Source organism: Nycticebus coucang, chromosome 8, assembly GCF_027406575.1.
Source record: "Nycticebus coucang isolate mNycCou1 chromosome 8, mNycCou1.pri, whole genome shotgun sequence".
Lineage (NCBI taxonomy): Eukaryota > Metazoa > Chordata > Mammalia > Primates > Lorisidae > Nycticebus > Nycticebus coucang.
The window spans coordinates 40,202,466-40,274,554 of NC_069787.1; the positions used below are offsets into that span (position 1 = coordinate 40,202,466).

The window sequence follows — 72,089 nt, forward strand, 5'->3', positions numbered from 1 at the left end:
TTAGCAATATAGTCTAGGTTTCTAGTGAGGAAGAGTCTCCAAAGAGCCTCCTGTGCCCCAGACTCTTCAGACCCAAGGACTGGGCTGAGGGGCATGAGCATCCTAACAGCCACCTCTCAAGGCTACTGGCAGAGCTTTCTAAGTTAGATTTGCACTTGCGCACTCAGCTTTGCACATTCAAAATAAACCATGGTTGCAGGAAAAAAAAAAAAAAAAGACATAAGGGCCATTATTTTAGTGACTGGCATAAGATAGCCAGCCCTGAAATTAACTGCTGTTGGCTAGTTGTGTGATTCTAGAAATACCACTATACCTCTCTGGGCCTCATTTCCATCAGTGAAGTGGTGATTAAGAAGAGTTTCTATCTACTACTACCACTGTGAGATTGTAAAAATTATCTTAGAAGCACTCTAATATCATAACAGCTGAATAAATGATATTATTGTTACTAATTTAATATGTCACCTGTCCCATGTTACATTTACTTCTACCAGCTAATCAGGACAGAGGAAAATAGTAGCAGAATTCTAAGCAGATGAGATAGGTTTCCATGGTCTTATGTGAGATAAGGAATTTTGCTACGAGTTAACTCTTTCAAGCTCTCATCTGCTAATGCTGAGTTGCTTCTGGGACAGTCAGTATGAAGCTTCTGATATATTCTCAAGATTGGTCAGTACAGTCACTTTGTATCCTACATCATGTTTTTGTTCTGTAGATTAAACAACATAATGCACGTAAAATACTTAGCTCATAGCGGCATTTAATAAATAGCAGTTATTACTTCTGTTATTCTCGTTATCAATGTCGTATAGCAATAATATTGTCACATAATCTAGCATTGAATGATCCAATTTAAAATTTAAAACTTGAATGCAGATGGAAGACTCAGCCATAGTCTACCTATTTTCCAAAAGGGGGTTTTGAAATTGATTTTGATCTTTTTTCCTTCTTTTGGTGAGATAATATAAAAGTGTTTTGTAACTTCTAATGTGTATTTCATTTTGTGTCTGAAAAATAAAAAGAAATTAAAGAGCTCTCCCAACTTAGGCCTGCTACATTTTATATTCAGAATGGCCCCCAGGAGTCTGTCTGAGTCCCCTGCATGGATGTGTGCAGGATACAGAAGCTGACCCACGTCATGCACCTACTACATGCCGGGTGTTACCATGTAATAACGCATTTGAGCTTCACAACAACTCTGTTCCCGGTATTCATTGTCCTGGTTCTCGGCAGTGAAAACATTCTACCTATTGAGAAACTCTGGGGCTGGAACTCAGGAGAAACTCCGCCATCTGCTGGCTGCTGCGGAGAGCTGCATGGGGGAAGCCGCCCACAGACACCTGACTTCCCCAGTGGTAAAGTGGCAGGACGCAGAGTTAGCTGCTCCGTGGTTTGAAGTCTGAAGGCACAGAGGGCTCAGCCACCACTGGGAGGTCTCAGCTTGAATCCCACTGCCACGCTCCTGTGCTTGTGGTATCTGGCTTGTCTCTCAGGCCAACACCTGCCTTTGCAACTCCAGGAGCAGATGCTAATTTAGCAGAGAGCAGGCCAAGGGCAGTAATCACTCTGCTCCTTGGCGTTGTGTACCTGCCTGGCCTGGCAGCTCATCACAGCCTGTTGTTTTCTGGCTTCTACTGGGGGTTCAGGCCGCCACGGGCTCCAGCTGTCCTCTGCTGTGTCCCTTCCTCTCCCCAGGGCCTCAGCCCTGTGTGAGACAGCACAGACCATCAACAAGGGACACCAGGGGCCTGCACCTAGAGAACTGATTAGGGAAAGAACTGTACCAGCCCAGGGGCCCCCACATGGCCCGCCTCCCCCAGGCAGAGAGCTCCTCAGGCCAAGTCCTCATTTCAAACAAATACTTTCTATACAGAGACAGTCTTACACACAGCAGAAGGCCCTCCACACCTAGCAAGTCTGTGTCTGAAGGGCCCCCAGGAGTCAGTCTGAGCCCGCTGCATGGATGTGTGCAGGATACAGAAGCTGACCCACGTCATGCACCTACTACATGCCGGGTGTTACCGTATAATAACACATTTGAGCTTCACAACAACTCTGTGGGAAACATGCAAGCACCATCCTTACTTTATATATGAGTAAACTGAGGCACAGAAGGTGTCAGCAGCTCACACAAGATTCCCAGCAGCTTACACAGGGATCAGGGAACACAGATGTGCCTGGCACTAGAATTCATACTTCCAATCTCCATGTTTTATTTAAATACTTCAGTAACACTAAAAGACCAAACACAGTAGCGCCTGTTATCTGCAATTTTGCTTTTGTGGTTTCAGTTACTCCAGGTCAACCAGGGTCAGAAAACATTTAATGCGAAACTCCAAAAATAAACAGTTTGTGCATTTTTAAATTGTGTGCTGTTCAAAGCATGGTGACATTTCCCAGTATCCCAATCTGTCCCGCCTAGGATGTGAATCCTTCCTTTCACCCGAGTCTACACTACCTGCCAGTTAGTCACTTATTTGCCAGCTCATTTGTTTATCAGATGGATTATTATGGTATCACATTGCTAGTGTTCAAATAACCCTCATTTTATATACACACCACAGGTTGTTAATCCATTCCTGGGTTGGTGGGCATTTAGGTTGTTTCCACATCTTGGTGACTGTAAATTGGGCTGCAATGAACAATCACAGTCTAGTTCATATGTCATTATTATATAATGATTTTATTTTGGGGTACAGGACATAGCTATAAGAAGGACTCTATCTAACAAATTCAAATATTGTGACTTGATTATTTGTACTCTCATATTAACATGAAATAAAATAAAAAAAACAAAAAATAGAATATTAATAAAATATATTTTTTTAAACTCTCATTTTACTTAATAATGATCCTAAAGCACCAGAGTAGTAATACTGGCATATTGATATCCTTGTTCTATTTTATTATTGCTTTTGTTATTGTTTTCTGGTCCCCAATTTATAAATTAAACTCTATCATAGGTGTGTGTCTATAAGAAAAAAACAGTCTACATAGGGTCCAGTACCAGACATAGTTTCAGGTATCCACTGGGGGTCTTGAAATGTATCCCCTAAGGTCCCTCAAGGGTAATAGGAGACTCTGTAATGTAATAAGATGGAGAGGTCACAGACGTGCTGGCATCTCGTGTTGACTAGCAGAGGCATCCCAGAGCACTGACTGCCCTGTACTGACAGTGGGGACCTAGCCTGAGAGTTTAGGGATCCAGGAAGCCTGCAAGGAAAGGAGCCTACAGGAGATTCAGGGATGAGTCAGCACAGTAATATAAGAACATGGAAGAGGTAAAAAACAACAGGAAAACAGAGGTGAGAAGACAAAGACGGACATAGTTATTTACATTCAAAGTCTTGAATAAGCTTAGCTCAATCATGGGCCCACACAGTCGAGTAGAGCTGAGGAAGGATGCTGCTTGCCGAGAAATAGCATGTAAGTTGGCCTGCCTGACCAGGGGGTTGGCCTTGGCATTGAACTGCTACCCAAAGTGGCAGGGCTGGTGGACCATTCCATGCTGTTGGGCATGGTGGACGGCTCACAGCCTCCTGCCCACACGACAGATAGACCCTGATAATGGCACTGTCACTCTCACAGAGTCTACTAGGGCCTAGTCATTGAGGACGCTGGGGAGACCAGTGGACCAACACTAATATGCCCTACCTTTGTCAGCTTACATTTAGGGGGGGATGAGAGTGCAAACAGGTAAAATAGTTACAAATTGGAGGACATATTTAAAGTAAATAAACAGGACACTGTGCTGGAGAGCAAAGGGGAAGAAAGACCCATTGGCCACAGAAAAGAAAAACGGGGGGTTATTTGGCCACGTGCTTCATTTCAAAGATGTACCCATTCCCAGTGCTGGAAAATGTGACAGGTGGAAAGATGATCACACCTTATAGCTTTATTTGCTGGGACTTCACCACCAAATCAGGTTCTATGCTACCTATTTTTTATAAGATAAATTCCCCGTCTTCTTATGAATCATTAACTTGACCTTCATTGTATTTTATATTGTGATACATAAGTGATATGATTTTAAGCATTTTGAGTATTCTGCAAACATGGGCACTTGATTGTGCTTCTCATTTTGGGGAGCTGGGAACCTCAAAAAAAGGCCTGTCTAGCTTTTGGTGCAGGAAGGCCTCTGAGAGCGGGGTGCCCTTGAAGCAGAGAGCTGCAAGAAGAGAGGAGGACAGTCACTGAGGCAGAGGGAGGAAGAGAAATTCAAGCTGGACCCTCAAGTATTTCCCATTTGGAGAACAAAAGGCCCTACCATCAAGGACTTACACTGAAAAGAAAATTTAAATACTGTTAGGAAAGAATGGATCCTGGTAAGTTCTGGTAGAAAGGCTTAGTATAAGTCCGAGACAAACTGATTCTAATTTAGCCCAAAGTGGGGAGAACAAAGACCTCCTGTACAGCTTAATGCTACTCTTAAACTTAATTCCTTAAGATTCACCAGGAGAAGTTTTGAAATGAGTCACTGAATTATAAGAAGCTAGGTCAACTGGCAGATCATATATTCTGGATTCATTCTTTCTGCTTCTGAAAATAGGCATTAAAACTGCAGCCAACACTCCTCCTGACCTAAGATACCAGTTGAGGTGGAGTTTCAAATGATAGCCTTAAGGACAATGACATGCCTTACGGGGAAAGACGGCTGCTGACAGAGCTTAGCACTCTGTCCACTAGAAACTGTGTCCTTCAGCTCACTTTCTCACTTGGGATGAAGTTGAGGATGCCCAGAGTTTTGGTTTGCCCATGATGGCCTGGACTGGGAGGGCACCAAACCTGGAGATTGACTTCTCAGAGATGGCCCTGTTTGGGCCAGAGGCAAAGCAATGATCAGCCCATTTGAAGAGACAGACAGATTGTCTGTCTCTAGTGAAAGAGTGTTGTGGTGTTAATATAAAATTAGAAGAGAGTATTATCTTTCTTTACCTCCTCCTCCCCACCACCAAGGAGGAATTCAGCCTTCAGCAATCCACTGTTCAGATCGCTCACCACTTTTACAATTGATCCCCTGGCTAAAACCTTCATCATACTTTGCATCTCTCCTGCTATAGCGGAGTTTCCCAAAATAAGAATTTAGTCAATCTCTTTCTTCCCTGGTGATGAGACCATTGTCTAAAACATTACTGGTCCTCCCTAAGTGTTTACTAAATGACTTGAATTATCAGATTATCAAGATCTGTATCTACTACCACAGAATTCTCACTGGTAGTTATTAAAGGATTGGTTTCCCCAGCTCAACAGTCATGAGAATCAACCATTCATTGAATAACTCATTCATTTTACCACCATGTAATCTTATGGGGGATCTACTGAGTGTCAGATCCTTTACAAGGTTTTCCAGATACAGCAGTGAATAAAACAGACAAAAATCCCGGCTCCCAAGAATTTGATAGTAGGTAAGACTGAAGATCAAACTTTTCTATGAAGAGCCAGAGTGGACACAGGAGAGTCTTTTTAGGCCACATGCAGTCTCAGTAGTATACTTTTCTTTGCCTTTTGCTGTTGTTGTTTACTTGTTTTTTGTGAATCTTGAAAGTGTAAAAATTATTCCTATTTCAAAGGTCTTTCAAAATCAGCCACAGGCCAAATTTAACCCACCAGGCATAGTTTGCCAATCCCTGGGTAAGACAGACACTAACAAGTCAATGTCCTGATAATTATGCAAGAAATAAAATGCAGGACGTTGTGAGAAAAATGGGCAGCCTCTAAGCAGTGGTGTGGAGGGGTCATGGTAGGGCTCTGGATAGAGATGCATCCAAGTTGTGATTTGATGAAGGAGGAAGGCTAACCCAGCAAAGGAAGGGGGCGGGTGGGACAGGGGAGTCTACAGGTAGAGCAGCGGAGCTGAGCGCGATCCTGGCCAAACAGAGCCTTGTCAGCCCCGTCAGAGAACTGAGATTTTACCTGAGGCACAATGGAAGCTTTTGCAAGCTTGAAAGAGAAGACTGCCTGGATGCTATATACTTTCTGTCAGAGGTTAGTGAACAGTAGCCTTGTGCAATGGGTTGAATTACGTCCCCCACCCCAAAATATTTGAAAGCTCTGACCCCCAGAATCTCAGAATGTGACCTATTTGGAAATGGGGTCATTGCAGATATAACTAGTTAAGATGAGGTCATACTGACATAGTGTCCAATATGCCTATAAAAAGAAAGCCACATGAAAATAGACACACGGGGACAATCCCATGTGACAGTGACGGCAGAGCTTGGAATGATAAAGCTGCAAGCCAAAGCACACCAGAGCAAACTGCCAGAAGCTAGGAAGAAGCAAAGAAGGATTTCCCTACAGGGCCAGAGTGGGCTGTGCCCACTGACACTCCGATTTTCAGATTTCCAGCCTCCAGAATGGAGAGAGAATAACTTTTTGTTGCTTTGTTACATGAGCCCTAGGACATAAACATACTTTGTAAGAAGTGGCAATGGCTGGGACGATAACATAACTGAGAAGGCAAGAAATGCACTGATTTGAAAAACATTTTAAAGGTAAATTCAAAAGAACTCTGTGATGGGTTAGATACAGGAAGGTGGGGGGAAAGGGTGCTGCCAAGTCAACAGCGCACACCCAGCAGCTGATGTTGGTTGTCCTGGGCAGAGCAGCAATAGAACGGATTCTCATTAGAAAGAATGGAGGGGAGAAGAGCATATCCTTTTAAAAAATACCACTCTGTCTTTTGTCTCGTTGAAAGAGTATTACTTTCATAATAAATACAATAAAGTAGAAAAGTATACAAGAAAAGGAAGGGAAAATTACAAGACTCCTAGGTCAGCTGAACACTCTCACAGGTGGGGGAAACTAAGGCAACAGCAGGGGTGGGCTGGGAGTAGACTGAGGCTTCAGTTTGGGGCTTAAGGCTGAAATGCAGGAAGGGTATTAGATGGTGGGAACTTTGCCTCACTTCAAAGGGTCTTCATGAGTTCTAACCAAAAGAAAGCAAAAATGGGTCGGGCGTGGTGGCTCACACCTGTAATCCTAGCACTCTAGGAGGCCAAGGCGGGTGGATTGCTTGAGCTCAGGAGTTCAAGACCAGATTAGCCTGAACTAGAGTGAGCCCCCATCTCTAAAAATAGCCAGGCACCTGTAGTCCCAGCTAGTCAGGTGGCTGAGGCAGGAGAATGGCTTGAGATAAGTCTGAGGTTTTTGCGAGCTGCCATGACACTTTACCCAGAGTGACAAAGTGAAATTCTGTCTCAAGAAAAAGAAAAAGAAAAAATGGATTTGGCAAACAATTATAGAGATATAGAGGGGAGATAAAAAAAAAACACATGGCTTCAGGGAGCAGCTTCCCACAGCAGCCTCTTAGGGGCCCAAGTTCTGCATTCATCTGCCCAGGTCTGTCTGGTACAGGAAGGGTGGGTAGCCCTTCAATGCAATGTGTTGGCTTTGGACACCTCCTTTAGAGGACTCACACCACGGAAGGAATAACAAGGTTGACTGTTATTTTAATTGAATTTGTTTTCAATTTATTTTCAGCTGTCTAGGGAAAAACCTTTTACACTCCCATCATTTGATTCCTTTTCACTTTGTGTCCGTTATCCTCATAATGAGCTTTTAACGCATTAACACAGGCCTGCCTGCCGAAGAATGATTCATGTTGGTCAAATCAATAAATAGCAAAAGCATAAAAATATACCAAACCAAGATACTGAGGACTGTATAAATGGAAAACTTGGACTCCACTTCCTTAAAGGTGGACTGCAAGTGGCTGCGTTCTGGTGGCTTCCCAATACCACATCAGGCTACAGACATTTCCCAACTTCCTAAATTTTGGTTTTAAAGTGCCCATGGTGCCCTTAGAGCTGCTTGTCCGAGCCAACGGGAAGCTCCTGGGCCTGCATGGGTATTTGGTCTCAGCCTTCCCATCTGCAGCACTCCCACAGTGTATGGTGGTTGCAGCGGCATCTTGTGAAAAGGGAAAAATCACAATGCAAACTGTTGTGGATTTTTATTAAGGTTCGAAGGAAGTTAAGAAGAGTGGGAAGTTTTGCCCTCTATACATCTAACATTCACATACATGACACCCGCTGCTCGCTTTGCAGTGCCGCCTCGGGCTTACAGAACCTAAAATATTTTCATACTGCATCAAAGGAACTCCTCTGGAGGGCTTAACGTGCTTCTTGATGAAATCAAGAAGCAGGATTTGCTCTTGTAGGCATCCCACAATTGTGGCAGAGAAGGGAACGTAGCTTGGGATTCGACTGATCCAGAGCTTCTCTCATGCCTAACTCTGCCCGGTAATCTTGAGGAAGATCTCTAACTGACTGGATTCATGGTCGGGGCTGGCTATGATTGGTCTGTCTGGAGAAAGTTGCAATGATCTAGTGTGAGAGTTCCCACACTGTGTTCCAAGGAACACTGCTTCTCTGAAGTTTAATCAGACATTCCAATAAAAATGTATTCTCGGGCGGTGCCTGTGGCTCAGTCGGTAAGGCGCCGGCCCCATATACCGAGGGTGGTGGGTTCAAACCCGGCCCCGGCCAAACTGCAACCAAAAAATGTGCTGGGCGCCTGTAGTCCCAGCTACTCGGGAGGCTGAGGCAAGAGAATGGCTTAAGCCCAGGAGTTGGAGGTTGCTGTGAGCTGTGTGAGGCCACGGCACTCTACCAAGGGTCATAAAGTGAGACTCTGTCTCTACAAAAAAAAAAAAAAAAAAAATGTAGTCTCTGCTTCAGGAACTTCAGGGATCCATGCATACTCAGTTTCTCTGTATTATACTCCAAAGCACATTAATATTATACTCTCTGAGAAGTTCAACAACAAAGAACAATTCTTTTTGTTTAACTTTATATTTTCCATATTTGTTTGAATAAAGAAGAAAATTTTTTTGAGTATTTTAATTAAAACATTAATTCACACTATGGAACACATGAGAAGTACTTAATCTAAGAACGATTTTCATGAAACTCATCACATCAAAGATAAACTGGGTTTTCACATTTTGACAAATGTTTTAATGTTCTGTCACCCTCCTAACCAAACTATGCCACCATTGTCTCATCCCACCTCCCCCAAGGAGCATGAGGCCTTAGGCATACATAAGGTAAGGATTCAGTACTCAAGTGTTGAAGAAAACTCATCTTTTTTGTTTGTTTGTTTTTGTTGTGTTTTGTTTTTTGTTAACAACAAGTAGGTCATCAAACTGGCATAAGAAAATGGGTAACTATGAAAGGATGCTGGGGGGAAGCTCACTGCTGCTCTGGACAAGCTGAATAGCCAAGTCAGGGAAGGAAGGGGTTTTAGGGACTCAAATATCATTTGGACTCTGATCTCCTCCTCTTCTGGCTGTTTCTTACTTCTGTTCCTTTCTGCAGGTTGACTTTGTTCTCCCAAGTGACCAATTCTCACAGGTTTATAATAAGAGAAGAAAAGTGACCACATCCTTAAAAATTCCAAGGAAGAACACTAATTGGTGAGACTCATGGCCTGGGCCTGCTGTGATTGGCCTGCCTGGACCTTGTGCTCACTCCTGGGCTTGGATCCTGTGATTAGCAGCCCTGACTGGGACCACAAAGTTGGAATGGGGAAGAAATAGCTTCTTAAAAGAAGAGGTAAGCTGTGTTTCACAAAAGGGGAAGGTGTACAGGGTCAACATATCGTATGTGTCTGTGCAGATGGAAAGTAAGGTTTGCTGGTTCTGAGGGAAGAACCAAACCTATACCACCCCTTCCTTTACACTCTGAAATCAGCCAAAGCACAGATACATTATTATGGACAAAGCATCCTTCTCAGCTCAGGGGCTGCCCTTGCATTCTGTATGTAACCTATCTCTGCTTCTCCCAGGAGGAAAGCACACATGGGGGCTAATTGCTTTAGCAGGTGCATCACTTTGTTGGTGATTCTGCGCCTAATCTGCTCATTATGAGGTTTATGTCTTTTTATAAGTGGAGAGAAATTGTGTTATCACAGGAGAAATGAGCTCTCTTGTTTCTTGAGAAATTCTCTTATGCCCAGACAAAGGAGTTTTACCTTTATCAGCCTCCCCTTTGTGACACCTCCTAAATGATGCATCAATCATTTGTTGATTGTACAAATCAATTAAAGATGTTTTTACTGTTTGGGTTAGTTAACTAAATCTTTGGTAGAACTTCCTATTTATTGAGACCTTCTGGTTGGTAATTATGGAATAACACATTAACTAGAATGTTGACTTTTGATAAATTGTAAACAAGTGTTGTGAAGGAACCTATTTCCCTCATTGTGCTCCTTAAAAAAACTTCTTTTATCTGCCTGCATGTCACTCTGCAGTTATATTCACTCATCAATCCACTCAAGCATTCATCTATTTACATATGGCTCTGGTTTGGATGCGCTTTGTCCCCACCAAAACTCATGTTGAAATCTAATCTCCAATGTGGTGGTGGTGGGAGGAGGGGCCTAGAGGGAAGTTTCTGGGTCTTGGGGGCAGATCCCTCATGAGTGTATTCATGTTTTCCCATGGGGTGAATGAGTTCTCACTCTCACAGGAGTGGCTTCGCTCCCAGGGGAGCAGGATGTTAAGATGAGTTTGGCTTCCTTGTTTTCTCTCTCTCCTGTTTCCTCTCTTGCCATATGATCTCTTTGCAGACACTCCTTCCATTTTCCAACATGAGTTGAAGCAGCCTGAGGCACTTACCAGAGGCAGCCACCCAGTGTTGAGCTGTAGAGTCTCCACAATCCTGAGCTGAATACACCTCTTTTCTTCAGAAGTTACCTAGTGTCAGGTGTTCCATGTCTTAGCAACACAAAACAGACTAAGACTTCTATCTAACTCCTGACAAAGTTTTTAAAATCTTGCCCAAGATTTCAAGCCTTGCCCAAGTAGATTCCTAAAATCAATATTATGTGAAGGTGTGTGATCACTCAGAGTTAGCAGATGGCAACTATTCCCCTCTTACTTGAGGAATTCGGGTAGATCCAGGCTTGGTGTTCCCATGTCATCTGACTTTCTGGACTGATCACAGGTGGGGACAGGGGCAGAAACAGATCCACAACTCAGATGCATATCAATGTACCAGGAATCCTTCCTTAAGAGTCACTGGAAGGGGCCTATTAACCTGAACCATAATCACTCAGAGACCCATTCATCAGCTCACCCGCCTTACTCCTCTGTTATTTCTTAACGTCTCCTCCAACTCAGTCTTCAGAATCGGGTCATGTGTGCAACACAGAACAGGGAAAGCAAGGTTGGATTCCCTAACGAACAATCTCTTGAGGAAGTACTTTTAAAGATAAAACACTATTCTCATGCACATGAATGCCTCACTGAACCCACCTGGTCCTGCCAACTCAGAATGCTCTTTCTCACCACTCCCCAGCCTACCTCTCAATCCCAGCACTGTCAGTCACTTTTTTTGTTGGCTTTGTAATATTTATTGCCTTTTAAAAAATTTGTGACTTTTGTGAAGACTCGGAATGGACTGAACCATGACCTATATTTTATGATATGGGTAGCTCATTTCATGTATTTTTGAAAGCTCTAGTTTTTTTCAACCACTTTGTTTTACCCCCATGTGAAATACAACATTTGGTATTCAAAAGAGCCTACTTTTAAGATGAAATTTTTTATTCCAATGTCATGTTGGAATAAAAGGCTTGATTTTCCTCAGCCTTCAAGGAGAAAAAATGTCAACATTCAGCAGCGAATGTTCAAAGGGCACCTATGAGGTGCCAGACACTGTGTGGCAAGGCATGAGGATGGAGGTCAGGGGGTAGAGTCTACGGGGGAACAGTCACACATCAGACAGTTGAAGCATGGTGCTGTACAGAGTGGTGGGGGAGCTGGTCAGGGTGCTGCTGTGAGCCAGACTCATACCCAGTACACACACGGGTGGCCGAGAAAGGAGGTGATGCTAAGTGAAGGTTCCAAGGATGTGCAGGAGTTAGGCGAGTAAATGAGGGGCTGGCAGAGGGCAGATGAGGTGGAGCTTCCAAGCAGAAAAATAGCCTGGTAAACTGAGGGGGGAGGTTGGGAGGAGAGAGGGTTGGAGGGAGGGAGAATACTAAAGAAGAGTAGCTCCTAGTAGGAACACAGTGAGCGCTAGCTAGATGGAGACTATTGCTAGAGAAGATGGGTCTTGCAATGACCCTCTTAAGACAATTCTAGTTCTGGCTCCCCCTGGGGAATGGGTGAGAGGGGCTAGGAGACAGAGAAGCCAGCTTGGCAGTTGTGGTAGCAATGAGCAGTGAACACAGCAGAGATGGTGGAGGAGGCATGGGAATAAATGTAGCACCGACTGGAACAGGAGACAGAGGAGGCATCAAGGATGGCCCCAGGTCATTTCTAGACCTGGTCACACAGGAAAAGGAGGCAACCTGGAGAAAGACTCTGTGTCTGGGGAGGGCAAGTCCACACATATGCGTGTCTGGAGCCCACCCACCACATCAAGACCCTTGGGATGGGCCAGAGCATGCGGTGGTGACAGCTGAATAAACCCAATCACAGAGGAGATTCAGGTTGATGTCCATCCCCCATGAGCTATGGCTCTGCCCCTCATCGCCTTCTCTCAGGACCCAGACTGACAGGGAAGCCTCTGCCTGGAATACTCACCTATCTCACTGTGGAGAAAAAGACTTAAGCAACATGCTTCACTTTTTAGCTCAGGTTGCACTGGCCAAAACCAGTCTGAGTTGGGCAGAGATATGTAATAGACCCTGCAGCAGGAGGGTTGCTGGAGGATACAATGGATAGATATACGCTCTCCCACACATTGGCCCTATGGCATCTGTGGCTGGAATCCCACTCACTCATGACACTGACTCAAAATAAAACTGAAGAAACACTAGCTCCTCCCATCCCAAGCTGGCGAAGCACTTTGGGGTGCTTGCTTAAGAGAGGCACAGGAAAGGATGAAGGGGCCCACACCACCTAAGTTCTGGTCCTGCCGTGGTGTGGCCCTGTGCAGGTCTGTTGCCTGCCTGGATTTGAGTTTTCTCATCTGCCAAATGAAAGTGCTAGATGTTTAAACTCTTTAAAATTCCCTTCCAGTTCTAAGGTTCAGTGGCTGTGAACTCCACTGTACACCAATGGTCTGCACATCTGATTCTTAGGCCTTTCACCTTTTCAGTTTCAAAGGCAAGGACCTCTCTAATGGCTGCATGGTCCCATTGTAGGAGCCAGGATTCGAAAGGGCTCAGGCTTCCTTGATTCTTGGGACTTGAATTCTGCCCACTCCCAATTCATCACTGTGCTGAGAGGGGACCTTCTCCAACTGGCCCTGCTGTTGCATCACGTTGGAAGCAAGCACCTTATGCTCAGCCTGTGTCTTAACTCTTCCCTATGGAAAGGCCCTATGGCATCTTTGGCTGTGATCTGTCATCTCATGCAATCAGGGGGAGGCCAAGGCTGGGCCCTCAGACCTTTCCCCTCCAATCCCATGTCGTCAGGCTTCACTTACTGTACCTTCATCTCAGCTGATTTCAAGGCCAAGGCTCCACTGCACCTTCCCCCACTTCTGCTTTAATTTCTGTCCCCTGATGTTCATCAACTGTACAATGATGCATTGTGATTTCCAGGTTCCCAGGGCTGCAAATCCTTTCAAGATAGAATCAGCTGAAGATGAGTACTTTTGCTTCCAAGACTGATGCCACCGTGACTATACACCTATTACCATGATGCATAATTTAAAATGAACACTTTATACATTCACAAAAAGCTGTCATTTTGATGCAGAAAAATTTGAGATGAAAAATTCAATGGGGGCATTGAATAAGAAAGAAAGTGGTGAAGGAAACAGGGTCAGCAGAGAGACAAGAGAGGAGAGAGGGGACACTGGGAAGGCCTTCTGCTGCGAATTACCCTGGCTAAGTTAGCCTCGTTATTTAAGATCCATCGTGCAGAATATAATTGGATTTACTAGCTAACCTGTTTAATTAAAGAAATAGCACTGTGCTGGATTTCCTGTGTCTGTGTTTATGTAAATGGAGAAGTATTTTCAATGATAGCCATGCAAATCTGTTCCAAAGCTCCCCTCAGAGGGGTGGTATTACTGGTATTGTGCAATGTTCCTCTCCCAAGGGCCTTGGGCCCTTGAGACAGACAAACACTAAGCTGGCTTCAAGTGACCCCTGCCTGCGAGTGGTGTTCATGCATTTGTGTAATTCTCTCCACTGAGTCTTGGGCAGGACTTGCTTCTAACCACCAGAATATGGCAACGGTGATGGGATGGACTTCCATAATTATGTCACAGCAGACTGGCACTCCCACCTTGCTAGCAGACTCTCTCCCTAGTTTCCATTATTGGTGCAAGCTGCTGTGTTGTGAGCTGCCCAGTGGAGAGGGTCACGTGGCAAGGAACTCAGAGCAGACCCTGGAGGACAGCCAGTGAGGAAATGAGCCCCTCAGTCAGTCACTGATACTGAGTTCCGCCAAGAAATGGAGCGAGCCTGAAAACTGATTCTTCTACAGTTGAATTTTCTGATGAGATTTCAGCCCTGGCCAACGTCTTGATTATACTTTATGAGAAACCCCAAAGCCCCAGCTAAGTTATGCACAGATTCTTCACCTATATAAACTGTGAGATAGTAAATATATCTTATTTTAGCTCTAAGTTTGTGGTAATTTATCATATGGCAATAGAAATCCAAGACAAATCCCATAGCAGCCTTTGGGAAACCTGAAGGGATGCTAGTAAAAGACTATTTGGGTAATTCACACTCATGTGGTCGTGGTTGGAAGAGATGGTTATGAATTCTCAAGCAAAAAGCTTGCATACTTCTAGAGTCTGATTGCTAGTCCATGCAAATGGATATGTATTTACCACTCCATAATAGGTAGACCACCACAGTCTCATCTGTCAAAAAAATGGACTAGTATAAGCTTACTTTCATTTATCAAAACATTTTGGTCTTTGTGAGTTGCTACTATTCTCTGTTGACTCAAGTTCTAAATCCTAACCTCCAGGTTATACCACAGTCTCTTACCCTTTTGATATACAGTGGAATCTCCATAGTTGACCATCTCCCTTCATTGACTGCCTCCTTAAGCTGACCTAATTTTCATAGACTGAATATGCACCACCTGTACATACTCTTTACATAGCTGTCATAAATAACAAGTTAAAATATATTGAAAGTTTACCATATTTCAGAATATTGACTCCTCAAAATACACTTGAACCACCATAGTTGACCCTTCCGACATTGACCACCTCCTTCAGTTGACCTAATTTTAGTAAACCACACAAGCACCACATGTGTGTATCAGTACAGTGGACCTACTTCCTTATGTTGACCACCTCTGTATGTTGACCAGTATGTTACAGTCCCTTGGGTGGTCAACTTACAGAGGTACAGAGGTTCTACCATATATAAGGCCTCCCATATTGGCTGTGGAAAGAAATTACTGCCACCTCTATATTTGTGACATGTAATAGCCAGAAAATCAAATGCAGTCATAGGCAGGATTAATAGCAGCTCACATCATAAGGGCTAAACTCAAGGTCCCTTTCAGAGAGGCCAGTGTGCAGCTACCTGGGAGAACTTAAGAGGGGTGACAGAGAGGCAACTTGGGAACATGAAGGCTGATGACAAGTACATGAATGGCTGCTCTGCAGAAGCCATTGGGAGGATGTGTGGTCCCAAAGGGAGGAACACAAAGGGAAAGGTGAGAATCACAGGGAAGCAAACAGAAGCAGGGTGCACTGAAGAGCTCAGAAAGAGGGACAGTGGTTTGCAAACCTGTGTGCACTAACACCACTCTCCCATGGAAAATATTTTGTGATGCCTCTTCGCAAACCTTAAACAAAATTTTAATAAAATGCAAATACTGTGTATACTTCCCCAATTATAATGTGAAAGAAAGCAAGCTGTCACAGAGGGATGTCTCTTTTATTATACAAGTGGTTAGAAATGACTTCACTAGAAAACATCATTAACACACGGTGCACTGGCGTGAACTCAGGAACTGACAATGCCCTGGTACAGGTACATGGTGCCAGCAGCTCAAACACCGTGATGAGAATTGAATGGCTACAAGCAATGGGTTTTTCAGTGTCAGGCTAGGTCCATAAAAGACTCTTGGTAAAGTTCTAAACAAACAAATAATGAAGTACAGTTTTCTTACATTTACCTAGTAGCTGCAATCCTAGAAAATAAGAAAATAAGGAAACCTTGGGGAAAATATTTTATACTTGGTATGTAAGAGTTAAGTTCAAAACATGGGTAAGTATAAACGGTGTTTGCACTTGCAAGAAAATCTGAATGACATCTGGAAGTCTTGCAGGAACAAGGACATTTCAGAGCATGGGACTCGGTAGGGCAATGGTTCTCGACCTTCCTAATGCCTCCTAATGCCGTGACCCTTTAATACAGCTCCTCATGTTGTGGTGACCCCCCCAAAATAAAATTATTTTTGTTGCTACTTCATAACTGTAATTTTGCTACTGTTATGAATCATAATGTAAATATTTGATATGCAGATGTATTTTCATTGTTACAAAGGGGTGGCCACCCACAGGTTGAGAACCACTGCTCTAGGATATTAGAGAGTCCCACTTAACACCCTCCTCCACAAACCCCACCTACTAAGTACAAGACACTGTGCCTTCAATGACAACAAACAATAGGCCTACAGGTTTCCAATGTGCTTTCTAGGAAGCAGTACCAATCCTGCTGAGGACTCCAAAAGACTGCATTGTCTGGGGGGAGGGAAATGAAGTTTTCTCCCTGGAAGTGCTCAGGGAGAGGCACTTGGTATGACACAGGCTTGGCTGCAGTCGTACCACAGAGTCATCCTTTCTGAGTTGATTCCCAGCACTCTGGAGACAGACTGGCCTCGCTGCTGCAGGGAAACAAGGCTACGTGGCATCTCTGGGCTTCACATTCTTCTACCTCATCTATAGTAGGAGTGTTTCAAGGACATCACAGGGTTACACCACAGGAGGTAGTGGTAGAAGCCAGCACAGGACCTTGGAGGCAGTGTGTGCTTGAGAACATCACGAGCTTTCTATTTCTGTGGTTCAAGGTCCCACTTGAGGAGCCAAGGCATCCCATGCTCCTCGTGTCAGATAGGCTTACGCAGCTCCTGGATTCATTTCCTGAATGGAGAAACCAAACCAAACCTGCCATGAAATCTGATTTTTCTACCCTTCCCAGGTTTAAATATCCCCATGGTCAACATTGAGCCCTTCTAGGATGTTAATAGAGCTGATATCTCCCTTCTCTTTTTCTCTAGAGAGGCAGGAAAGAGTAGCATTTACAACACAAACAATAAAGTCTGACTCTCCAGTGGAAATCCCAGCTCGGTCACCAGTATCTCTCACCTGAGCAAATCTCTTACCTTCTCTGAGCTTCAGTTTCCTCTTCTGTAAAATGAGGACAATAGCATTCATCTCATGGGACTGTTTGGGAATAAAAATAGATAATCTATGAATTGCTTAGTAGTATATCTCAATCACTGAGTCGTAGTAAGGATTCAATACACAATGGCTGATGCTACTGTCGCTACTATCATCGTTACCTCTGTGCTGACACTCCTATCGTCTAACCTTACTGCCATTATTTTTGCTAGAGAAGAGGCTATAGAGCATAGTAATCAAAGTGTTGGCTCTGGGGTCAATTTCTGGTTTTGCTGCATATTAGCTGTGTGTTCACAGAGCAATTTTAACTGCCTGGCGTGAATTACCTTTCTCCAACTCTGCCCTCCCAATCTGGCATCTCCTGGATATTATAGTAGTTAGAAAATGTTGCTTTGAAAGGTACCAGGTAACTGCTTTTACTATCTGTTAAAATAATTGAGCATTTATTACCAATTATGTGCAAATAATAAAGCCTCTGAATATTTGGACAGTAATCAGAAAAATGTGGCTTCAACACACAAAGGCATTTAGAATGTGAGCAGAGCAGAGACGTCTTCTGTTTGAAAGTGGATTGGACTTCAGAGTAGTCAGGAAACTGCCATCAGAAAGAAGCCTTCATTTTTCTTTCTGCCTGGACCCATGGATCTTGCAAAAATCCAAATACTGTATTTGAAACTGTATTATTTTCTTAGCTCATGTACTTAGTTTACTGCTAAAACAAGATTCAAGAAATTCCGGGAAATAAATATTCATCTTTCTGTTGGAAGTAAATGCATTAATGATTAAGTTTGGGTAGATATTTCTTTTTTTTGTAATCTTTATTGAAAATTAACATGGTTTTCTACTTGCAAACTATAGCTTCTCCCCAGGAGCTGACTTCCCGGGGAAAATATCTAATATTTTTCAGCAGCTACTGCAAGCAAGGAGCAGGCTGGTGTAAAATGTGCATGCTTCTGCATTCCTGTTTCCCTTCACACAAAAAGCATGGCAGGAATTGAATGAAATAATAGCTATTCAATCGGTCCTTCCCTCATGACTGCAAGCCATTTGGAGTTCAGTCACGCTTACGAAAGCCAGTATCGACTATGTGTAGAAATATATGGAATGAGATGCTTTCTCACTGACATCTTTCATTCATAATTATTGCAAAGTCTGTCTGCTTAGGCCTGGTCAATGGCCAGTCAATATTCCCATTATAAGCTGGTGCAGGGTGAATGGCTGGGGCAGAAACACGAAGCAGAAATATACTCAATGAGACCTACAGTCCCCAGCGTGAGTTGGCTAGACGGGGTCTTGTGAACCTCTGAGCTGAGAGGCATGGGTAGGCACAGTTTGATGCTTTTCTGCAACCTGTGTTCCATGGGGTTGCAAATCTCTCTTCATAATGACACAAGCTATGTGAATGCCCTTTGCAAAGTGTAATCCTTAATATAGGAATGAATCAGTCTTCTCTGAAGAGATTAAGTCCAAGCTTATTGTAGCTGTTTTTGTATTGTGGTGGTAAAGTGTATCTTGTCATAGGAGAACACATTTTAAATGAGTGTGGGTGACATGGTTACAGTCAGTGGAGAAATAATCTAAATTAGAAAACGTAAGCAAGTACTTCCCTCCCCAGAGAATACACCCAGACCTCTGCGTGGGAGAGAAAACCCTACTCTGTAACAGTAAGGAGTTGGTGACCAATGGTTATCAGGAGGTGGCTTAGGATTGTTAGAAAGTGGTCTGGCTTTTGATGGGTGGCTAATGTAGGACTCACTTGCATTGTGCTTCAATTTGCTGATTTCCACTTTCTCAGCTTGAAGCTACTCTGAGCCTCAACTTGGAATATTCCCATCAATCCTGTATGTCAACTGCTGTTAAGTGTCGTATGTATTTGGCATATGCTATTGAGGGGACATTTCCTTTCTTCATTTTGTGAAGAGTCGTCTACAACAATAACTAAAAAAGGACATCAGGGTTTCTGGTTTTATGAGTGTCCCTCACACTCAGAGTTCCACAGAAACTCCTTTTAGACACCATTCTTCTCGGCTGTGATAAATGCTACTACCTGAATGTGATTTAGCTAATTTTCCTGCCTTTCTAGGATACTAGCACAGAAATAAGCATTAATTTACTGCTAATGTAGCGTGCTAACCCTTAATTAGCAACAAGCCTGATCTGAAATCACTGATATTAACAAACTCAGCAAACTTTTACCCCGAATAAAGCCACCACTGTATGCATGTGTGTGAGTACAAACATGCACACGTGCCTTCATCATTGCATCTAATACATTTGGAACCCACCACACAGATATTTGCTTTGAATATATTAGCTGTAAACTTAGATGTTACCATAATAGTGCAACGCATCTAAAGAGCAAACAAAGTTGGACATGTTAGCTGGCTGGAGAGATCCTCAGAGAAGGCCCTTCAGGGCCTCTCAGGTTCAAGGAGCCATGCGGGGGCTTCAAATGAAACTGTACTTCTGTAACAATGGAGTCATGAAGAGTTCTGGAAAACATACTTTTTCTCATTTCATCCTCATCATGACTTCTAAAGATAGGCCTCTATTAATTCCTTTTTCTGCTAAGAAACCCAGAGTTCAGAGATGATTTATTCATCCATTCAGTATTCACCTAAGATTGAATCATCTACTCCAGGTAAGATCTCTCCTAGTGGACAGGGATATAATGGGTACAAAGCAAAGCTCTGCTCTCATAGAAGTTTACATTCTAGAGAGAGTAAACCACTTGCCAAGATCACACATTTAAATAGAGACGGTCAGAATTCAAACTCATGACTGCTTGACTTCCGAGACTTACTCTTTATCAATACACCATGCTGCCCTCTATGACAGAAAGATACAGTTGACCCTTGGACAACATGGGTGTGAACCACACAAGTCCACTTATACATAGATTTTCTTCTGCCTCTGTCAGCCCTGACATGGCAAGACCACTCCCACCTTCCTCCTCCCCACCCACTCAACATGAAGAGGAAAAGGATGAAGATGTGGTGATCCACTTCCACTTAATGAATAATAAATACATTTTCTCTTTCTCATAATTTTCTTAATAATATTTTCTTTTCTCTAGCTGACTTTTTCATTAGAATACAGTATATAATGTATATGACATACAAAATATGTTCAGCAGTAGGCTATTAGTAGTTAAGTTTGGGAAGAGTCAAAAGTTATATGTGGACTTTCAAGTACCTAGGGCAGTGGTTCTCAACCTTCCTAATGCCGCAATGTATTTTCATTGTTAAAAGGGGTCTTGACCCACAGGTTGAGAACCTCTGGCCTAAGGGTTGGCTTCCCTACATCCTGCATTGCTCAAGTGATAAGTGTATTTTGGAACAACTAAAAATTTTTGCCTAGTATTTCATATTGCTTTCCCCTAAAAGAGATAATGAATGTTGCCACACCACCACCATATAGGACCTTTATTAAATCAGGCCATATATAAATGTTCTCTCTCTCTCTCTCTCTCTCCACCCTCCCTTCCCAACCCCCAACTCATGCCTAAGGCCTTTGGTGCTTGGAAGGCCAGGTAGCAAGTAATCCTTAATTCCAGACTATGTTAGAGTATGATGGTTGTCTATTTGGTGTCTATCCTCCTTTTTTTCCTTCCTGCAAGAAACACAGCTTTACTGAGGCAGCACTATTATACTGTCTCACTGTGCCCTGGCCCTGGCAATGATCTTTCTGGGCAGGACAATCCAGTAAGAAGTGGCTAGAGTCCCCTCACCTGGATCTTCCCAAGAGAGGCTGGTGAGGAGATGTCTCTAGTATGCCATCTTGAACTCCATCCTGAGGCAGCACTATTTGAAAAAGACAGTTTACCAGTTTCCCCTGAGGGAAGACTGCTCATGCAACTGAATTATGATCAATGAGGCATAAGAGGAGGTGCTTCTGGAAAAGCTAGAGCTTCTAGAAAAGCTTCGTTTTCCTGATGAAAAGGACTCTGCTTTCCCAGTATTCTGCCAAGTGCCTTTTCCTTTTCTTTTCACTGGATATGGGTATGATTCCTTAAGGGCAAGAAAATACTGTGACTATGGAGGTAAGGGTTATTTGCTAAGGGTGCCAGAACAGGGGGGCTTGGGTGCTTCAGGATTTATTCAATCATATAAGCCCTTGGCTGCTTCCCTCAGGACATGAGAAAAATACAGCACCATTTGGTTAAGCCAGTAAAGTTTGGTTTTGTTACATACAAATGATTACAGTTCCATTGCTACACAATCACAAAATACACTTTTGATAAATTCAATGTCTAATAATCTCCACAGCTGCACCTCTGTCACCACTTACCATGCTTTGTACTGTATAAGGCACTACTACGTTTTACTACACTGCATCTTTTATTCTTCATAGAAAACTTATAAGGGATGGATCATTACCTTGTTTAAGAGATGAGGAAACTGAGGCTTAGGGTAGTTAAGAAACTTGAGCAAAGTCCCTCAGAAAGATTGTGGAGCTTGAGTTCAAATCAGGCTCTGAAGTCTAATCCTTACTCACTGGCTTTGTTCATGTATACACCTTTATGAAATCACATAGGTAATTAGTGCTGGCATTTGAAGAATACTATACTATTATTTTAATATTTAATACAATGATGATCCTGAGAGCCAAACTTAAGACAAATTTGAACCTTCAATTTCTTCAGAATCATTGTTTCAATAAAACATCTTTCCCAACATTACAAAAGCCTAACCATTTCCAATTCATTTCTCTTTGTAACTTCAAATAACTTGACAAAGTGTGAAAAATGTATCTCCTGGTTCCATGAATATTATTAACAAAAATAAAGTCTAATTTCTCATCATCCTTAGATATAAGAGTGGCATTACAAGTTACTAAGAGTCCAGTCTTTGACTCTCTTTCCCGTGGACTTATTCTAACCATGTCAGGATGGAGATTGGTGTTGGGAAACTCTGTTAATGGAGGAGGTTTGTAGAATGATGAACAAGTTCAGGGACATCAGTGTGGTTGTCAGGTGAGAGAGGACACCACAGTGCCTTCTTCTTGCTCCTAACCATCTCTTCTCTCTGCCTAGTGGTGTCTTTTCACACCCACAGATGTGCCCCACCAGACCCCCAGGCACCTTGGGCCCATCCTTTGGGTTTTTGTTTTGTTTTGTTTTGTTTTTTGTCCTCCTTTGTAAGATAATTTTCTTTTACCCATTTGGAAATTTTTTTTTTTGAAGCTATTTGATACTCAGAGACTATCTGATTTTTTTTTCCTTTGTTCAAGATTAAGTACATATTTTACACATATACCTCCTTAGTTATGCTCCACCTAGTCTTCAGTTTATATATGTCTGCTGGAGTCATCTGTCAAAAATATAAAAAAATGTGTCACAAAGCTCCTTTTCTTTTCCTCATTAAGGAGGAGGTGTCAGACAGCCAATTTAAATGTGTAGCTGCCCACAGCATTACGTCTTTGGGATTTATTTTCTCCCCCATACAATCCCGCCCGCCATGTATTTCCAAATTAAATCAATGCCAGAGCATTAAGTAAACATTAGTCCAACTAAAATTTTTCTGAGTATTATTATTATTTTTATCCTTTTCATGTGAAATATCAAGTTTAAAAATATATGTATACATGCACACACACCCAAGCCCATGTTACTCCAACTGTCACTCCTTCTGCCAGTTGGACAACCCAGTACTGGGTGCTCATGTCTTTATGCTGGGACATTTTACTCTTACTGAATACATGAGGTAAAAGCTTGATTTTCAAATTCCTGGGTACCAAACAGGGAAAAGCATGAAAATTAGAGGGAAAGATACCTTCCTACAGATAAATACAATATACTGTTTAATAATATAAAGGTAATAGGAATTGGTTTCTAAAAATATGATTGCCCTTAGCTAAGAAACATCATTACTCTTGGTCTATAGGTGATAGCAATATTTCACTTTAAATTCACATGTTGGTTTCATGCTTCTTTGAAAAGGCTGTCTGTATTTTCCATCCATACTATTGGGTGATGGGTCTGTGCAATTATCTTGCCCAATCCATACTCAGTTAAGGTACTTAAATGTATGAGTTTTTAATTGAATGATCATATGCATGAAGAAACAAAGTTTATGCTATCAACTTCATGACTCCAAATTTAAAATTTTGAAAACTTAGACTTAAACTATTTAAACCATTTGTCGCTAAGATCAATAATATTTTATTACTGGAATTTTGGGTTGTTTTTGGAAGTTAAAAAATTATAGAAAAGTACAAAGAAAAGAGTAGCATTAACCCATATTCCTATGACTTAAGATATATCATTAATTCAATACACTAGCTTCTGTACATACCATGTTAAAACAATTATTGAGGTTAAATAACAGTTATTGAGGTCAATAAAGGTGAAAATGTTCCCCTTTAAAAGAAGTATTAGAACATTACAGATAAAATTAACTCCTCTTTTTCTATCATCACTACTCCTCTGTCTACCCACCTTCCTTCAATTTCTTTCTCTTTTTCTCTCCAAAAATACCACCTATAATCATTTTTATACGTAGTCTTGTCATCCTTCTGAAAAGTGATTTTATATCTATATCCATAGGCACATCATTGATTTTTTTCATATTTCAAGTTCAAATTTTACTCAGGAAGAGCATTAGTCTTCAAAAAACTGTTTCAGAAAGGCTATTGGATCATCTCGATAGATGCAGAAAAAGAATCTCATACAATTAACACCTATTGTTTAATTTTTTAAATACTTTAGCAAACAAAGAAGAAAAGTGATCTTTCTTAACCTGAAAAGAGAAATCAGCAAAAATCCTAAAACAAAAAGCATAGCTAAGGAAAAAACATTAGAATACCTTTTAAAGGTAAAAACAAGCAACTGTCACAACGTCTGTTCATAGATTCAGGCCAATGTGGTCAGACACAAAAAATAAGCAAAAGGCATGAGAGTCAGGAAGGAAGAATAACTTGACTATATTTCACATATGGTATGATTTTGTCTTCATGAAAATCCAAAAGAACCTATAGACAAAGTTAGAACAAATAAAATGGTTTGGCAAGTTTTCTGTATATAAAGTGAATACATAAGAATTTTCTACCTTCTCTTGCCCTAGAAGCAACTAATTAAAAATGCAATTTGAATGACAATTCATACTATAACATGTCAAGAAGAAAATAATCAGAATATGTAATAATTTTATGGAAGTAATTAGAAAATATATATTAAATATTTTCTGTAAGAATGAAAGAATATATAAAAGATGACTTAAATAATAGAAGAGACATACAAAGTTTGACAATTAAATCCACAAACTTGTCCTAGAAAAAGTGCTACATATTTCATTGCTCATTATTACTACAGTCACCTTCAGAGTACTCCCTTGGGAAGCTATGCACTGACACCAGCACCTAGTCCACTCTTCAAAGCAATTTTGGAACTCTTTTTCTAGAATGGCCATCAAAGCTGTCGGCATATTACCCTTGATGTTTTGAATATCATAAAAATGTCTTCCTTTTAGTATTTCCTTTATCTTCAGGTAAGAAAAGTCATTGGGGGCCAGATCAAGTGTGTAGGGAGGGTGTTCCAACACAGTTATTTGTTTACTGGTGCAAACTCCCTCAAAGACAGTGTCACGTGAGCTGGTGTGTTGTTGTAATGCAAGAGCCATGAGTTCTTGGCCGACATTTTCAGTCAAGATTTTCTGGTTGCCCTGTGGATGTTTACTTGGTCTGCTCTGATTCTCACTTGTCAGCCAATGATTTCAAGGCAAAATTGCAATATTTTCTTTAACTCTGCTCATTACTGGCTTCCCTGACATCTCTTCATCAGGGTTGCCTTTTCTCTCCTCAGAAAAAGCATTTAATTCATTTGTACACTGGCGTTTTCTTCATGGTGTAATGCCATAAACTTGAACTAACATGTCCCTGATTTCACTTCAACTCTCATCAAGTTTAACAAGAAATGTGTTCATTGCTCTAATTCAAGCTCAGACATTCTCATGATTTCATGCAAAAATAATGAACACCACTCAACAAGACACTACCATACGTCCACAGGAGCACAACTGTGAGACGCTGATCTACCAAGGTTATGAAATCTTACTGAGTTGCCTGTACAGTGCTGTCAATGAAAGCGCATCGTGGCAAGTTTGCAAACTTAGCTGTCAGACCTTGTATATACCATGTCAATAAATGGTAAGATAAAATTATAAAAATGACAGCCTTTCTTATATTCATGTATATATTCAGCAGAACATAAATTAAAACTTAAGAAGTTTATTGTGGAACTTGATAAAATTATTTTAGTATTTATACAAAGCACTGACAAATCTGGAATAGCCTAGTCAAGTTTGAAATAAAACAAAGTGAGGTGATTAGTGTTCCTAAAAATCAGGTTTTATTTTAAAGCAATATTAAGATAGTGTGCTGTTCATAGATGTAAATGAGACAATGACACACCGCTGAAATGGATTCAAACAAGAAGGAACCGTTACATGCATGGAAATTGAATCTATGACCATGGTAACAGTAAAAAGAAGTATTAAAAATCATCTGAGATAAGTGGTTATCTCACAGGAAGATATTTTTAATATTACACTATAAGCAAACTAACTTCCCCCAATCCCAGTGCATTAAAGCCTGAACATAAAGAGAGGAACTAGAATTTTAGAAAGAGAACATAGAGGACCATGACCTAGGATAGGGGAGGAGCTCTCTGATCAAAACACAAATGTTAACCTTAAGAGTTAAGAACTCATTTGTTTATTAGGTTTTTAAAACTTCTATACCATAAAGAAAGTGGAAAATTAGTCACCGACTATGAATAACATTAGCCTATATACTACTGACAAAGATTAACGTCCGGGGTACATAAAGAATCCCTAAAGTAAAGTAGAAATAAGTAACCAATAGGAAGAACGTGGACAAAATCAGATAGACAATTCATAGGAAAGGGAACAAAATGACCAATAAACATATGAGAAAATGTTCTGTGTGAATCAGAGACGTGTGAAGGAAAACCACGTGCACAACTGTTTGTTCCTGTCAACTGTGCGCTGTCAGATCCATGCTCCTCTCCTCTCCTGCTCTTCTTTATATCACACGGAACTCCTTCAGGCTTCCAGGTGAGTTTAGCCAGTGGAAGGCACAGGGAGACTGAAGGACGGGAAGCTGGAGACGCCAGGCATTTCTCCCGTTTCATTTTGCTTCTGGCAGGATCTCTGGCAGTCTCTGCAAGCCTCGGAGACTCTGTTTCCAGCTCTTCCCCCCTCACTTCTCACCCATCCTCCTGGGTGTTAGTTTCAATCTGGTGGCCCCAGGTTCAGAGCTGTCTTACCACCACTCTCCACTTGCCCGGTCTGAAAACCCTAGGCTTGACGGTGGCCTCCTGTGGTGGATAGTACTGTGGTTGTTGCTTCCCAGTCCAGTTTGGCTTCTTGGCTATTCCATCATCTGTCAAGTCAATTACCTGTATTAAATGTCCTCTGTGAAAAGACTTAGATCAGTGATTCTCAACCTTCCTAATGCCACGAACCTTTAATACAGTCCAAAGGGGTCGCCACCCACAGGTTGAGAACTGCTATCTTAGATTGTTCCTGGCTAGACTCTGACTGATAGATCATTTCGCACTCATTAGATTGGCAAAAATTTAGATGGCGATACTATATGCTGGCAAAGATACGGAGCAATATAAAGTGTGTACATAGTTGCTGGGAGTGTAACTGATAAGGCCACTTTGGAGAGCAGTAAAACTTTAGTAAAATTGGACATGAGTGTTTCCTGTGATCCAGCACTTCCAATGCCATACCCACACACGTACCCTGCCTATGCACCGTCTCACTTTCATAAGTAATTAACTCATTGCAGCATTCTTTGTGAAAGTAAAAGTTTGTAAAAACAATGTATTGATCATCTGAAGAAAGTGTCATTAAAATACAGTATACTGAAAGAATGTAATACTATTCAGTAATTTTAAAGTATCAGCTAGATTACTAGAGCTTCCTGTGTCAACATGGATAAATCTCAAAAACATAACACTGACAAAAAGCATACAGAATGATGCATATATAGGACAATGCCATTTGTATGCAGTTAAGAAATGCCAACTCATTATATTCCTTAAGTATAAAATTATAAAAAATCTGCATATATAGAATTGATTAACATTAAATTCAGGGTAATTGTTCTCTCTGGAAAGAGGAAGGGGAATAGAATTGGAGAGAGTGGTGTATATGGAAATTTAACTTATCTGTAATGTTTATTTCTTAAAAATATCTTCTGCAAATTTGGTAGAAATCATGTGTGATGAAGCTTCTGGTAGGCACATGGGTGTTTGCTATGTATTAATAATCTACCATACTCTTTTGTATCATTAAAATATTCCATTTACTTTTTTAAAAGAACTTCTCTCTCTAAACATAAGTAGCCATTATTAATGCTTAAGAGACAATAATGTGTACCTAACCATGACCCCCAAATTTTTCTGGAGTAGAAACTGTTGAAGAATTGACAAAAGACACTCTATAAAACCTACATAATTTCCTCCAAAAAGAAAGTCATATTTTACCCACACTCAACCTCCATTCATCTTCAAAATAATATACTTTTTCAATGTTCATCATCATCCACCATGTCAGGCTGTTGAGATCTACTTCTGAATAAATACTGCTTGAAAACTCCTCAACTATTTTCTAAAATACTGTCCATCACTGCTGGCCTTCTTCTGTCCATGACAGTACATCTGTCTTCTTGATGTGTAGCTCATCTGCCTCACTTGAAGTATCTGGTCATTAGCATTTATGTTGTTTCTTGGTTGGTCTTGGGCTCTAGCTTGGCTGCCTGGCTGCCTGGCTTTATTTCACTCTTTTTGCCCTTCTTTCCTGGGTATCGAAACCCTTTGTTTACAGAAGTACTCTGTATTTCCACAGTTCTTATCACTGCCCTGCAATCTGTGTCTAGTTTATTAATCCTGACCAGCTGCAGTTGCATGGAATTTCTTTGCATCTTCAGGTATCCCGGGGTCTCTCTTACCTCTGAGCCCATGCACATGATCCTTTCTGTTATACAAGATTCCTATCCACATTTCTTCCTGCTGATTTCATGTGCCCCCAAACCTTCCAGATCCTTGAGACGGTCACCCTCTGCTTACCCTGCTATTACATTCAGAACATCTTATTGTAATCACTTTTACCCACCAAATTTAAGCTCCATTCGGCCAGGGAAAGTGGCTGTATCATTTATCACACATTAAGTGTCAAGCACAAAGCCCAGCATATCAGAGACATTCAATAAATATTTCATGAATAAATGAAGGAAAATCAAGTCAGACTAATGGTCTATCCAGTGCATGATTTCTTTTCTGACGAGGGCTATGGTTTGCATCAACAAAATCAGCTCACTGCTGCTCAGTAACTCATTATGGCTCGATCTTTCAAGTATTTACCTAACTTTTTTGGAGGACTTTTTCTTTAAAAAACATTATCGACTATTTCTGGAATAACAAATTGTATAAAGTTATGTCTTATTGTGCTAAGTTTTAGTTCTTTTGTTTGCTTAAACATTTTTCTTTCTAGCCTGATGTCTTTAACTCTAAAATAGTTGCAATGATAATTTTTACCTCCTTTTTCCCAGGAAAAAGTAATGCAGAAAGCTTTTTTAATTTCCATAGCACAATGAAGAAAGGAATAATGGAGGCTAAGGAGAAAATACAAGGTACAAGTAATAGCATTCATGGAAGGCAAAAGTCAGTCAGCTTAGTTAACACACACAAACTGGCATTTGTGCGTTAGTGATCATCATCGATCATTGCCCCATTCTATTTGCCCTTTAGGGATTTTCTTTTGCTTAATCTAAAACAACAACATGCAAATGAAAGGACAGAAAAGGGAATTCTAATGAACAGAGCAGGTTCGATAGCTTTCGTACCAGTTTAGGAGGTCTCTTTGGTTTGTTTTGTAGCAACAGCTGGAAGCAATACTTTTCTCAAATTATCAAAAGATTTAACAGTGTAATGTGATCCAAGAGCAAGCAGAATTATTAGTTATAGCAAGAGAAAAGCAATAAACAAGGGTGCAAACCAGTTAGAATCTACTATAATTGTATCAATTTTTAACTTCATGATTATTTTATGATTAATTTACACATATTAAGCGTGTGTATAGATGCATTTCATTTTCATACGTAATATATAGTTTTACATATTATATGTAAGGTTGTACATTTCAATATATGTGTACCATATATTTCAGAAATAAGTGTATTTTGCATTTAATCTTTGTTAGATTATAAACTGGTTTATTCCCCAGGAGAGTTTTCGTGACATTTCTGTAACAGATTTGTTTCTTAATCCTTTAAGAGAACTTTTAGAAAAAGTGTTTATTTAGTTTGAGGATAACCTTCAAGGGTTCTATGTTTTGAATTTATGAAAGATTTAACATTTTATAAGTAAACCAAATAGCAGTCATTAGGTGATTCTTTGAAAATGCCCATCGGAGGCCAACCAGTGTTTCAAAATATTTATGCGTGATTTAAGAACTGTTAATCCTGTACATTTTTTCTTCTGAAGAGCTTTAAATTATTTTCTTAACCAGGGATTATTATAATGAATTTCAAGACATTAAAAATGTGCCCTGAAAATGTGGCTGCTTGTGCAGGTGTCTAATGGCAGAATTGAGACCCTGGGTTCTGCAAGTCATACTGCAGCAGAGTGCACCAGGCAAATATCTCCAGTGTCTTTTTTTCCCCCAAAACCAACAAATTGGTCTCATATAAACAAATTATTGTGAGACCCTGTCTCAAAAAAAAAAAAAAATTCATGTGATTATAGAGGCGGAGAAATTTTTAGAAAGAAGAAGAAAAGGAAAAACATATTATTCAGAGTATGGCTCTGGCTGGCTGCAGAGAAAACTTCAGATAATGACAGCTAATATAAACTGTTAACCTGAGCATTTAACAACTGTAAACCACACCCCATTTCTCCAACCCTACACCCACTCAGCTTCCCAAAGGTGATTCCCTTTTTTTAATCATTAAATAAACAACAAACCAAACGTGTCTTTTTTCAAACTCATGTTTGAAAGTGATGACTTGTTTTGGGGATTGTCTTATACATAATTCAGGAAAAATAACATGTAGGCTTATTCTTAAAGACTTAGTAGAACTATTTTGAAATTGTATCGCTTTTTAAATATCAGAAGTAGGACAATTAAGTGTACACAAGGTTAGGATCACAAGTTCTGAATCAGACAGTCTTTGATTCAAATCTGTTTCGCCAATTCTGAGCTCTGTGCCACTCAGCAAGTCATACAACCTGTCTGTGCCTCCGTTTCTGCATGAATAAAATAATAATAATATTTTGGCTTAGGATGGTTGAAACAATTACATTAAAAAATCTATATAAGCTTTTAGCACAATGCCTGGCACAGCTAAAATCTCAAATGTTTTCTACTTCTGCTGCTATTACTATTAATTTGGTATTACAGCAAATAGTCTCCTTTTATTTTTCTCCAGTATTGACTGAGCACATTGAGATGATAGACCTTGACACAGAGAAAAACAACCAAATACTATCTTATATTAATGTAATAGGTTCCAGTTAACAGCTTTGCTCTAACCTGAGCACGTTTTGAGCCCTCTGAGGTTTTGCAAGCAAAATGAAGTCATATTTCATCAGTCAGGTTTCTTAGTTGCACGAACAAAACAAACAAACAAACAAACAAACAAAAAAAAAAAACTAGGGCTGATAGAAGCGAAATTGGAATGTATTGAAAGGGTGTTAGGGAGCTCATGGAATCACAAGGAAGGCCCAAAGAACTAGGCGGCAAGCAAAAGGAAGCCTGGCAGGTGAACTCTGGACTCACATTATGCCTTAAGAAGCCCTGGCAAGAGCATGCTTCCCTTAAACCTCTGGCCTGTACCCCTGTGTCATGTCACTGCCCCTGGATTCTGGGCCACATCCCTGCTGCCCATGAAAATGGGGGTACTGCTGCTGCTGCAAATTTCCTCCATGTCAATCATTCTTGGCGGCTCTAGTGAATCTCTACTGTGGGTTCTACTCTTCTTCTGGGATACCAGGTGGCCAGGGAATTTATGGCCATAAAATATGCAAGCCACTTTACTGTTCCCATACAGCCCAAACCTTTAATGACTCCCATGAGCAACAGTGACTGGCCAACTGTACCTGCAAGGAGGGGTCATGGAATTCACTGATTATTGAAAACTCCAGGGCACCCAAATACCTCTCACCTAACAAAATAGTAAGAAAAAGTATAAGCAGTGTTTTAATTTATTGTTGTTTTATAGGAAGAAGGCATACAATAAACAGTTTCATGAAAAATCCCAAATAAGCTTGAGAAAAGGGTCTCTAGGTCTAATAGATATTGCATTTTTCTGCCCTTTATTTTTACTCTTTATGAAACTGTATGTAAATCTGGTCCCAAAAATATGCTTTGGGTATATGAGTAAATTTTTTCTTGTCTGTTTAGAGGAGAATGACAGGCATCACCTAGTTCATATGCTGAATTCTACAATCCTAGCAACTGTCACTGGCTTTCTTTATTGAAAATAATCAATGGCTTTGACAGATAGAAAGGGGAGGATATAGTGGCGTATTTTGACTCATCTTGACAGCATGTCTCAGAGTGGCTGTTGCTGTCAGGTTTTGCTCTTTGATTTTTTTTTTTTTTCCTAACCGAAACCCAAAGGAAAGTTCTGAGAGTCTTTAATACGGAAGCTCCCCAAACATAAAGGGCAATCTATACCTAAAAGTTGTCTGTTTTTCATCCACTGATGAATTTTACAGTTTAACTCAGTATATATTTTTTCTTTTTTTTTTCAGTACATTTTTAATAGAATTACAAAAACTTGGTAAGACTCATTTGAAATTAGATGCATATTTCCTTAGCAATTAAAAACAAAATGCTTAGATTGACAACTTTGCCCCAGCCACACTTTATTGTTGATTGTTTTATGTCATTCCAAGCAATTTTTAAAAGTTTATTTATTTATTTATTTATTTTGTAGAGACAGTTTCACATTTTCGCCCTCAGTAGAGTGCCGTGGTGTCACACAGCTCACAGCAACCTCCAACTCCTGGGCTTAGGCAATTCTGCCTCAGCCTCCTGAGCAGCTGGGACTACAGGAGCCTGCCACAACGCCCGGCTATTTTTTTGTTGCAGTTTGGCCGGGGCCGGGTTTGAACCTGCCACCCTCAGTATATGGGGCCGGCGCCCTGCTCACTGAGCCTATTAAAAGTTTATACAGATTATGAAATATTAAAATCCTCTGGCTATTATAGAGAGTTAGAGGTCAAGGGGCATTTTCATTATAATTCATTACACATACTTAGAATTTCCTTCATTATGACTGCCTGAATCTGTACAAACATTCTTTATTAGAAGCCTCTATTATATAAAAGACTTTTATTTTTTTATTGTTGGGGATTCATTGAGGATACAATAAGCCAGGTTACACTGATTGCAATTGTTAGGTAAAGTCCCTCTTGCAATCATGTCTTGCCCCCATAAAGTGTGACACACACCAAGGCCCCACCCCCTCCCTTCGTCCCTCTTTCTGCTTTTCCCCCCATAACCTTAATTGTCATTAATTGTCCTCATATCAAAATTGAGTACATAGGATTCAGGCTTCTCCATTCTTGTAATGTTTTACTAAGAATAATGTCTTCCACTTCCATCCAGGTTAATACGAAGGATGTATAGAAAAACTGAATAACATTGGCAACTTTGTCCATGCTTAAATGGTCCTCTCTCTCCTTGCAGCAGAAAATAATCTGTTGTACTAAATAATTTGGAATACCATTTTGTTAATAGGTAATGAAAATTTGTAGCTAATGGGCCTCCTGAGATGTTGAACTAAAGCCACATGCTGTCATTTAAATGACTCCCTCAGTGAAGGCAGTTGCCAATGCAGGGTTATGATCGTGAATTTCAATCCATAGGCCAGTACAAGTTCAAGGGCTATGACTATCCTCCAAATTGGTTTAGCTTGGGGTCTGTGTGAGACAGAAAGACCCTCAAACCATAGTAGGAATCCCTGCTGTCTGAGCTGTGCCTCAGGCTACAAGTGAATACAAAATACAATGTGAACATAGAAAACAGAGTGGCTTCCCAAGACCATGGTCACCACTTCTAGCCTTTGCATGCATGGGGTTTATTGTACAAGTGGGTTGATGTAGCACCTAAGCTTCCTTGCTTAACACCTCCTGATAACTTGCCTGACATCTCAAAGAGATTCTTATAATATTCTTAAGCCTTTGGCATCCCTTCCTGTCCTGGGCCTCATGAATAAAACATTTATCCAGTCAGCAGCTTTGGCAGAGAGGAAAAGCCAAGTTCCATCTATCAGTGTCAAGAGCTGAATTACCCAGTGATTGCAGATCCTTTAATAACTCTGCTTTTTTATGGTCGCGTTGGGTAAATAGTCAAATACTGCACACCTGGTTTGTTGGTAAGTATTCATTTTCTAGCCTGGTAACATGCCACTACCATGTGAAAATGGTGAAAGGCCATGGTGACTCAATTATTTTGTGCTTTTTCATTCACAAGTAGTTTACCAGGGATGCTGTAACCAGTACCACACAGGTGGCTTAAATAACTGAAATTTATTGTTCCACAGATTTGGAGGCTACAAGTCTGTGATCAGGGTGTGAGCAGGGTTGGTTCCTTCCAAGGCTGTGAAGAGAATCTGTTCTGTGCCTCTCCTCTAGTTTCTGGTGGTGTGCTGGCCATTGTGGGTGTTCCTTAAATTACAGAAGCATCACCCTGATCTCAACTTTTATCTTCACATGGTGGTCTCTATGCATGCATGTCTGTGTCCAAATTTTCTCTTCTTACAAAGATGCCCATCATATTGGATTGGGCACACCCTACTCCATCATGACCTCAGTTTAATCAACCACATCTACAATGATCCAATATCCAAATCAGGTCACATTCCAAGTTACTGGGGGCTAGGATGTCAATATATGAATTTTCGGAGAACATATTTTTTTTCATCTTTTCAAAATGTGTTTCTTCTTTCTGGTAGTTCTAGGAAGAGCAACTGGACCTACTCATAAAAGACCAACAAGTACATCTTTTCCTTGAACAGTTCAAGTGTAACTGCAAAGAGATTCCTAATCTGGGCTTCATATGTAATCTGATTCACTTACTGTGTGAACCAATTTTATATTAACTTTTGGGGATGCATTTAATAAGGAAAGCAATTTTGGTAGAAAGTTTAAAGTTGATGCTATTGCCATGTTCTGAGTAAGTTATTCTAAATAGCTACGTTTGAGAATAAAGGAAAAAGAAGGTGAACAAAAATTTTGTCATGTAATTCTTCAAGACTTCATACTTGAATATGCAGAAAATATAAATTCTTTTCAAATTTCTATAGGATAATGTTTTAAAACTAAAATGTTGCCAGAATTGCATATAGAGTAGTAAAAAGAGAATGGAAACACTAATGTTTTTATGAAAAGTCATAGAACCTAAAAAGCTATTAATAATTCCAGATGGTTTTACTGGCTACTGAACAAAAGTAATGGTATAATTTTAGACTTTCCTATGGGCCATGTTTCATCCAAATACTTAATTACATACAAAAAGAAAATATGACTTCAATGAATGCTGAGAAGACACCTTGCTCCTAAAAAATAAAATTGACTCATGATGAAGACAATGTCACTCAACACATTTTAATTGTATATTACCTAGGAAGAAAAATTCCCTAGTCTATTCAGAATAAGAACAAACTTCTGTGAGATACTTTCATGACATTCATCTCATAAATGTGGACTTTTCTCACATATCTGCAAAATAAATATACATGTTGAATATATCACTACAAATTTGAACTACACAAGCATCTGGTTATAAAGGCAACAATGATACAACTCACTCCTATAAAAAAGTCAGTCAAATTGAAGGAAAAAATATTGGAAAGCAACTGGTCACACAGAATTCACTTTACTTGAGGGCCATATCTCAGTTGTTAAATAACTGAAGCCCTGTTTTCTTCTCACCCTGTGGTTCTCAGCTAACGGACACCCCTGTTACACACACACACACAGAGTCACAAACTTTCCTTATAAAAATACCAAATCCCAACAAATTGTTTTGAGTGGCCTTCCCTGCCATCATTTCTTCCTCATTCTAAAAAAAGATACTAGAGAAGTAAAACCCCTCTACAGCGCCATTTCTTTCTATACCTGCCTGCCTTGTATTCTATTAATGAAGCATCTTAAGAATTTGTAAGATAATTCTGCCCTGAAGACCCCTCAATCGGCACCTGCTTGTAAAATGACTAGAGCCTCTTCAGACTGAGCCCTCATCTCACCCACAGTGCTGTCAACCCAAGCACAGAGGAAAGAATTTTTGTGGCTGATTTTTTAATATTAATTTAAGAAGTATATAATCATTTCTTGAAATAACATTTGTTTTCATTATCATAAAACAGTATTTCAGAGGGTTATTTGATTAACTCTCTCCCATTGAGAATCATATTTGATATAGACAACAGAGTATACCTAAACACAAGTGGCATATTTGTCTATTAGAGACATAATACAGAAGGCAGTGAGATTCATCAATTACTCACAATGATACTCTGCCTTTGCATGCTTTTTTGTTAGATTCAAATTATGCATCTCAGATGTCAAAAAGAACAATGAGAAAGAATAATTTTTATGTAATCCTCAGCAGACTAATTTCTTGCTTAGTTGGGGCTTCATTTCCAGATAAGTTTTCTGATAACTGGTGACCTTTCTCTGAAGATCTTCCTGTTTGCACTGTCTTCAAAGTTGTGACATTTTTATGTAGCAGTTTTAATACATCATTAACTTCACCACCACACATTATCTTCAGGAAATCCCAGTGGAAGCCCTAGTTCTTAGAATGTTCTTATTGAAGAGAAAAAAAAAAGTTGACTTGCCCAAGTCCCATGTCTCAAGGATCACTGTTGTGGTTCTACAGGAGATGGCTGCAGTAGGGATTTTGCTAAATGGCACCAGGAGCTATTTCACAATTTCTGGAGATTACAGAGTTCTAATCATAGGCCATTACCCAGTGTCAGCGTCAGCTGGGTCCTGCTGCACATGCTGGGGCCTCTGTGAATTCTGGAAGACAGCCTGTCAGGAGATGTGAGCTCCTCCTAGCTTCAAATGTCCTAATGCTCTGAACCAAGGAGACGGATTCAGCCACCTCGGGTACTCAAAGCTCTGCTCAGAGATCAGAAAACAATTCAGGAACAAATGCCCACCTTCCCAGAGAGTCCTCAGTAAGGCCTGGAATGGGAACACATTTTGCAGATAAAGACAGTAACGAATAGGAGCACAGAGAAGCCTCCACAGGTTATTATTAGCCACAATCAGATCGAGCATGTCAAGTCCCCAAGACATAAGTTCCTTTCATAAAAGCTAAATGAGCTCTTTTCAGCTTCTCCCAGCTTCCTTCGGAGGCCAGGGGGAACAGGCTTACTGTCACAGTCAAGAAAATGTTATAATATGAATTGGAAGAAAGCCCAGACACAAGGAAGGGAGAGCATCCCGGTGAAGGTGGCGCAGTCGTGACTGGGGACAGGAATGTCGATCTCTCCTGCCATCCCCAGAGTTCTGTGCACGAGGGGCAGCCATGAAAAAGCCTAGCTCTTGATCACCTCTGGAGCTTTGCTCATGCTGTTCCCTGTGCCTAAAACATCATTTTTTCTGTTTTTGGCATTTATAGGCCTGGCTCCTCCTCATACATCAGATTTTAGCTTCAATGTTAGCTCCTCAGAAGGGCCTTTCTCCATGGCCCCATCAAAGCAGCTTTTCTCTCCTACTGCCTGTCATGGCAGCCCCACCCTTATCCTTTGCAGATGTCACCACATCCTCTGCTTGTCTGATTTATAATCTGCTTCTCCACTTGGCTGAATGCCCATGGAGGCAGGGACTGTGTCTTAGTTTCATCAGGAAAATGACTACCATCTGGTAGATGTCCAAGAATGAATGCATGTGTGCTGGGATACTACTACCCAGTAGAACTTTCTGGAATAATGGAAATGTCCTATACTATACACTGTTCAATATGGGAACCACTGAGCCCTTGAAATGTAGCTAGTGTGAAAGAAGAACTAAATTTTCGATTAAATTTTTATTAATTAAAATTTAAATAGCCACGTGTAGACATTGGCTCCATATTAGAACACATATTAGGGCAACCCTCTTAGTCCTCAGAAAGGTACACAATTGTTCCCAAAGAGCTAATTTGACTCAAAGAGGAGGAGCTACCCTGAGCCTGAGTTTGATATTTTTGTGGCTACTCAACCAGGCCTATGAAGCCTGGAAATTACTATTATTAATCTTAACAATACTTTTCCAGGGTAAAGAATATGGCATATGTTATGAGACCAAATAATTTGGACCTTATTTCCAATAAAACAAGTTAATATTTTTCTACTCCATTATGTTAATCATTTGTACATGCACCTAAAATTCAAATATCTTTAAAAGAAGAAAACAGGCTGTAACTTACTCTGTATCCCATGTATCTGTTTAATTAAAATATGAAAATGCCAGAATCCGCATCTTCTCATTGATTGAATGGGTCATGACCTTTGAGGGCAGAAGCTATGCCCACTAGTTCCATGGTATATTTATCTCCAGGGCCAGGCACGGTGCTGGCACAGAAGAGGCACTCAACAGATATTTCCCAAATTCAGAAGTAAATACCATAAAGCCATTCTGTTCAGTTCTTGGGTTTACTTATTTTTTCTGATTTCTTTTCCTAGTCATTGTATTTATCTTCTCAACTGAAGAAGTAAAAGGGCATAGATGGGCTTGGTGCCCGTAGCTCAGTGACTAGGGCGCCGACCACATATACCAGGGTTGGCAGGTTCAAACCTGGCCTGGGCCCGCTAAAAGCAAAGACAACTACGCATTGTGGTGGGCACCTGTAGTCCCAGCTACTTGGAAGGCTGAGGCAAGAGAATAGCTTAAGCCCAAGAGCTTGAGGTTACTGTGAGCTGTGACGCCATGGCACTTTACCAAGGGCGACATAGTAAGAATCTGTCTCAAAAAAAAAAAAAAATGCAGAGCTGAGGAAAGGCAGGTGGTGGGATAAAAGGACTTTTATTTCTCCCCATATACTCAAGTTGCCCAGATAGAGGGGCTCACCAGTGGCTCATTTTCACCAGGACAGCCTCAGGCCCAGGTGAGCTCAGGTTCCCAACCAAGTCCAAGCACCACAGAAGGCTGGCAGGAGAGCACAGTCAGCTCTCACCAGCCTCCACTGACCTGAGGGACTTTTACCTAGATGCCAACTAAAACAGCCAACTGTTGACCTCCAAAGTCTTGTTCTCAAAACAATACTACCACAGGGAAGTGGAGGAATCAAAAAATAGAACACAACGTAATTGTCAACTAAGAAACCAAACGCTCTTTGTAAGCCTGATCTGAATTCAGTCTCATGAGGTTTGCGGTTCTCTTTCTCTGACAAAACCCAGGCCCCAGGACCTCCTCTCGCTTCTCCAACAGAGATGCACGTGCCTTGCTCTTTCCCTCTTGCTCCTGTCGCACAAGTGGATCCAGATACCGTGTGTCCTAATTTGAAAGTGGCAGCCCCAGCAAATAATTAGAGAATTAACTATCACCCATTTTTTTTGCTTTCTTAATCTTTTCCTCCCATCTTCTTCTCTCCCTCCCTTTATCACCTCACCTTCCCAGACAGTGAATAACAGACAGAATTTCCTGTTTTTGATCTTGTTAGAAAACTAGTCTCTTTGCCTTAATATTGACAGCAGCTGCAGTTGGACTGCCCCAAGCCAGGAATCCTTTGTCTGAAACAAACAAACAAAAAGCGCCTCCACCCTATGTCCCCACTGAAGACCGTTGCAGGCCTCTCAACTGGAGATCTAACCCATAGGCATTTACATCACAAGTTTTGTTTTTATAACTCACAGCAAAAGGCAAAAATGAGCATAGTTCTCTGGCTACGGGGCAGATTTCCCAGTACCTAATTTGTTAGGGATGACATTTCCGTTAATGCTCTTGTATTAAAACTGCATGTCCATATTTTAATTTCAACATAGTATCATATCATGGTACTTAATAAGAGAGAGCTATCAAGAACCATTACCAAAAAGACATTGTGGAACTTTATTCAGCTAAGTCGTATATTGTGAGTGTTTCCCAATAGTTGAAGGATGGATGAACGGATAGAAAAAAGGAAGGAAGAAAAGAAGGGAGGGAGGGAGGGAAGGAGAAAGAGAGGGAGGATGGGAAAAGGAACATGTGGATTCTCAGAGCAGGAACTGTGAAAAAAAGAGAGACTAATACTATTTTGATTCTCCATTTTACAGTTTATCATCCATTCCATTATGCACTGCACAGAGCACCATTTTTTTTCTTTAAATGGGTCTGATATTAAACCACCTGTTCGACTGGACCAGATATTATTATACACCCGCCAACTCAAGAATCTGCTCTTCCTGAGAATCATGTTTGGGAAAATAGATCTTAACACGGAGGCTTCCTTTGTGCTAAATAACTTCCACAAAGCACAGAGCAAGGTTTAATCCAAGCTCTCTGGTAGTCATACTTGGTGTCAGAGCGTATGTGACACCATATCCAGGAAGATACTAATTTCAAATGTGACAAGACAGTCCTGAATATCATACACAGAAATTATTTGCCTGTTTTTATAGTTAGGATAAATAGGAGATAAATAGGAGATAGATAAATAGGAGAAAGAGATCAAACATGCCAGCTTTCAGCCACACTTTAGGCACTCATTTTACGGAAAGTAGTAGGTGTATAAAATATGTATCTCTGTACTCTGATTTTAGAAAAAACAATGAGTGCATCATAGACGATACGGCATTCAACAGTTTGCCCCTCACATGGTAAGGACCTTCTCTAAGACTATGGACATCACCTTCTCCTAGACTTGGTTTGAAGTGGATAACAGGCATTCACAAATCCTCCAGAGCTTTTTGGTTAAAAGGGAGAGAACAATTCTTCCTTGCAAGGCAGAAGGTGGTTTTCACTCTTCCCAATTCTCTGACCCAGCAAAAATTACTGTCAACTATCTGCCCAGTTGAGGGATATCGATTCTCCTGTTGCCATGGCAACACATTAGTTGTCAGGTCTGTGTGACTCTTATTCTCATTGCCTAATCTTTACCTCCTGGCTTCTGGATTTTGACACTTTCTAAGCCTTAGTTTATTTGATGGGACCTGCACATTTTATTTTTATACTAAGTAGCTACCCCAAACGAAGTCATCTGAAGAACACATCGCAGAGGTAAAAAGCAGTGTGCTGTGGGAACAACCAGACATGACAAAGAGGGAGAGAAAAGGGGAGGAAGACACTGCATGCTGCTCCTCCAATGTTGGGGAAAATCAAAACAGTTTTTTCCATCTGTCACATAGCACAGTGTGAAAATTACGGAGCTGTTCGTTTCGGCATTTGAGGAACATTCTGCCACAATGATTAGATCACAATAATATTACCTACTCACTAAAGGTTTGGATCAATGCACTTTAATATTTTTCTTCTCAAAGAATCTCCATCTTAATTTATTTTTCAGTGTGAATGTCTATGGAGCAATTCACTTGGAGATAAACATTTCAACCAGGTGAAGTAGTTGGGATGAGACTTAAAGTATAGCTGATGACTTACTTAAATTAAGGGTTCATTAAAAAGGGAGGGGGCATCGTGAAGGATTATTGTTTAGAAAACAGCAGTAGCTTTCAAAGTGTGTTACACATAACACTGGCAGGGTGTGTAGGATCGGAGAGGGGTGCAATGAACCTCTTAAGATACTGATAGGTCACGAAATATTGTCATGATAAACCAAAAAAATTACAACCTTTATACATTCTTCACCTTTACCCTGCTGATGCAAAAGTCGCTTGGTTTGTTTGCTTTACTTACTGTGTTCTTGGCTGTGCAGAAGCTTTTTAGTTTGATCAAGTCCCAGTAGTGTATTTTTGAAGCTGCTTCAATTGCCCGGGGGGGTTCTCCTCATGAAATACTCGCCCAGACCAATTTCTTCAAGGGTTTTCCCTGCACTCTCCTCTAGTATTTTTATAGTTTCATGTCTTAAGTTTAAATCTTTAATCCAATGAGAGTCTATCTTAGTTAATGGTGAAAGGTGTGGGTCCAATTTCAGTCTTCTGCAGGTTGCCAGCCAGTTCACCCAGCACCATTTGTTAAATAGGGAATCTTTTCCCCACTGAATGTTTTTAATTGGCTTGTCAAAGATCAAATAACGGTAAGTAGCTGGATTCATCTCTTGGTTCTCTAATCTGTTCCAGATATCTAATTCTCTGTTTTTGTGCCAATACCATGCTGTTTTGATCACTATCAGACTTTATTTGTAGTAAAGTCTGAGGTCTGGTGATTCCTCCTGTTTTGTTTTTATTTCTGAGTAATGTCTTGGCTATTCGAGGTTTTTTCTGATTCCATATAAAACGAAGTATTGTTTTTTCAAGATCTTTACAATATGACAGTGGAGCTTTAATAGGGAGTGCATTGAAATTATATATTGCTTTGGGTAGTATGGACATTTTGATAATGTTGATTCTTCCCAGCCATGAGCATGGTATGTTTTTCCATTTGTTAACATTTTCAGCTATTTCTTTTCTTAGAGTTTCATAGTTCTCTTTATAACAAACAGCCCTCAGAATGGGAGAAGATATTTGCAGGGTATGTCTCTGACAAAGGTTTAATAACCAGAATCCACAAAGAACTCAAACGCATCAGCAAGAAAAAAACAAGGGATCCCATCGCAGGCTGGGCAAGGGATTTGAAGAGAAACTTCTCTGAAGAAGACAGGTGCACAGCCTTCAGACATAAAAAAATGCTCATCATCTTTAATCATCAGAGAAATGCAAATCAAAACTACTTTGAGATATCATCTAACTCCAATGAGACTAGCCTATATCACAAAATCTCCAGACCAGAGATGTTGGCGTGGATGTGGAGAAAAGGGAAAACTTCGGCACTGCTGGTGGGAATGCAAATTAATACATTCCTTTTGGAAAGAGATATGGAGAACACTCAGAGATCTAAAAATAGATCTGCCATTCAATCCTGTAATCCCTCTACTGGGCATATACCCAGAAGACCAAAAATCACAACATAACAAAGATATTTGTACCAGAATGTTTATTGCAGCCCAATTCATAATAGCTAAGTCATGGAAGAAGCCCAAGTGCCCATCGATCCACGAATGGATTAATAAATTGTGGTATATGTACACCATGGAATATTATGCAGCCTTAAAGAAAGATGGAGACTTTACCTCTTTCATGTTTACGTGGATGGAGCTGGAACATATTCTTCTTAGTAAAGTATCTCAAGAATGGAAGAAAAAGTACCCAATGTACTCGGCCCTACTATGAAACTAATTTGGGGCTCTCACATGAAAGCTATAACCCAGTTACAACCTAACAATATGGGGAAGTGGGAAAGGGAGGGGAGGGAAGGGGGTGGTGGGTAGACGGAGGGGGATCGGTGGGATCATACCTGTGGTGCATCTTACAGGGGTATTTGCGAAACTTGGTAAATGCAGAATGTAAATGTTTTGGCACAGTAACTGAGATAATGCCAGGAAGGCTATGTTAACCATTGTGATGAAAATGTGTCAAATGGTCTATGAAGCGAGTGTATGAATCCCCATGATCATATCAATGTATACAGTTATGATTTAATAAAAAAAAATATGAGAAAAAGAAAAACAAACAAAAAAAAAGGCGTGTGGTAAAACTGCTTAATGGCTTAGGACAAGTTGGGGGATGGGGTGGGGCTGGCGATTGGGAGGGAGGAAAGAAGAGCAGGAACAAAAGGAAGAAAGAGGAGGCTGCATTTAAGAATGTCCTTGATGGGGCGGCGCCTGTGGCTCAGTGAGTAGGGCACCGGCCCCATATACCGAGGGTGACGGGTTCAAACCTGGCCCCAGCCAAACTGCAACCAAAAAATAGCCGGGTGTTGTGGCGGGCGCCTGTAGTCCCAGCTACTAGGGAGGCTGAGGCAAGACAATCGCTTAAGCCCAGGAGTTGGAGGTTGCTGTGAGCTGTGTGATGCCACGGCACTCTACCGAGGGCCATAAAGTGAGACTCTGTCTCTACAAAAAAAAAAAAAAAAAAAAAAGGAATGTCCTTGATGAAGAAGTTACAAAAATGAACTTTATTAAATTTTGGCCCTTGAGTACAAGTCTCGTTAAAATTCTGTGTGACAAAATGAGTAAGTTGCATAAAACCCTTCTGTTGTACACTGAAGTAGGGTGGCTACCTTAAGGAAAAGCACTTGTGCAATTGAGTGGAGAGTTGAACTAACCACTTTTTTAATGGAACAACTTTTACTTGATAATAGAAATGTCCAAGGCACTAAGACCACAAATCAAGGACCAAGCACAGGGGGAAATATGTTTTTAAATATCCATTTCGCTCCCTTGGAAACAACTGTACAATTGCTTCATGACCAAGTCCTACACACTTATCCCAAGGAATAGACAACTAAATTCCAGAGCAAAGGAAAGACAGCGTGTGTTTAATCCTAAGACATAGCTCTATTTCCTTGGGTAAGACATACACCACTTTCCTTTTTCATCTTACAAGACTTTTGCCTAATAAGTCATTCCATCCTATCTTAATAAGGGACATTTCACCCTACATTAACATTGGCAAGATGCTTTGGAATCACCAGAGAATCTATAACACCAAATAGTCCTTGTCAAGACAGAAGGCAGGATGACATGTTTTACCTTTTAATGAACACTATTCCAAATATCTATGATAAAAGAGTAATATTCTGTTGCCTATGTGTCTTATGCTATTTGAATAAAAATCACAAAACCTAATATCACTATAGCATGACTAACGATAGACTGGGAATATGATACCATGTTTCCAGCAGAGATTGGTATCCTCAGCCAATGGAACCATTTCAGGCCATCAGATTAAGACCTATATTCCACTAATATCAGGGAAATGTTAAGAGGTAATACATCTTGCAACACTTAGAAGTCAGTGATTCAAACATCCAAAAGCATAAAGTCTTATTCTGTAAACAGAACATTTATCATCCTAGGAATGAGTGAAACCGAATAAGTAAAAATAAGAACTGTGCTTTCCATGTGTGTTCTTCAGAATAAATAGTATAGTAAACACTCCTCACCATGGACTGTTTTTATAGCCCACATTATCCAACCCTGGAAGGACTAGGTTCTCAGTTTCCCCATCAGTAAATGTAAAGAATTTCGCTTGTTATTTACCTGAATTGAAGGCCATCCAAGAAACTTAACAAACTTCCATTATGTCTTACTATCATAAAACTAGAAAATATAATAGAACGATTATTACAATCTGACCTGGCATCGTTCTATACTTCCCCACTTACAGGGTGTAACAAAAGTCACCCATAAAGTCGTCACCATGCACAAGGAATACAGGAAATTGTGGCTAAACGTATCTTTATTTACAAAATATTCATTATGAAATTTTACAAAGATGTGGCCAACATGTGAAGAATATTTTGTATTTTGTAAAGTTTTATAATGAATATTTTGTAAACACAGGTACATTTAGCTATGATTTCCCATTTTCCTTGTGCATAGTGACTTTATGGGTGACCTTTGGGATGCCCTGTAACTTATCTCTTCACTTCTGAAATTAACAGCAGCTTTAGGAAAAGGGATGAGAGAAGAGGCCACATGGTAGACTCAAGAAATTGCCCTCTGGACCTCACTTTTATGTAGGCTCATTTTCTCTTTCACAAGCTACAAGAACAGTGATACTTACTTTATTATGGCAGTGTCATATTACTTTTTTTTTTTTTAGAGTACAAACCCATTTTATTGTTTAAAATTAAAGTTTTTACATTTCTCAGTCTATTAAGGCTAAAAATAATGAAAGGAACCACAAAAAATCTCCAAAGAACCTTATCTCAGACACCACAATATGTTAAATCTTTACTTTCACTATACCCCTCTTTCCCCAAATTAGCCAAGTGACCTGACCAAATGTTATAAGAAGAAACAATATAAGTAACATCAAGTCTTTAAAAGAAGGATATCTATACTTTATTTCTTGACTTGATGAACTTCATGACATAAGGTGGTATAACTCTAAATCTGTGGGAAGATCTAACCAACCCACCTGGCATCTCCAACCCAATCTACCATTTTTAAATTCAAAAAAGCAAAATCATCTCTTCCTGGTACCAAATGTAGTTCTTTGAAATCATAGAACTCTTATACCCAGTTATAACTTAAGAATATGGGGAAGAGGGAGAGGGAGGGGAGGAAGGGTATTGGATGGGCGGAGGGAGGGTGATTGGTGGGATTACCCCTACGGTGCATCTTACAAGGGTACATGTGAAACTTAGTAAATGTAGAATATAAATGTTTTAACACAATAACTAAGAAAATGCCAGGAATGCTATGTTAACCAGTGTGATGAACATATGTCGAATGGTGTATAAAACCAGCGTATGGTGCCCCATGATCTCATTAATGTACACAGCCATGATTTAATAATAATAATTAAAAAAAGAAATCAGAGAACTCAGTAGCTGATGTGATCATCCTTTAGTTTTCTCTGATAAATTAGGAGGGAATAAAATATAGTTAGAAGGTAACAGTAAAAATCTGGGATTGAATTTCCTGGATATTAGCAGAAGGCTAGAAAACAATGACCAGGCATCTGTAGCAGCAGCAATCTACTTGATTGCTTTGGCCTTTTGCCAGTAAAAATACCACACATTTTAAGTTTATATCAGAATCTTTTTTTGCATATTGCATTTGCACTGGTTAATCACAAACTGGAAATGCTTTTAACTATGTCAAGGTATGTGTGGATGACATCAGTTGTTTAAATTAAACAGACACTTTCACCCTCATCTTTGTGGCCAAAATAAAGAAGCAGGGCAGGCACAACAATTCTCTTACAATGCTGGGATTCATACTGTAGAATGCACAATTTACTCAAGCACAGGGAGGGTGAGTAAATTGTATGATTTCATGTTCAGGGGGCTAAATATTGTCAAACAAAACAAAATAGATCTTAAAAAGTCAACCGCCAGTCAAGACTACCTTTAATAGTCTCCTTATTACCAATTAGTCTTAGTAGTCTCTTTATTACCAATTAATTAAGTGAGCAACAATTGGTAATTATTAAACCAATATGACCACAGCCTTTTTCCAATTGTGAGCCCCTCTTCACTAAAGGATTAAAATTTTTAAAAACTGTAATGCTAAGCAACTATGAAGAATTTCATAAACATTTTTTTTAAAAAAATCTAGCAACTAGTCAATGGGCTCCTCAAAACTTCAATAAAAGCAAAAATTAAAATCAAATTAAACTTAATTTCTATTTCTAATATTTCCCCTTAGTTTCATTTCTCTTCACATTGCCTTAATATTGTAAACATATTATTCACTGAAACAAAATCCCTCCTGGACTCTTTGCTTCTATGCTTTCTCACTTAACGATTTAAAATATGCAAGGAACTCTATTATGGGGAAGAAAATACAATTATACCTTTCAATTTCTAGGAGGGACAGTTCTGCGCTTGCCACAGGGAGATTTCATCATGCTCCCCCCCCCAGAATTTGCATTAAATATATATGTTTTTTAAATAAAGCTAAAAGAATCCCTGTTTCAGAAAGAGAGGTCAACCTCAAGACGTTCTATTGTTCTGGTGCACCCTGGTCATCGTGGTCAGTTACAAAGAGAAATGGTCAACACACAGAGTTCTTTAGGTGGGCACTACTTGTCCCTAGTTACTTTTAATTACTGTGGTAAAATACATGTAACATGATATTTACCATTTTAACCATTTTAAAGTGTGCAACTCAGTGGCACTGGGTGCATCCACAGTGTTGGGCAACTATCACCACTATCTAGTTCTAGCACTTTTCATCACTCCGAAAGGAAACCCCATGCCCATTATAGCTACAGTATTTTAAACTGGATGAGATGCTTGCCTTGGGTGGCATTTCCTTAGTTCCTTCCCTCCTGACTCCAGTAGATGGTAATAGCGGGGGGCCTGGGCTCTATGATTGCTTACCTACATTTAAATCCTGCTCCTGGCCCCATTCTGGGCACACTGGTCAATTTCTCTGAGCTTCCATGTTTTCATCTATGAAATGGGAACAATCATAAACCTCTTACAGGGTTCTGAGGAATAAACTAGAACCCTGTAATCCACTCAGCTCAGAGTCTGACAAGCATTAAGAGCTCAGTACTAGGGCGGCGCCTGTGGCTCAGCGGGTAGGGTGCCAGCCCCATATGCCAAGGGTGGTGGGTTCAAACCCAGCCCCGGCCAAACTGCAACAAAAAAATACCCGGGCGTTATGGCGGGCGCCTGTAGTCCCAGCTACTTGGGAGGCTGAGTCAAGAGAATCGCCTAAGCCCAAGGATTTGGAGGTTGCTGTGAGCTGTGTGACGCCACGGCACTCTACCAAGGGCGATAAGGTGAGACTCTGTCTCTACAAAAAAAAAAAAAAAAAAAAAAAAAAAGAGCTCAATACTGCTTTTGTTATTAATTTATATTTCTTATCGCATCTTCCACTTTAGATGCTTTGTAATTATGACTTCTTCTAAACCTTTAACCATCCCACCTTATAGTCACTATTACCAACTTCATTTTATACATAAGGAAATTCAAGCCCAGAGCGGTTAAGTACCTTGCCCAAAGTCACGCAGGAGCCAGGATTCAGACCTCCAGAGGCCATGCTCTTGGTCATTACATATGTCACTTCTACACCACTAGTTATCACGCTCACCCCAAAATTCATATGGTTAGTTTTCCTCACTTTTTTCTTTTTACTTCATGAAGCAATTTATATTGACAAATGAAAGAACTGCCTTCCTCATATAAATCTTTTTTTTTTTTTTGAGACCCTAGGTAGAGTGCCTGTGGTGTCACAGCTCACAGCAACCTCAAACTCTTGGACTTAAGTGATTCTCCTGCCTCAGCCTCCCAAGTAATTGAGACTACAGGCACCCACCACATTGCCCAGCTAATATAAATCTTTAAGTGCTTCTGTGTACTCTCGCCATTTTTTCTTAATTAAAGGTGTGATTTCACATGCTGTTTTCACCATGATGTTACTGCATGATCATGTAAAAAAATTATCCCACAAATGAATTTGGTCACAATACTTGAGTAATTAGTCACCCTTTTGTACTTTCCAGCTATTTATGTGGGTACACCGAACCCCACCCGGCTCCCCACCCCCATCGAGCAGCAATTTCTGGGTAGCTAGTCAACTCACACCACATCAAGGATTTGCATCAAATTCTGAGGAATGAGGTTCAAAAAATCAGAAGCCCAAGGAAGGTACAAAAAAGTCATGGTTCCTTAGCTCATCCTTTGGTTCCAGACACAGTGCAGGAAATACTGCCCTGGTCACAGGATGGAGGTGAGGAAAGGTTATGGAAAAAATAGCACATGGACTACTAAAGTCCCAACTGTGCAGAGAGTGAGGGTAGCCACCACAGCCAGCACATGTGCATGCCAGCGTGTGGGTGACCTGCCAGTCTAGCTAATACACTTCCAGTTGCCATCAGTTATTAGCAGAGATCTGCGTATTCAAACAAAGAAAGCCTTCTGGAAATCCAGGGCAAGCTGCTTCATTGCACAATTTAAAAACAACATGCAGGTTCTGATAAAATGAATTTCCTCTGAGGCACAATTGTTGTTCTTCACACCTCCAAAAGGATGAAAGGGCTTCTTATTGTTTGGAGGTATGTCAAATTTAATTTCTTCCCTTTTTTCTCTTTTTCTTTAATTACAATAGCAATATACACTTATTATATGGAGTTCAAACAATAAAGAAGTATGTAAAAATAAAGTTTCCCTCTTACTGTCATCTTCTTCCAATCCCCAAAGACAACCACTGCCAACACTATGGAGTAAAACCTTCAGATTTCTTTCCTGAAGGTTTTCAGACAAATATTTTTGCATATATACAAGTGCTTATACACTCAAATACACAAAAGTCAACCTTTTTGTTTTGACTCATCACAGAGAACAAAAGCATTAAAGAGAAAAGGTAGATTGAAGCACAAGTTGAAAATGTATTAGATCTCCTGTTAAGAACTGCTGATACCCAGAAAACACCAACACTGTTTGAAAAGAATCACAGGGAACAGATTAAAAGGAACATATCACTAAGCTGAGAATAAAAACATCATTCAGTAAATGACATATGCATATGTAACTCCAAATTGTGGCCAGTTTAGTGTGCCTAGTGACATAGCCATGCCCCCTCGTCACACTGAGGCCAATAGTATCATCAGCTTTGAATATGCCAGGCGATGCTTAGCAATAGGACATATTTACTGCATATGCACCTTGCAGTCCACATTCTTGCTCATTTGATGGACATTCTTCCCAATAGCTTTGCCCACATATTGCTCCTTGCTCTAAATACACTTCCCCACCCCCATATCTTCTCTCCATTTACCTAATGCTTATTTCTGCTTCAAATGATAGATCATTTCCTACCACCCATTGCAAAGACATCTTTGATTGCTGTGACTCAAGGAGTTTCACTTTGTCTCCTGAACCCTACTTGAAGGGGTTTATCATTTTGTGCTCAAACAACCACTTATATTAGTCTAACTGTCCCTGACTAGACTATGTGCTCTGAATAAGGGTATCTTGAATACTCCCAGGTTATCTTACATCATATATGTATGTATTAAAAGAATGTTTATTGAGAAATTGGTTCCTTTTCTATAATGATAGCCATATATTAACCAATATTCCTGGTTTAAACATCAAGTAAAAAATCAAAGATGTTTTCCCCGAAGCTTATAAATTCTGCATTTTAGGAAAAAGAAAGCACATTAAACAGGGCTTCTTAACTTACAGCTCAATGGACTCCAGAGGGTCATTAATTCCCCTGAAATTATGAGCAAAATTGGATATGTGGACTTCTGTGCATTGGGACAGGAAGGAACAGGACCATGACTTTCATCAGATCATACATAGACTCTATACCTCCAAAGAGTCAAGAAATATTATCTAGGTCACACAGCAGTTGAATTAAAAAAAAAAAAAGTTCAGAAAGGGATAATGGTGTCTGGGTGGCCAGGTGGGGCTTGCAAAATGCACAGGGCTGTGCCTCTTTCCCTAGACAGATGAATTAGTAAGGAGCATTTGTTCCCACCCCTCCATTTCAACCAGCTACTCAAATGCTCGACATTAACAAACTATCTACTTTCTGATATTTTTCAACAAGCAAAAACTCACTTTATGGCAGGAGATTACAGCAGGGGAGGGTTGTAATGAGAAAAGTGCCTCAGGCAGATAGGGTTTACATAAAAATGAAGCTTGCGCCTAATATCCTCTCAAACCTCAGTACACCTAACATCCTCTCAAACATGCAGTTAAACACATGCACCCAATACTGCAAATTTCCCTTTCTATTGGTATGTGCTTGTGCATAACTGGTGTGAATGATCCTTGTAATAAAACATGGCTTTGAAAACCCATGTAACTCTCCAACTCCTTGGAGGATATTAGTGGGAACGATTCTAGAGTACCTTACTGAAACCAAAGAGAAGTCTGGTGTGTAGAGCTCAATATTTCTGAAACTTGTCATGCCCTGTGATAGGAAAAACAAACAAAGAAAACCATGCCATTTACTCTGACTTAAACTAGAACTGTTTTCCCACTGAGTACTGTGTTGAATCTTTGGCAGAATAACAGATGATACCTTAGACAATTACACATTTATCTTGGGATGAGACTGAACCCAAATATGAAATGATGGGAGCAATTATACCTTTACGAGCCTGGAAGCAAAGTCTGGATTTCCTGGGAATCGGGGCATCTGGGGTTTCCAACCTGAACACCATGAATAGATATGTGACCTTGGACAAATCAGTTAATACGAGTTTTCTCATTTGTAAGATGAGAAAAGCGATTCTATCTCTTCTCAGCTCTCTGCCAGCTCTATTATTCTAAAACTCAAGTATCACTTTGAAGACAGATAAAGGATTAAGAGATTTTTGATTAGAAGAAAAAGTAAGGAAAGAGACTTATCTCACTTTGAGAAATGAATTCCTGATGATTCATATTGGGTTTGATTCTGTAAAGTGGATCCTGTTGTTTTTTGGGTATATAAATACACTTAAGATGATTTATAGCTAACGTTCATGCTTTAGATTTCCTGGTCACGGCCTCTCTCTGGAGGTGAATGCTACTTAAGCACAACACCTAAGTACAATAGAGTTAACATCCAAAAAACGTTCTGTGTTTGCTCATTTTGTATGGTTATATATCAAATTTTCTGAAGTTCAGTTTACCTAGGATGAAAAATTGCTTTAAGAGTTCCTATTTTCATTCAACAAATGTTATTGGTAAGCTATCATACAACAATATAGAACCATGTTCTGGGAAAACAGGAAGCCTCCACTGAATTTGGTCTTAAAGATTGAGAATTCTCTTTGATGTGTGTAGCTCTCTCATATTTTACTAATGTCTAGGGAGGTAAGAAAAATTCATCTCCTTTAGTGACAGTATTTAAAAAAAAAAAAAAAACAAATGGCATGTGCAAATCCTTCTGAGTGAAGAAAAACATCCAGAGCTGAGAAGAAAAGCACAGGATAGATGCTTTTACTGCACTCACAGGAAGTGTTCAACTCTCTAAGATGAAAGAATTAGAGCAATGTCTCCTGGGGAATGGTTTCTGTCCAAGGATTTAGGGTCCAGTAGTATCACTCACCAGAAAGTAAAAACACTTAATAACTTGGATCAAAGTATTTCTGCACTCAATGGCTCAAATTTGTATTGAATTTTTTTATTATGTCATAAACATATCGATCATGTACACATTAATATCTTTATGGGGTACAATGTGCTGATTTGATATACAATTAGGAATACTTACATCAAACTAGTTAATATAGCTTTCACCTCGTTTACTTAATTACTGTGTTAAGACATTTATCCTCTATACTTAATAGATTTGACATGTACCCTTTCTACATGAACCATAGGAATGGTCCCACCGTTTATCCTCCCTCCATCAAATCTCCCCCCTCCAATCCCCCTCCTCTTCCCTCCATCATCTTGGGCTATAGTTGTAGTTTATCTTTCTGGTGAAAGTGTGAGTGATTATAAATTGGTTTCATAATAGCACTGAGTATATTTGATACTTTTTCTTCCATTCTTGAGATACTTTACTAAGAACAATATGTTCCAGCTCCGTCCATGTAAACATAAAAGAGGTAAAGTCTCCATCTTTTTCAAGGCTGCATAGCATCCCATGGTATGTTTACATTAATATGTTTACATTAATACCACAATTTATTAATCCATTCATGGGTCAATGGGCACTTGGGCTTCTAGCTCACATAACAAAATCCCAAACCTACAGATGTTGGCATGGATGTGGAGAAAAGGGAACACTTCTGCACTGCTGGGTGGGAATGTAAGCTAATACGTTCCTTTTGGAAAGTAGTTTGGAGAGCACTCAGGGATCTAAAAGACCTGCCATTCGACCCTGCAATTCCTCTACTAGGTGTATATCCAAAAGACCAAAAATCACTTTCCAACAAAGATATTTGTACCAGATTGTTCATTGCAGCTCAGTTCATAATTGCCAAGTCATGGAAGAAGCCCGTGGCTCAAATTTGGAGTTAAATGACTATAATTGCCCCTGGAATATGTTGTTGATAGATGAGTTAGTTTCCTTTTCTTAGTATTGGAAATACACAAAGAGCCACTTTCTGATCTACGAGCCTCATTAGTGCCAGGCTATCTTTCTGTATCTTTTTTTTCATAATAAATTGCTCAAGAATCATGTTTTTGCTTTAGAATATATTCAGACAATTACTCATGATATGCAGCCAAATTTCTATCTGGGCAGTATCTTTTTTACGTGGAGGGGAAATAATATGTTAAATTAATAAAATTAAATGGTTGATGATTCAAATTTACTTCACATTAACTTTTATTTTTAGTGCCTGTACCTCTTGTATTCAATAAAGTTATAAGGACCCAACTCTCTACAATGATGACAAATGGAAGGCAAAATGAGAAGTAAGCTATTTAATGCAAGAAAATAACATTTCTTTATTTTTTTTTTTTGGTTAAAACTACTACTTATGATATTTAAGAGTAGAAATTGTCCAGGTTTAACTCTTCCTTCCGATGCATTTTCATTTGCCTAAGCTATCTGAGCACCAGTGTCCTCGTCTGTAAATTAGGGATAATAGTACCTGTCTCTGAAGTCTGCTGTCTGGATTAGATGGTTTAAGTTTTACAGGACACTGCATTAGTCTGCTTGGGTTGCCATAACAAAATTCCACAGACTGGGTAGCTTCAACAACAGAAAATTATTTTTCTCAAAGTTCTAGAGGCCTAGTATCTAATGAAGCCTCTCTTCCTGGCTCGTAGACAGCTGCCTTCTCTCTGGGCTCATGTGTTTTCCCATTGTGCATACAGGCAGGGAGACCTCCAATGTCTCTTTGTCTTTGTCACCAGTCCCTTGGATTACAGTGCCACTCTTATGACTTCATTTAATCTTAATTACTTCCTTAAAGGCTCTATTTCCAAATATAGTCGCATTGGGAATTAAGGCTTCAACATGTGAATTTTAGGGGAGCATGTTCCAACCCATAATAGACCTTTATCACAGGGTCTGGCACATTTATCAGGAGCTTACTTCAATTGCCACTGTTATTTTTACAATAAGAGTTATTAAACTCAAGACGAGTTAGAAAGATTGCTTTATTGTGAAGGCAAAAAACAAGGTGTCTATAAAATCTGTTTCAAAAGACCTTGCCACCTCACCATCTTACTTCTCACCACCTGCTCAAAGAGATTGTTTTCCTTGGGCTGAAACTTAGTACCTGTGGAATGGAGTCCCTACTGACACATACAGCCTCCTTACTGAGTTTGGTCATGAGTTATGGTCCCCAGTAGGCTCAGCCCTTCGGTCCTGCAGCCTGTCATCCTCACCTCAGTTAATTACCTGCCTAAGCATTTGCATTGCCACCCACTGTAAAACCAACACAGCTGTTCTGCTCCATAAAATGGGGTCCAGTCTGCACACAGGAGCCATTACATTATTTCTATGTGCTTTAATGAACAAGCTTTGATAACCGTACACTTTCCAAGATGAACCTCCAATGTCCACTGTGACTCTTCTCTTGGCACAGGGAGAAAAGGTATTGCTTTAGAAAATTGTGACCATTTGGTAGAACCTTTGAATGTGGGCCTCCAAATGTAATTTTCTTTATCCAAATCTCAGGGGGATGAGCTGTTAAGTAGAAGTTGTTCTGTTATTCTTTGATCTTGCAAAAAAAAAAAGAAAAATTTCTACCTGTTCCAAAGAGCTAACTGGAAATGCAAATATTATATAAAACTCTGTATCACATATGCTAACTTGCCTTCTCAAAAATAAAAGTTTGCTGAAAACTTGGGTCTTGGGTGAATTTGTTTTCAGATAAGGGCATGAAGTCAGAGACCCTTAAGACTAATTCTAGATACCAGTTGGTTTACCTGGTACCAGATGGGTAAACCTAGGATATAAAGTTGGCCCAAGGGATGAACATATAAATTAAACATACAAATTATTCTAATAAAAGAAATTAAAGTGACTTGACACCAAATGACCTTTTTACATAAATCGGGCAAATGTCTATAGGTACTCGAGCCATAGTAATCCAAATAATCACCTGTGATTTGCTTCCTTCTGACACTAAAAATCAGAAAGTTTCTTTACACATTCTTTAAAAAAGGCTTCCCAGAGGCTCTATGTTAAGTGTGTCAAAGGGAATGGTGAGTCAATGTAGGTCTAGCTTTATGAGAGCCCTTTGGTCCAAAGAGGGTAATGGAATCTTCCCAAAGTAAAATACCTTTCAGTAAGAGGGAGGGACATTTATTTCAGCTCGAGATGAAAAAATCCACAACCCTTATGGGTGATATGTCATCCCTATAAATCACACCCTCTCACAAAAACCTATTTTTCTTCATTTCAGATGTCCACACCCTAATCTGAGGTATCACCATCTTACTTTAGCCTCTGCATAAAAGTTCTGTCTTACTAGTATCCTCATTTATACTCTTTTCTTCTAATCCAATCTTATTCTCTTAAGTAGTAAAATATGTAATCTTATTTTCCATTGTGGTAAAATATACATAACAGAATTTATTATTTTAACCATTTTATGCATACATTTAATGTCATTAAATATAATCATAATGCCACACATCATAACTACTCACTTCCAAAACTTCATCATCATCCCAAACAAACTCTATACCCACTAGAAAATAACACCCAAGCTTCTTTTTTTTTTTGTAGTTTTTTTTTGGCTGGGTCTGGGTTTGAACCCGCCACCTCCAGCCTATGGAGCTGGTGCCCTATTCCTTTGAACCACAGGCGCCGCCTGGGTTATTTTCAATCTTTGTCTACTGTGAATAATGCTGCTATAAATATTCATGGGTACACCATGGAATATTATGCAGCCTTAAAGAAAGACGGAGACTTTACCTCTTTCATGTTTATATGGATGGAGTTGGAACATATTCTTCTTAGTAAAGTATCTCAAGAATGGAAGAAAAAGTATACAATGTACTCAGCCCTACTATGAAACTAATTTATAGCTTTCATGTGAAAGCTATAACCCAATTATAACCTAAGAATATGGAGAAAGGGGAAAGGGAGGAGAGGGGAGGGGGAAGGATGGGCGGAGGGAGGGTAATTGGTGGGACCACACCTACGGTGCATCTTACAAGGGTACATGTGAAACTTACTAAATGTAGAATATAAATGTTTTAACACAATAAAAAAAATACCTTTGGAGTGATCTGTAACTGTTCTACAAAATAGCATTGTATCATCGAAATACTTGAAGTTCAACTCTGTTCTAAAAAAAAATATTCATGGGCAATAATCTTTTGAGTACCTGCTTTCTATTTCTTTGGGTGTATACCTAGAAGTTAAGTTGTGGGATCATATGGTAATTTTATTTTTAACTTTTTGAGGAATTACCATACTATTCTCTATAGCTTCTATACCATTTTACATTCTCACCAGCAATACATAGGAATTCCAATTTCTCCACTTCCTCATGAACAATTTTTATTTTGGGGATTTTGTTGATGTTTAGTTTTGTTTTATAGCAGCTCATCCTAATGAGTATGACGTGGTGTCTCACTGTAGTTTTGATTTACGTTTCCCTGTTGAGCAGTTATACTGAGCTTCTTTTTCTGTGCTTATTGACCATTTGTAAATCTTCTTTGGAGAAATCTTTATTCAAGTCTTTTGCCCATTTTTAAATTATGTTTGTTTGGTTTTTGTTGTGGAGTTGTAGGAGTACATATAAATGTACATATATACACACATATATTTACTTATATATGCTAAATATTAATCCTTTACCAGATAAATGATTTATACCTATTTTATTCCATTTTGAAGTTGTCTTTCATTCTCTTGATAATGTCCCTAAGTTGTTTTTTTTTTTAATTTTGATGAAGTACAACTTATTTATTTTGATCCAGGTTGTGTTAACTTCTGTATATAGTATAAGAGTCCAACTTCGTTTTTTTGCATGTGGATCTCCAATTTTCCCCAAATCATTTATTAAAAAGATGGTTATTTTCACATTGAATGATTTTGACGTATTCATCAAAAATCATTTGATTGACTATCCTAGGGTTTATCCCTTATCCAAAATGTCTGGGAACAAAAGTGTTTCAGATTATTTTGGATTTTGTAAAATTTGCAGACCTAATTCAAAATACAAAGTGCTCCAATGAGCATTTCCTTTGGGTATCAAGTCAGTGCTCAACAATAGATTTTCAGATTGGGAATATTCAACCTGGATGTGTGTGTGTGTTTATATATGTGTGTCTATGCCTGTCCTTATGCTAATACCATACTCTTTGTGAATCCTCCAGCTTTCCTCTTTCTCAGCATCATTTTGGCTATTCTGGATCCCTTGAAATTCCACATGATATTAAGATCACATTTTCTATTTTTGCAAAAAAATTGAGATTTTGATAGGGTTTGCACTGAATCTGTAGATTACTGGTAAGTCTCTCAATCCCTTAGCATAGGATGTTTTTCTATTTATTTACAACTTTTTAATTTCTTTCAATGTTTTGTAATCCAATCTAATCTTGACATAGCACCCAAAGGGAGCTTTTACAATTATCAATGAAATTATGTCATTTCTCTTCCTAAACATTTCAGGGGCTTCCCAATGACCTTGCAAATACAGCAATACCCACATGGTCTTTCACAACCCAAATGTTGCCTGCTTGTCCAATGTTACCTCATGTGACAGCCACTCCTCATTTTCTACTCTTTACCCACATTCTCAATGGTCAGTTTCTACAACATGCCAAACAGTTCCCCATCTTCTGATTTTGTACATGTCATTTTCTCTGCATGGAACACCCTCCTACCTGGGATTCTCTCTGTTTTCGGGTTTTGCCTAAATAATAGCCTCCCCAAAGACTCTATCCCTAATGATCCTTGGTAATTAAGTCCACCATTTTTATTATGGCTTCCTTCCTATGTCCTTCCATGCTCTTAGCTTAATGCACAGTTGTTTATGGTTGTTCCACCTGATCTGTAAGGAATATATTCCAAAACCCCCTATGAATGGATACTTGAAGCCTAGACCCCATATACATTATCCCTTTTCCCCTATATACATATCTATGATAGTTTAATTTATAAATTAGGCACAATACTCTTATGCTTTGGGGCCATTATGAAGTTAAATAAGGGTTAATTGGACACAGCACTATGATACCATGACAGTTAGTCTAATAAACTACATGGCTACTAAGGAACTAATGGGTGGGTAGCACAGACAGTGTGGAGATACTGGCAGGATGGAGGGAGATGATGGTTTGAGATTTCATTACAGGCCTTTGAGTATCAAGTCAGTGCTCAAAAATAGATTTTCAGATTGGGCCTGTAATACAATGGCCTGCAAGTTAAAACTTAGAAATTATTCATTTCTGAAATTTTCCATATAATATTTTTGGACTGCAGTTGACTGCAGTTAACGGAAACTGCAGCAAGTGAAATTGAGGGTAAGAAAAGACTACTGTATTTGATCATTCTTTTCTCTGTTGTCTCCTGTGCCTGACACACTGCTAACCTGCACAAGTCCTGTGGAGATGTTCTTTCCTCTGAGGACAGCTCTTCACTGTGGCTTCTGTTACCACCCAAAGTGTGTTCAGAGTGCTTGCCTTGAATCCCAGAACAAGAAGGTGAACTTCAGAAAGCAACAACATAGAAAAGACAGTTCTAAAGATGTGCTCAGAGCTCAGCAGAAGGTTCACTCTGTCCTGGAGAATTTGCCTGGGTTCTCATACTTCTCCATCCTCTCCCCATGTCGTAGACAGGGTGGAAAGAACCTTCTACAGAATGTGCTTTCTTCATTGTGCACAATGGTAACCTCCAGGACTAACACTAGACAATCCACCTGGGCACGGTCACTTAAGAAAATGAGTTCACTCATGGAAAAATTTGGAGACCAGCTGTTCCTACTCTGCTGTTTTCCAGAAATTGGACATCAAAAGCCAATCCAACACCTTCATAGCAGCAGCGCCTTCCCTAGACATTCCTAAGAGAAAAGACCACAGAGACTATCCCGGGGCAGATGGAATGATCTACACAGTTTTGAGTTCTCTGTGATCAACCACTACCTGAAGGGAGCTCCGCTTCTTAGCCTGATGACACGCATGGATTGTTCCTTTGGTTTAGTTCTGGTCCTGGGAAGTTCTTATATTTGCCTATTAGCTCTGTAGGACATTTTTAGGATTTTGAGATTTTTAGTTGTCTGCATTGAATGATATTCAGGAATACATATATTTTTGCTTCTAAAACATCAAATATCCACATGTACATGAGTATGATATTTCACATAAATGTAGAACATTGTGTCATAGCACAATAGTACAACTATAGGTAACAACAATCTGTTGTATATTTCAAAACGGGTGGAGGAGCAAATTTGGAATGTTTCCAACTTGGAGATGATAGATGTTTGGGGTGGTGGATGGCCCAATTGCCCTGATTATATTAGTGCACACTAGGTGCTTATATGAATACATCACACATGTCCCATGAATATGCACAAATATTACATATCCATGAAACAAAAATCGAAAAATTCAAGAACAAAAATTCCAATTTTCTTCATTTAGAACACCACTGGATGTAGGGAGAGACACAAATGAATAGTGTTTCTAGGACTAAACAGAGGATCAAAATGATTTCAAATCACCAGAGCAAAGTTTTGAAAATTTAAAGGTTTTAGACTTGAAAAAAATATCACTAACTTCATGAAAGCAGAAATCCTACAGGTAATATTTTCTAAGTGCTATAAAATAACAACGTCCTCAGTGCCATGAAATGACAGCTAAAAGTGTAACCAATACGTAATATCTAACCACACTTAAATTATCATTTAATAGCACTTAGAAATTTATATGGTAACATCATTTGCAGAATACAAATACATATGGTAACATTGTTTGCAGAATAGAAATTTTTAATGCTGGAAAGTATGTTTACGTTTTAGCAAATTTCTTGAATGCTAATTCTTCACTTTAATGAATGATGCATGAATATAGCCAGAATTACTATTTTTCTGTATATTGAGATAGCACTGATAGAATTAATTAAGTGAATTTGGATTCTTGGTTTCTGTTGCCAATCTTCCTCCTCAGTAATTTTCTGACTTTGCAAAAGTAATCTCAGTTTGGATTTTCTACTGAGTCCAGTAATTTAAAATGATCCTAAAAGAAATTAGCATGTGGTTTGACATTACTTATTAGTTACACTTTAAATTGTCATTTCATAGCACTTAGAAAATATTACCAGTAGGATTTCTGCTTTCATGAAGTTAGGGATATTTTATCAAATCTTAAACCTTAGAACTTTCAATACTTTTCTCTGGTATTTTGAAATTATTTTCTTCCTCTGTTTAGTGCTCAAATATGCTATTCTTTTGTCTACTGGTTTAACTAGTCAAACTTCCATATAAACTTATTTCATACTAAAACAAAAAAAGTTCTTGTTAAGAACGTCAGCTTGGAAAGACGTATAGCGAATCCCCAAAGAGCTAAAAGGAGACCTTCCATTTGATCCTGCAATCCCATTTCTTCTGGTATCTACCCAGAAGAAAAAAATCATTTTGCCATAAGGACATTTGATCTAGAATGTTTATCATAGCTCAGTTCACAAAATCAACTCAACTGTCCAACAATTTGTGAATGGATTAATAAACTATGGTATATGTATACCACGGAATACTATTCAGCCACTAAAAAAGATGGATGCTTTACATAATTTTTATTAACTTGGATGGAGCTGAAGAACATTCTCCTTAGTAAAGTATCACAAGAATGAAAAAGCAAGTATCTAATGTACTCAATACTCATATGAAACCAGTAGGTGAACAACTACATGACAACAAGGGAGAAAAACACAATTCAATTCAAGTGGGGGCGCAAGGGGAGGAGGGAGGGAGATTAGTAAGCTCTCACCTAACAGCACAATGTAAGGGTATGTGGCACCCCTCCTGGATGAAGGGCTCAACTACAACTTGGACTCTACATAACAGATGCAAACAATGTAACTCTATTATTTGTACTCCCAAATTAATCTGAAATTAGAAAAAAAAAATAATGTCAGCAAGGAACAGGAATATCCCACAGTGGATGACTGACAGGTCTCCACATACCAAACTCACTTGAATCACATCCAGTTTTGGCCAACAAAATCAATGATTTAGAGCTGTGGTCCCTAACCCCTGGGTCACAGATTAGTAATGGTCTGCGGCCTGTTAGGAACCAGGCTCCACATCAGGAGGTGAGAGGCAGGTGAGTGAGCAAAGTTTTATCTGTATTTACAGCTGTTCCCCATCACTCGCATCACCACCTGAGCTCCACCTCCTGTCAGAGCCACCAGCAGCATTAGATTCTCACAGGAGCAGAGGAACTCTACTGTAAACTGCCCATGCAAGGGGTCTAGTTTGCATGGGCCTTATGAGAACCTAATGCCAAATGTTCTTAACTGGAGCTGAGGTGCCAATGCTAGTGCTGGGGAGTGCAGGCAAACAGATCAGCATCAGCAGAGAGGTCTGACCTCACAGAGACCATAATAAATCAATTACTTGCAGACTCATATCAAAACCACCACGACCATCCTGTCTGTGGCAAAATTGTCTTCCATGAAACTGGTCCCTGGTGCTGAAAAGGTTGAGGACCACTGATTTAGAGAGAAGACCTTTCCAGAAGAAGGAACATTTTAAACTATACACCATGGCGGGCTAATCCTAGCACTCTAGGAGGCTGAGGTAGGAGGATGGCTTTAGCTCAGGAGTTTGAGACCAGTATGAGCAAGATCAAGACCCCATCTCTACTAAAAATAGAAAAATAAGCTGGATGTGGCATTGTGGCAGGCACCTGTAGTCCCAGAGACTTGGGAGGCTGATGCAGGAGGATCACTTGAGCCCAGGAGTTTGAGGTTGCTGTGAGATGACTAAAACTCTGTCTCAGAAAATAAAATAAGAAATAAAATTTTAAAAATAAAATAAAACAATAATAATAAAAGAAAATAAGATATAAGATAAAATAAATACAAAAATACGTTGCACATAAAGTGATCCTCTTATCTCAGCATCCTGAGTTTTAGGATTATAGGTGCCCACCACACCACCAAGCTAGTTTTTTCTATTTTTATTAGAGACAGGGTCTCACTCTTGCTCAGGCTGATCTTGAACTCCTGAGCTCAGGCAATCCACTCACCTCAGCTTTCCAGAGTGATAGGATTACAGGCGAGAACCACCACATCCAGCCTGCCCCATGTTGAAGCACTTGTACAGACAGAAGAAGAAGTTATCAATAGATCTTTCAGATGATTTTCTGGAAGGTAACAGATGCTGAAAAACACCAGGAAACAGAACAGTCTGGTGGACACCAGCACGGATGGGAATCAGAGCTGGTTTTAAGCCTGGCTCTGCTACCTGTGAGGACTAGGTGATCTTCAATAAGTTGCTTAACTTCTCTGGCCCACACTTTTCCCATTTGTGAAGTCAGGCCAGCGAGAGTACCTACTACATACATGCTGAGTAAGAGTGTCGGCTCTAGAAACAAACCATTTGTGTTCAGATGCTGCCTTTGTGCCTCTTACTAGCTGCACTCTGCTGGGCCAACTGGACTAGTCTCTCTAAACCTCGATATCCTCATTGGTAAAAGGTACACAAAAACTACAGGCTGCCATGAGTATTAAAATGAGACACAATCCCTCAAAGATGGAACTCTGACCCTAGACATAAGAAAGGCCCAGAAAATGCCCCAATAGCTATAAGTTTTATTTTCCAGGACATTCTACAAACTTAGAGATATTCCTTGACACACTGATTGAAACCAGTTCTCACATGTATCCAGCAAGGAATTTTTTGTGATAAAGCTGAAGGGTGAAATGAAATATTCTATACATTGTAAGACTGCGGAGACTAAACCAACCAGCACCCCTCACCACAGAGCTGCTTAAGCAACTCCTCACACCTTTTGCTGTATAGAAAATGAGAGAAGAGCAAGCAAAGTTTGTCTATTTAGTGGGGAGTGAGAGATGAAGGTTGGAGAAGCAACCTCCATCATTCACACACAGGATTTTGAATTTAATTCTGAGAGTTTCCAGAGCTCAAAGGATCCTGGCTTTCAGATACTAGAGCTCTGTCTAACTCAGAAGGCCCAGGAGCCCAGACCAGCCCAACACCATCTCCTCCAGGAAGCCTCCTCCAGGAGCACATGGCTGCTCCCACACAGGACAAGGAAGTTTATTTCTCAGCTGTTATAATGCGGGAATCTCTACCCTTTGGAGGGAAGTTCTTCCAGGTTAATCTTCCATTCTTCAAGAGGTCACCAGACTTGAAGCTCGTTGCCTATGCTGTCATAATCTGCTTCTTTACAACTGAGCAGGGCAACTTATTCTTTCGACACAAATTGGGTGATTGGTGTGTGCAGCCACTTTGCTAGGGGCTGGGGATCCAACAGTAAATTAGACAGGTGTGACCTCTATAAGGTGAAAGTGCCTGCTAATCTGGGATTGTGGGTGTGGCATGAGATGCTGTGGAAACAGATAGAGGCCTGCACCATCTGGAGAGCTCAGAGAGGCTGCCCAGAGAAGTAACATCAGTGCAGACAGGGAAGGGAGGAAAAGGAGCTAATCAGCAAAGGAATGTAGAGGGTAGGGTGGAGGCCAGGCTGCTCATCCAGGAACAGAAAGAGCGTGGTGAGAAGTCCTGAAAATCTCAGTGTAGTTAAACTTGAGAATATAAGGTGGGAAGTGGTACCCAAGGAGGCTGGCAGAGGACCTTGAAGGTTTAGAGAGTCTTGACTCTATCCTGTAGAAAGCAAGGAGGGCCAAGGGATCCTAAGTTCACACATTGCACCAACTCCATGTGCCAGCTATATTCTGCAGTGTCCCAAAAGTCACTCATAGGGAAAATGGTATATTATGGCTAAATGTACCTTTATTTATAAAATATTCATTATCAAATTTTACAAAATATTCTCTGTGTGTTGGCCCTGTCTTAGAAATGAGTGCAATCATGGCTCAGAACAGCCTCCTAGGATCCATTAGTTTACACAGAAGAGGTGGTGAGGAGGGAAGGACCAGGATAGGACCTTGGTCTCCGTGAAAGCGGCACAGAGCTGGTGGAGGAGAACAGTACCACAAGGGACACTCACAGGTGACTCTCAAGGCAGGGAACTATGAGGAAAACAGAAGCAAAAACTAAGTGTTTTGTTAAATAAATAATTGTTTTTAAAGGCCGCCTTGCACCAGGGCCTTTGCAGCCTAATTACAGCATATCTAGAGTTTTTCCAAAACACTCTTAAAAGATAATTAACCTAATTTGGCGTGTTACAAAGTCATTTGAAATGTCCATTTGGTAAATGAAATAATACATTCAACAATATGTGTGTGAGTGATAACTCAGTTTATCAGGGGCCAGAGGAACCCAGTCTGGACGCAAGGGCCTCTGCGTGGCCCAGGGACTGGTAACTATCTCTCCACCAGCCTTGCCACCTGTAATAAAAAGTTTGTTTACGATATGGTCTAGTTTTTAAAATAATACTAGCTTATCTCTAGGACCCCCAATCTGATGATTTATATCTAATGTGATAAAGTTCAAAGGGGAGAGGACCCCATACTAACCATAACTGCCATTAAGATATAATTAAATGAATATTGTTTTAGCTCCTTTAAGTCCCCCTCTCCAAAAAAAAAAAAAACAAAGGCTCTTTGGTCTTTTTGTTGCTATTTCAGATGTTTCAAAACTAATCCTATATTAAGGAACAAGCCATCAGGGGCCTTCTATTGCGTACATTTTAATTACATGATTCCCTTAATTAATTTTGACAGAGGGTTTTTTACAACAAAGATCCCAAGCCAGTCTTGTTTTCCCCAGAAAAGCACTCTGCATGTAATTCTTATTTGCAAAGCCCATTGCATCTTTAACTACTTTGATTATTAATAAGGACAAGCACATTCCTAGTTACATCATGAAGTCACACTCAATTTGTCCCAACTTGCGTGAATGTGGCCCAAGATTACACCACTGTTCTTTAGCTTTACTTGTGATGTGATCTAGAGGCAAAAATGTAAGCCGCCAACTGGATTAATGAGAAAAGTAATGTATTCCAAAGGAAGTAGTAAACCCAAGCCCGGGAAGAAACTTAGCCCTCAGGCTCTGGAAGGAGCTCAGGAGTGGAGGCCATTTTGTGTTCACAGCTATTCTCCCAGTGCCCAGCACTGGGCTGGCCTGTCACATGTCCCCAGTATGTGTTTCTGTACCTACAGAGTGTTCTCAGTTTCCAGCCCCTCAGCCAGGTAATGTTCTCCCAGTCCCCATCATTCAATTTCAAGAGGCAGGAAATCCTTATTCATTCCCTCACAATCACTCTAGCTAAACAAATAAACTCACTTGCTGTACAAAAGCATTTTCATCCTTATCCCAAATGCTTTGGATTTTTCCCATGGGGTCTAGTTGATTCCATTACCCTTTCCACTCACTCAGTCAGGTGTTTGGTGACCTTCCACTGTGACATAGCTGAGCAGTCTCCTGCCCTTCAAAAGCTGACAATTCTGATAGTCATACTAAAGCTGGCCCTCTGGTAGGGAGACTAGAAAAGCAATTCCTGTTTCTAAGTATACCTTTTCATCCTTAGACCCTGAACCATTCACAGTCTGAATTTCAAATATGCACCAAGGATCTCTTATTCTTTGCTCAGGTAGTGGTGATGCACCATGAGCTTTGCTGTTTGTTTATAAGCCTCGCTCGTAACTGCCTCCAGACACCTCTTTCCATCACTGGACTCCAGTGTTTTCCAGGTACAGGAGTGGGACTGGCCAAGGCCAGAGATTCTGCATTTCTAGCAAGCTCCCAGCTATTGCCAATGTGGCTGATCTGCAGCCCACGTTTGCAATAGCGAGGGACTGGCCCACACTGTGGTAGAATTCAACTTTTCTAGCTGTTTCACAGGTAAACACATCTTGTTTCTTTTCTTCCCCTTTGGAGTTCTTTAATTCTAATTCATAACTTTTCTTTAGTATCATACTCTGATTGTGCTGGAGTTTCTCAGTACCCATACAAACAAATACCACAATCAAAATTAGTCCCAGATGGGAACTCAGCCATCAGGGTTGGTTTTTTTTTTTTTTTTTATCAGAGTACACTCACTTCACTCTTTCTCCATTTGTCATTTCCATCACTAAAGACATACAAATTAAAAAGAGAGAAAAAGATAAACAATAAAGTACCTAATGACCCATGTTCCCCTGTTTATCTGAAGGTGTTGATTACCTGAAGGTAATTTTGTCTTGTAAAGTAATTTATTTTAAATAAAAAAAAAAGGTCAGGCAGCTATTTCATTTATCACTATTACAAAGGAGTCTAACCCAGTGATGGAGAAAAGGAAGGAGAAATTAATTACAAGTCAGAAGCTGCAATAACACTCCCAGTAATTGTGACAAAAATTTTAAATTAACATTTCTGTCACTGAGAGAAGTTAGATTAATTTTACAATTGGAGATGCTATCACCAGAATATTGGGGGAGATCAGAAGACACAGCAGTTTGCAGTTTGAGACATAGATCTGCTTCTTTAAGACTGAGAAAGTATCTGCAAGGCACCTTCACACTTTATTAAGAGCTCAATCAGTGCCATGCTGGAAATAATTAGCCAAGGAGCCATGGAGTAAATAGATCTTGACTAGCATACTCTGTAAAAAGAAAGACATGGGATGAGTTTCTCCACAGCAGACCTTGTTTTCCGTTTTGCAAAGTGTCCAGGGAAGACCCGCTCTTGCCACTGCAATTTACCCTTTGAGAAATAAAACAACAGAGCAGGCAGCAGGCTTTTTCTTTTCTTTTTTTTTTTTATTAATATTAAATCATAGTTGTGTACATTAATGCGATCATGGGGCACCATACACTGGTTTTATAAACAGTCTGACATATTTTCATCACACTGGTTAACATAGCCTTCCTGGCATTTTCTTAGTTATTGTATTAAGACAATTATATTCTACATTTACTAAGTTTCACATGTACCCTTGCAAGATGCACCACAGGTGTAATCCCACCAATCACTCTCCCTCTGCCCATCTTCCCTCCTCCCTCCCCTCCTTTTCCCTTTCCCCATATTCTTAAGTTATAACTGGGTTGTAGCTTTCATATGAAAGCCATAAATTAGTTTCATAGTAGGGCTGAATACATTGGGTACTTTTTCTTCCATTCTTGAGATACTTTACTAAGAAGAATATGTTCCAGGTCCATCCATGTAAACATGAAAGAGGTAAAGTCTCCAGCAGGCTTTTTCATTCCTATCTCTTCAAGGGTTTATGCTGGGGAAGGATCAGGGAGCATTTAACATCCAAACAACAGAAATTAAGAGAAAGGAAAAAGTGTATTAAAAACATATTTAAAAGTAGCTGAAAATGTCCTCCTAATGATGAACTTATCAGCATCTATGATGTGTACTAGCCTCTAATACAACATGGAACAATTAGTTTAGGTCTTATTATGTTGCAGGTGTATAAATTCTAAGGGCTTTATATGTATTCATTCATTCAGTCATCCTAATGCCCCTTTACCATAGGTTCCTATTTATTCTTATTTTATGGATGCTATATTGCTGTGGTGCAGCTAAGAAACTTACCCAAGATCATGTCACTAGAGAGTGAGGAACAGAGATTCACAGAGATTCACACCTGGGCAACCTGGCTCTAGAAACTGCGATCTTAACTGGGGCACAGTAAACTACATTCCTTGGGCCACATGCAGCTTTCCACCTATTAACATTCTGGTAAACAGTTCTATTGGACAGCAATGGTCATTTATTTACACATTATTTATGACTATTTTTCACTACCATGGCAGAGTTGACTGGTTGCAATGGAGACCTATGGCTTGTTAAGCCAAAAATGTTTACAGCCTGCCTTGTATGGAATAAGTTTACCAATCCCTGCTGTTAGCCATGGTGCTATACTGCCTCTTAGATATCCATATTTACTCACACCATCTAGGAAAGACTCAACAGTGATAGATTCCTTGGGACACCGAAAAGTCAAGTGTTAGGGAAAAATGTAAAACTAATGGGATGGAAAACTTCCTTGCAAAACCTATTTGCTAACTTTTAATTAAAGTCCCCCAATAATGTTACACAGTATTATACAGATTTCAGTGTAAAAACTATCATTCAATATATGGAGGAAAGCAGGAAAGAAATGCAGTTTCTTTGAACGTGACCCCTATGGTCAAGGAGGTGGTGATTTCTAGCACATATTGCCAAGCTGCTCATCTGGGAAGTAGACCTAAGAGAACAGTATTTGTTTCTCTCCACTGAGATCAAATGGAACTTCATGACAAATTATAGTTTGAGATGATCGCTCACATTGATCCTTTTCACGTTTTTAGAGAAAGTTTGAGAAGACACAGGTACTTTCTAAATCCCATAGGATGAAAAAAGAAATACAAGCAATTCCATCTTGGGGAAGTATAGCTCTCCCAAGAGTCTGAGTTATTAAACTGTATAGGTTGAGATACATTTTATGTATATAATGAGGAGGAGAGAGAAAGGTAGAAATATGGTAATAATGAAGAGGGCAAAATAAAAGGGTTAGAACAATGATTATTAACAAAGACCTGTGTTTCATGTTGATAGATATTAACTGGCACTCAGTAGAGATTTGCAGCCTGAAATGAAAACCCTGCATTGTGTAATCCAGCAAGTGAGGGAAATCTGAGAGCAAATTGAAAACAAGGCAAAAGAATTTGGAAACAAGGCAAAATTGATCAAACTCAAGGTAAACGTAAGCACCCACAGAACATTTACAATAATAGTTCACCTACATAATCAAAGGAGAAAAGTCCCACATTAAAAAGCACAAATAGAAGTAGAAATCAAGAAATAACTTCAATATTTATTTTTTTCATAGCATTTTCTTAGTTATTTTGCTAAGACCTTTACATTCCACATTTACTAGGATTCACATATACCCTTGTAAGATGCACCGCAGGTGTAATCCCATTAATCCCCCTCCCTCCGAAAAATCAAGGGACTATGAAGTGCTAGCATTAAATCTATTTAAAATTTAAATAGTAACTAAAATCATTGCATTGACCCAATAGGAAGTGGGCAGAATAAAAAGTGAATTAAATCTTAAAATATATACATCGTCTGTAAAGACCAAAGGAGTCATTTAAATCAGTGAAAAGGTATTTCATAAATGTACTTAAATCCCCACCTCCAAAATGTTAAATACCTACCTCCTTTATATTGAAGTAAGTTCTAGCTGAATTAATGAGTTTTAAAAAGCAATTTGATCATACAGGAAGCAAAGGAGAGCATAGGAGCACATTTACTCACTAAATTAATAAAAAAGCGAGGAAAGAGATGGTGACAAAAAAGTTGGAAATATTCCCCTACCTCTCCCCCAGCAAAAAAAAAAAAAAAGATTTGGGAAATATTTGTCCTCATAGAAATGAAACACAAACTTAGTCAAAATATGTCATGGGTTATCAGAGGGCTTAGTTCATCAAGGACCAGGCTGATGGGAATCCCACAATCTTATAGCTGCACCTGGAACAGTGACCTCTTCCATCACTTCAAGAGACAAAAAATATAGCCGGGGGTCTCTCAACAGTTCTCTGTGCTTGAGCCCACAAATAACACACATAATTTTCATCACAGCCCATTGTCTAGGCCAGGCGTCCTCAAACTTTTTAAACAGGGGGCCAATTCACTGTCCCTCAGAACATTGGAGGGCTGGACTATAGTTTAAAAAAAAGAAAAACTATGAACATATTTCTATGCACACTGCACGTATCTTATTTTGAAGTAAAAAAACCAAAACAGGAACAAAGACAAACACACCCCCTCATGTGGCCCGCGGGCCGCAGTTTGAGGAGCCCTAGTCAAGATCTTGTTACAAAGTGATAGGTATAGCGAAGGGGCTAAGCCCCCTGATAATCCCATGACATAACTCTACAAAGGTTTGGTTCTTCACCATGCTACTGTAGTTAGGGTTAGTGTTAGGTAGCATGAGTAAGAAAATAAATATTTGCAGAGTTAGGCCACTGGGATTTGGAGGTTAACTTGTCACTCTGACCTACCCTGACCTTTATTTTCATAAGATTATGTTTGAAAAGACTCAAAGACCACCAAAATTGTAATGATGGTTATTGTTGTATAGTGTGATTATGAACATTTTGAATGCTTTTTTTACAATTTTTTCTGTATTAAAAAAAATTTTTAAGGGAAAAAAATGAAAGTCAGACAAAAAGGCCTGTGAACAATTTATTATGTTACTAAGAAGATACCGTAATTATAATGGGCAAAATACAAAACAGAAACAAAACAGACATGAAAATAATAATAAAGATAAACACCCACACAAAGAAAAAATCCAATGAACTTAAGAGAAAAACATTGAAAACTCCTAGCTGTCAATCCAATGACCTTCCTCAAACAATTGTGTTTGATGATGTAAGCCCATAAAACTTTTTACAAGACTTGATTAACCCAGCAATTCCATTTTTTAAGATTTCATCCTAAGGGGGAAAAAATCACAGATGTGGAAAAAGAATTGAATCGGAGTCTAATTTTGGTAGAATTATAGACAGAAGATAGCAGGAGAGAGGGACAAACAACCTTCCAAACATCAAACAATAGGGTGTGATTATTTAGGATGCAGCAGATCTACACAACACAGTAACACACAGCTCTAAACTCCTGTTGTAGAAGATTTAAGGGAAAATGTTCCTAATAACCGTTGAGTGAAAAGTAAGTATAGCACAGAATGTGCTCTAAGATCCTTAATTCAGAAACATGAAACAATCATATGTCAAATGATTGCTATAGAAAGATGAAAGAATACTGTTTTTCTTTTCCTTTGTTCTTTCCTGTACCTAAGCTTTTCCCAGAAATTTGGAATCGGTGTCAACAAGTGAGTTCAATGACCACTTTGAAAGAGAATTTGGAAACAAGGCAAAATTGATCAAACTCTCTGAGGGACTCAGTGTGGTTGAGGGCGGCAAGAGAGCTCTGGATAGCTGGAGGGACAAGCAGGCCAGCAGACACTGACTGATTAGTGACCTGGGTCATGTGCTAGCACAATTAGAGTTGGGACCTACCAAGCACTGTATGGCCTGGGAACCAAGAGGGGAACCATCCCTCCAAATTTTCAGCACATGGGCAGAAACTGAGCCAAATGATCTCAGAACCCCTAATCCTCTCACTCTACTCCCTGCCTTCATGCTGCAGTAAATGAATCCCAGTCTGTGACTAGAAAAAAAAAAAAAATAGCAAACTGACATTGCAAGACAGAAAGTATTTCATAGTGAGCACGTACAATGATTTTTCCTTCAGAAACCATCAAAGGTAAAGACTGCATTAGAAGTGTTGTCACCCAATCTGATTCTCTCTCCCCTTTCTAAAAGCAGCAAGAAATGTTAAAAGGCAATGTGATAGAAAGCCTTTTAGTGTGAATCCATACACAGTCGGCTCCTCTGATGGGAAGTGAGTTCTGCCTTTGATGGTGTAGGCCTCATGCAGAGAGGAGCTCCACTGATCCCGCCACCACTACACTCAGTTCAACTGTCCCTTTCTGCTTTCCTGGGAGGAAGGAGAGGACCTCAGGGTGTGACTACCAAGTGACTTAGCAGAATTATGCCCGTAGAGCCCATCCCTAAACAGTTCTGGGGCCTAGCACTGTACCTGACATAGAGCATATAATTCATAAAGGCACTTTTGGGGGAAGACAACTAGAGTATGTACTTTCTTAAATTCCTTTTCTATACACAGTAGAACCTCCACCATTGACCACTTCCTTACACTGACCACCTGCTTAAGTTGACCTAATTATCATAGACCAGACATGCAGCACGTGTAATATCAATACAGTCAGCCTACTTCCTTATGTTGACCACCTCTGTTGACCAGTTTGTTGCAGTCCCTTAGGAGGTCAACTTACAGAGGTTCTATTGTGCTTAACTGACCAATAGGAGAGTATCCCGAATTTTGCTTATTTTGATCATTCTGGAATTGTTCTGTGAGGTTTGGCTTTCTAGATGTCAAGCAGTACTCACCAACACAAATGTTCAACTTCTAATGTAATGGTTCCTTATAAGCAAGCATAAATTTTATTTTCTTCGCCTGCACTGCCTGTGAGTATGCTAACTGTATGAAAGGGTGATCTGAGAAGCCTTTCCTGGGAGCCTAACTGCAAATCAGCTAATAATTGATACCTGCTCTCTGGTTCCTTCTCATTTGTACAGCGAGGTGGGATGGGCTGGGGAGGTGCACCACCCT

General features: G+C 39.8%; 2 long non-coding RNA genes across 2 annotated transcripts; one reads left to right on the forward strand and one right to left on the reverse strand.

Moving 5' to 3' along the window:
- The first annotated feature begins 6,372 nt into the window (after positions 1-6,372).
- LOC128591210 (uncharacterized) lies at positions 6,373-13,828 on the forward strand. Its single transcript, XR_008381547.1, has 3 exons — positions 6,373-6,494; positions 9,321-9,557; positions 13,501-13,828. It is a non-coding gene; the product is annotated as an uncharacterized LOC128591210 (long non-coding RNA).
- A 2,005-nt stretch (positions 13,829-15,833) lies between these two features.
- On the reverse strand, positions 15,834-36,191 carry LOC128592183 (uncharacterized). The gene is made up of 5 exons (XR_008381794.1): positions 35,829-36,191; positions 22,479-22,594; positions 21,013-21,292; positions 17,264-17,324; positions 15,834-17,021 (listed from the first exon to the last, which is right to left on the reverse strand). It is a non-coding gene; the product is annotated as an uncharacterized LOC128592183 (long non-coding RNA).
- Between the last annotated feature and the right edge of the window lie 35,898 nt (positions 36,192-72,089).